This window comes from Amphiprion ocellaris, chromosome 7 (genome assembly GCF_022539595.1).
Source record: "Amphiprion ocellaris isolate individual 3 ecotype Okinawa chromosome 7, ASM2253959v1, whole genome shotgun sequence".
Taxonomy (NCBI): domain Eukaryota; kingdom Metazoa; phylum Chordata; class Actinopteri; family Pomacentridae; genus Amphiprion; species Amphiprion ocellaris.
In genome coordinates this window covers 7916542-7988630 of record NC_072772.1, presented here as the reverse complement: position 1 = coordinate 7988630, position 72089 = coordinate 7916542, and the positions used below count along the sequence as shown (strand labels likewise).

General features: G+C 38.6%; 3 protein-coding genes across 3 annotated transcripts; 2 read left to right on the top strand and 1 right to left on the bottom strand.

Moving 5' to 3' along the window:
• The first annotated feature begins 15598 nt into the window (after window positions 1–15598).
• On the top strand, window positions 15599–21800 carry aipl1 (aryl hydrocarbon receptor interacting protein-like 1). Its single transcript, XM_023290795.3, has 6 exons — window positions 15599–15813; window positions 17823–18002; window positions 19561–19749; window positions 19924–20100; window positions 20205–20346; window positions 20762–21800. Exons 1-6 carry the CDS (start codon window positions 15709–15711, stop codon window positions 20959–20961), a joined length of 993 nt encoding a protein of 330 aa, XP_023146563.2. The 5' UTR covers window positions 15599–15708; the 3' UTR covers window positions 20962–21800.
• Window positions 21801–24387: 2587 nt separating this feature from the next.
• On the top strand, window positions 24388–41968 carry trarg1a (trafficking regulator of GLUT4 (SLC2A4) 1a). The gene is made up of 3 exons (XM_023290793.3): window positions 24388–25360; window positions 37585–37711; window positions 39851–41968. The coding sequence occupies exons 1-3, from the start codon at window positions 24953–24955 to the stop codon at window positions 39859–39861; spliced, it is 546 nt and encodes a 181-aa protein (XP_023146561.1). The 5' UTR covers window positions 24388–24952; the 3' UTR covers window positions 39862–41968.
• A 2988-nt stretch (window positions 41969–44956) lies between these two features.
• Window positions 44957–70268, bottom strand: gosr1 (golgi SNAP receptor complex member 1). The gene is made up of 9 exons (XM_023290792.3): window positions 70202–70268; window positions 68948–69059; window positions 67048–67135; window positions 66497–66604; window positions 66165–66256; window positions 61623–61697; window positions 50440–50469; window positions 45983–46065; window positions 44957–45682 (listed from the first exon to the last, which is right to left on the bottom strand). The coding sequence occupies exons 1-9, from the start codon at window positions 70233–70235 to the stop codon at window positions 45558–45560; spliced, it is 747 nt and encodes a 248-aa protein (XP_023146560.1). The 5' UTR covers window positions 70236–70268; the 3' UTR covers window positions 44957–45557.
• Window positions 70269–72089: the final 1821 nt, after the last annotated feature.

The window sequence follows — 72089 nt, the reverse complement described above, 5'->3', positions numbered from 1 at the left end:
GACTTCAGCCTTTGTGCTGGAGGGTTGAACCCTCAGTTCCAAGACTTTCCAAAGCCTCCACACCTCCCGAGTCCTCAGGACCTGAGCTTTCACACAGTCTGAGAGCTGAAATTTTCGAAGTCCCACAGTAGATCTCTGTTAGATTTAACTTTCAGACAGCCCAAGGACTGATATCTTCTAAGTTCCTGAGTAGATCTCTGTTAGTTTGAACCTTTCCACAGTCTGAGGACTGATATCGTCTAAGTTCCTGAGTAGATCTCTGTTAGTTTGAACCTTCAGACAGTCCAAGGACTGAAATCTTCTAAGTTCCTGAGTAGTTCTCTGTTTGTTTGAACCTTCAGACAGTCTGAGGACTGAAATTTTAAAAGTTTCTCAGTACTTCTCTGTTAGTTTGAACTTAATGGTTAACAGAAGCCTTAAAACTTGTGACCATGAGTCTTGATTTCACATTTAGATCATCCATCTGAGTTCTTCTCAGACCTTCACCTGTGGGTTTTTTAGAAATCCTCAACAAACTTTGATTCTCTTCACTGAACAGTAAAGTTTGTGGAGATCAGAAGGTAACATTAGTTTGATCGATGCCTTCAACTACTAGTAGACTTTATCTGGAAATCAGTTTTCTGAAATGAGTTCTTAGTAAATCTGTCCACAATCAAACCAAGAACACAGAAAGAGGAAATGTTTGAAGAAACAACTTGATGTTTACATTTCAGACTAGAAAACACTTTAAGGCGTTTATCTGTTTTTGCTCTTTTTGATCGTTTTATTGTCTCTTCTGTTTAATTTGATCTTCCTTTGTGCCTTTTCAAATGTTTTGTCTTTAGTTTGATTCTTCTTAAACATTTAGTTTTGCTCTTTTCTGACCTTTTATTCTTTTCTAATGTCTGATTTGATTTCCAAATGTTTTGTCTTTTTAATGTTTAATTGTTGTTTTTTCAAATGTTTTATCGACTTGTTTGAAAAATTTTTCTTTCCCAATGTTTAATTTTTCGATTAAATCTTTAAGGTTTTTCTTTTTAAATGTTTTACCACCTTTTAATGTTTAATTTTCTTTTTTAATGCTTCATTGTATTTTCTGTTTAATTCCTATTTAAAGTTTTATTGACTTTAAGATTTAATTTTCTAATTAAACATTTCATTAAAAATTAAATGTTTTGTCTTTTAAAGGTTTAATAATCTATGTATTTTTCAAAATGTGTAATATTCTTGTTTAATTGTATTTTTTAAATGTTTAATTATCTAAAATATTTCATCTTTAATGTATAATGTTTTTGTTTAAAATTTTTTGTTTAATTTCATAATTACATGCTTTGTATCTTCCATTGAATTATCTAACTAAATATTTTTACTAATATAATTCAATTGTATTTACTGTTCAATTTTCTTTTTAAAAGTTTTATTGTATTAAATGTTTTCTTCCTTTGATTTAATTGCTTTTTTACTGTAGTTTATTTCTTTAATCTTTTTTTCCGTCAAGATTTTAACCCCAACCTTAAAAATGAAACAAACCCTTAAATCACAATGAAAATACTTCTGTTGTCACAGTCATGAGTTAGTCAATTATTCAGTTCATCAATTAAACTTTATTTGTTTAGCACCTTTCACACAGATGACAAAACTAAACAAGCAAAGAGGAAAAAAAAAACTATGCTAAAACTATGATTAGAACTCAAAAACAAACAAACAAAAAGATTTAACATGGTAATAAAATCTGTTGTGTCCAGGGGATGGAGGGAGTTTATTGAAGTCTTCTTGGGCTCACATGGTAAATCATTTAAAATATAAACTTAATATTCAGTCTAAGGAAACTGCAGAGCGACAGAAGAACCAACAATATCTCCTGTTTTCTCCTTTAATGAGTCGACTCTTCTTGTGCTTTCAGACCAAAGAACTACAGACTCTTCACAACCTGCTCAAACTCTTGGTACAGGACCTCACCACACGGGTCAAGAAGGTTTCTGTCTCATTTCTACTCTGAAGCTCACTTTCTCCTGCTCAAACTGTGACAAATGTGTCTGCTGCTCTAAAGTCTGGTCTCCAGAACTTCCTAAAAACTCTCAAAGTCTCTTCTGCTGCAGGTTGCTTTGTAGAACTGTTCCAGAAAACCTCACTAAACCACATGGAGGGGCCTCAAGATAGTCGTCCAAATGAAACCTTACAAAAACCAAACTAGCACAACCCAAACGCTAAAGTCTCCTGCAGCCTACCAGAGAACCTCCGAGAACAGAGAATCAGGACAGGAACTCTTACCTTCTGGACAACCAACACTGGTTCTCAAACAAGAATACAGAATGTGTCTGACCAAAAACCTCTAAAGACTCACTACAGCCAAGACAAAGACACAACTCAGCTGCATCAAATCCACTAATCACTGCACACACTAGCACCATGTGCTAACTGTGGCTAAAGAACCTCATTTACCAAGACAACTATCCAGTACAAAGCCCTATAACACACCAAGAAACACATTAAAGACAATTTTACTGCTGGAAGCTGCAAACCAACGCCTAAAGAAAGAAACAGAGCCAAACCCGGTTCTGTGGTGAAGAGAAGCAGAGGAAATGTTTGTCTGCAGCTAAATAAAGCAGGAAGACACTGAGCTGCTCAGGTGTTCCTGATAACACCAAGCAGCCACCTGGACAGCCAATAGGAACACAGCTTCCTGGAAGTCCAGAGGGCGGGGTTAGTGAAGGAAATTTAATTTAAATTTGAAGCAGAAAGTTAATAAAGAAAGTTGAAAACCACCTTCTGATCCCTGAAATCTCTGAGTTTTCACACAAAGAACACCTGAACATGTCAAACTGGTTCCATAGTAGAACCCTCATTGTAAAAATGTCATAGTATGGTGTGTTGCTCTAAAAACATTATGACCCGGCTGTCAGGGGACAAACATGTAAGAAACATGAGAACAGAGAGAACCCAACCAGTAGGTCACAGTTTATCATCCCCCAGTCATCTCCTGAAGTCCATATGGTGAGAGACATCAGTATCTGGTTGTTCATTTACCAGAGGATGCTTATAATCATGCTGATGTGGTCTGTACTCTACAGTATTTTAGTGACTCAATAAATGCCTAAGTTGTTTTTTTTAAAATGCTTTTTAGTTTTTAATAAACATTTAAGAGCCTATATGTAATCAATAAATGGCCTTTGCCTATCTTAAGAAAAACTCACTCAGAACTCTGATATGTTAACAGTACTAAATAAATCAATAAATACATGCATACACACAAAAATAAGTTCATACATGAACTGTGTTAAGATAATATTTAGATTTTTAAAAAAAGTTGTTTATGTTTTTGCAGAATCCAGTATTGCTCACTGGTTGGTCATTACATTTTGTTAGTTTGATTTCACTGTTTAAAATGATGCCACCTCTTTTCAGACAGAACCTGTGATAATAAAACAATACAAAATTTTTAGTTCTGTGTTAATAAAGCACTTAAAGCTTTAAGTATGGCTAAATGCTTTTTTCAAAATTAAAAATATCACTCCTTAGGTGGTAGTGGCCCCAAGTTCAGTAAAGTTGGAAAGATATTCACAGATTCGGACTTCCAACATCAATAACTCATTAGATATAGGTTGTCAAAACATAAACGGTGCCTCTTTCCCATTGTTGCAAGGCAGACAATGTGCTACAAGCCCAGTTTTATCAAAAGTAGCTGTGTTTCAAGCTACAGGAATAACATTGGTGTCTATGGAGTGAACAGGTCCGTCTGCAATTTGCAAAACCACTGCAACAGTAAAGAGAGACAAATATTCAATAACTTCACTCTTATACATTGTAGTGTCACTAAAATCACTGCAGCCTTCAACTGGCTCCTGTTGACAAAGTGTTTTAACAGAAATGTAAATGCTGTAATTTGATTCTTTTAATGAACCATGTAACTTGAATGGATGTGATGCTGGTGTGACCACAGTGCACACGTCTGATGTTGCTCACAGTGGTCCAAGGGACGCTCAGGGAGTTTCTGTGTTTGCTCAGACTCATGAAAAATTACAGGGAACATTGGTCATGACTCACTTATTTTATGGTTTCCATTTTTAATTAACTGACAATACTCTCAGAAAATCTGTTTTTACTTTGACATTATAGAGGCTTTATTTCTAAATCCTTGTTCAAAAAGCCAAATTGATTTGACCGTGATTAAATATTGAAGAGCAGTGAAGGGGGAAAACCTCCAAAGGGGTGTAAATACTTTTTATATGTACTGTATATGAAAGAAGAATTCAGTGTTATTCCTCCACTTTCCATATTTGTTGGACATTTTATAAATTATGCTCTATTATATTCAATTTTCTATAAAACTATTGTTAACAGCTAAAGCATAGTATGTTAATCAGTGAGCCTCAGACGTCAAATGTATAAATCCAAATTATATCAACCATGATTTAATGTTGAAGAGCAATAAAAGTGAAAACTTCCAAAAGGCACTGTATTTTAAAAAATAATTTAATTTTTTTCTTCTGGAGTCTCTATAGTTGTTTGACCTGACTGATTAAGCTAATAAACTCACTGAACATATAAATGCAAACATGTTAATCCAGCTGTTATGTGCAGCGGTACTCTGTGCTCACATTTGTTTTGGATCTGAGTATCACTGATGTCAACTCAATCATGCTGCAACTTATGATAATACATACTGCAGACAGTCTGACATCAGTTCATAAATGACAATTGTATAAGATGCTGCATTATTTCAATGTTCACATGCACTGTATAATATTAATATCTTACTGTAAGTATGTGAATGTAGGCCACCTCCATGCTCCTTCCTCTAATTTTACTCAAGCAAAAAAGTGGAAGCTGGAACTCATCCTCTGGTGTCATGCTTTGGATTCATGCCCATTACCAGAGGCAGCTCTCCATGTGTTTGAAGTGGGAAGATTCAGCTACATAGAACAGCTACAACCTTTAGATAGATAGATAGATAGATAGATAGATAGATAGATAGATAGATAGATAGATAGATAGATAGATAGATAGATAGATAGATAGATAGATAGATAGATAGATAGATAGATAGATAGATAGATAGATAGATAGATAGATAGATAGATAGTTGCATGTGAGAGAGGCTGACCTTTGATTCTAGCTGCATGCGATGAGATGGAAAATGCTGCACATGTGTGTGTTTGTGTATCTGGGAGTGTCCCTCTCTGTGTGCATCTCACGCATACTTGAGGAAATTGTCAATAGTTGCTCATGAAGACCAGGACCAGCTCAGCGCCGTCAGAGCACATGGTCCACATTACAGCTGGTCAGATGCTGCAGTCTCCCAGAAAGGCGTGTTCACCATCAGGCTCACCAGTCAAGTGTCTGGCTGTTTCACGGTCTTCCTCGGTCAGGAAATGACATTGGGTTTGAAACAGGGCTTCTGAGTGGATAATCTCTCCCAGGAGTGTTAGCAGAGACTTCCAAGTTCACTGGGTTCATGTTCAGTCATGCAGAGTATACCAGTGGACTGTGGTACTGTACGGCTGGGATCGATGCATTATTCACATAACTTGGTTTAGCTGCCGAGCTCCACATTCAATACGGACTGGTCTCATTTTAAAAATACAGTATGTAGAGCAGCTCAAGGTGGTTATGGTATAATCAAGCCAAAATGCGCAGGAGTCTGTTTACAGGTTGCACACTTTACGATTTCTCATTTTTGTGATCTTAAATCCCCATATAGTGTCCATTGCAGGTGCACAGCGGTTAAAATGAGAACTCAAAGATACGTTTTTTTCCACTTGCTACTGTGATTTACTTGTTGTAACACAGCTGTAGTCTACATTTGTTTGCTACAAACTGTCAGAGTTGAGCCAAACTGAAAGCAAGGTGAAAATAGGTCTAATTATTTTTGAATATAATATATTTATCCCTACAGTAAAATAAACATTGTACCCATTTATTAAGGATTAGAAATACACAAAAATGTCTCGCTATACCCCCAACTGGGCTTTTTATAAGTCTAATATCACACATTTCCTTTGCAACTGTATCCACCCGCTTCAAAAACAGGTAGACGGGTTGTCTGAAGGACTGGGCCAGGTTAAGTGTATTGAGGTCAGACAGGATGGCCGCTTAACAGCACCGTTTAATCCCATGACCTTGTCTAACCTACAGATTAGACCAGCTTGTTGGGGGCAATACTTGGGTCGATCCTGTCGCTCTCTGTTGGCTGCACTTCAATCACCTTCAATATCCCACTTCCCCTTTCTCATATGCCCACCAGCCCAGCAGAAAAAGGTCAATACGGCCCCATCGCATCGCTTGATCACAGCGCCGGACTGCTTTAAACAATGAGCACTAATGACATTAGAACGGGCTGGATTTTGTAATAGGATGACTTCATGGCATTAAATACTGCAAAAACCAGAAAAGGGCAGGCAATAACACAGGAGACAATAAAGCCGTGAGCCAGAGCACTTCCATTAGGGTAATCAAACTGGAAAACGGAACATTAACACTTCAGCAGCAGGTTGAACGAGTGTACTGCTGCATCATTTTGATTTGTTAATTTCAATTGTGACACACCTCCTAGTTGGATGTATTGAATATTGGCTGTTAAGAGATTGGTAGAATCATAGGAGAGGTCACAGCAGATGAATATTGTTCAATAGATTCACTTTTTTATCAAGAATTTTCATATACATAGTTTGCAATTTGCCAAAAAAAAGATGATATACGTTTACTTAAGAGCTGTTGAGGTGATGGCAGTAACTTTTCTGTTTAGGGATATGTCCACTTGGTTAAAAAGTGATGCTGAAAATAGATAAAATACAACACGACAGGTCAAGAGGAGATGGTACGAAAGAAAGCTACATGTCTGCTGTTTTATGTACATAACTGACTGTCTGGGGTTTTTGTATTTGCCATTAGTCAATCGAAAACGGGCCTCAAAAAACCTCATTTGAGAAACTAGAAATGCAGTGTCACGCATCTGGTATGTGTCTGCTGTTGGGAACGTTTTATAGCCTTTAATGTTTCTGCCTTTGCATGCTAACAAAAAACAGTCAATTTAGGGTTTGTTGACGTGCTGCTATAGCAACGGTGCCATAAGGTTAGAATTCAGAATTTGTAGCAAATTATACTCAGATGCACTTAACACAGAGTAGCATGAGCATGATTTTTAATGCTTTGCACCCTCAACCCTTTTGCTTTTTGCATCAGTGAGAATTATTTAATGAGAATATCCTGCGAGCTGTGATTTTCCTGTGATTTGTCCCTGTGGGCAGGTTTGTTTTAATTGTTTGCAGGTGGGAGAGGGAGATCTGCATGTCCTAGTGAATGTCTTATAGTGGCATGAGCTCTTGTTGAAAGTAAACAGTAGGATTAGGTCTGGACATTCCTGTTGGGTCAATTAACTCTATTAGCTCACAGCATGGCACAGGAGGATTTACCTTGTCTTTGTCAGTGTCTCATCAAAACTATACCATCAATTATTACTGACAACTTAGAGCCGCCTGATCAGATATTACAGCGAAAGATATGCAACCTGTAAATTAACCACCTGGGCTACAAACATTCCATAAAATGAAGCTTGAGTAGAATGAAATATGACTTATTAAATCAGACTTTGAATTGATTGAAAGTCCTGCTCTGAAGTATATGTTTATTATAAAGGATGTCACAATAATATTGTCTCATACTTTGTTCTTCTCACTGATCTTGCATGTTAAAAACACAGAGAGTTGTACTGTGGCTGGAGAGGAGCTTTGTACAGTCAGGAAAAAAAAAGCAGCCCAGTGGTATAATTTGTGTTTGCACTGGGGCTCTTCAATTATTTAATTGAAATCCTGAGTTAGAAACTGGGGTTTAAATTCCACAGGCTAGGGAAATAAATTATCAAGTTGCATGTTTCTGAGCTCTTGAGGCATATTTGAGTTATTTGAACAAGCTGCTGCTGCATTAATCGTGACTTTAATGTGATCTGTGGAAGCTGCTTTTTGAGCAGGTAAACATATTTAAATAGTAAAAAAAAAATGGACTGTTAATTTTAAGGTCGATGCCATCAGTTAGTTGCTGCTTTCTTTTAGCTTAAAAGCAAGTGGTTAAATATGTATCATTATCTATATATATGTCATTTTCTGTATGTGGGTGCTATTCCATTTAGACCCTTCTTGTTGGTCATCACGGACCCAAATCCAATATTTCCTGTGCCACATGGACACCTTTGCATTAGTGTGTGATAAGAAACATAGAGCTTGTGTGCCCTGTACGAGTGTGTTCATGTGTCATGTGCATTTGCCCTTTGTCCTTGCTGCTATGTGTTCTGGTATGTAGCTAAAGGTCGGGGCCAGGCAGCGAGCAGGACGGCAGAGGCCCGGTCAGGGGGAGCCGAGGCTGGGAAGAGCTCCAGAGCCGAAGTCCAGCAGCTCTGACGGGAGACGAGATTAGGACAGAGCCGCAAATATCGCAGCAAAACAATACACATCCTTGTGCATGGGCCAGAAGATTACAGTATAGAGTGCATGGGAAATAATCAGTTAGCGAGCAATGTATATTTGATTTACTCTGCAGAGGCGACATTAAGTGGATCACGAGTGTAATTTAAGTGCAGCAACTGATGTGCACACCTCAGGAGTCAGAGCTAATGTGTCATTCCAGAAACTTCTCGCCTGTCGTTACCCGCTGCATGACTTCACAGGACTCCAGAGCAGGCTGTTCCTGAGAGTTTTGCAAGTCAGGACAGCTACAGGGCACACATGCACACAGATTCACACACATTCACACTATCTAGCAGTCCTCCTGTTGGTCAGAAGAGGTATTACAGGGTCAAAAGTCCTCTATCTCACTGGTTTAAAGAGCAAGCAACTCTGGCCTCCAACCTTATCTGCTTTGACAAGAGGCCAACGGTCTGCTTTACGCATGTCTAGAGTGTCTTTTACTGCATGATTCAAGTGGATTTGCACAATTAAATGATAATTTTGTAGTTGTCATTTTATGACCAATATTAGATCTTCTCCCTTTTTTCTAGAACACTCGTGTATGTGTTTTGTGAGATTAAATAACTCTTTTCTTATTTTTGTTTTGCTTTTTCGGTATTAATCCGGCTGTAGAGCAAAAATCACCACTCTCTTGTTCACTCACGGTAAAAATTTTGGAAGACCTGCTTGGGAGGCCGCCAGCTCTTATGCAATCTCTTCAGATCTGTGGCCTCGCTCTGCGAAGGCCTGCAAAGAAATATGAATGTAGAAAAATGTGGAAGCAACATGACAAAGGTTTGGAGAAAAACTCACAAGCACCTGTGTGATATACTGAATGAATGCTGTGTATACTGGTAGGTATATATGAATATGATTAATCTGTAACTCAGTTTAGAACACTGATAGGAGCTAAAGCAAGTGAGGGACTGTCATCTGCAATCTATGAATGAACTGTGTGTGCACAGCTTTCCTCCATTTTGGTCACTTTGATAAATATAGCACACTCACGGTTTAAAGAGAGATCCAAATATGAAATGCCTTGCGGCCAGGGGATTTGAACAGTTTGTTTGAACTCCAGCCATCTCACTTATCCTTTTAAAATCTTTCAAGGAAATGTGAGGGATGGACTGGAAATCTTAAGTTCACTTCCTAATCTGAAGCTACAAGAGTGAAATCGTTGCCGGTCTTATCATCACTTTTACTGACTTTGGTGGTAAATCCTGAACCATTTTCTGGTTAAGTAGCACTTGGGTGACTAGTTAACTCCGGACAGATTTACAAAAGGTGTCAGATTTGGATTCATGCATTGTGTCAAATGATTGCACAAGCAGAAATACATAAAATCAAGGAAATTAAAAATATAAAATTGCATAGTAAGTGTTGCTGATTCTTTTTTTCATATTATTTTTTGCACTGCAAACTTGTATTGCATTAGTAAAGATAAAATAACCATTATAGTTAATGTTTTTTGTCAAATGCTCACTGAGTAGCCATTGCAAGTATATAAAAATTGTTTGCTGTGTATAATGAACTTCACTGGCTTGACTGTTGAAACAAAAAAAAAAACGCATTACTTTGTGCAGGCTCTGTTATACAATCCATCATTTGTTTTTTAATCTATTCATGCAATTCGTAACCTTCATTAACGTACATCTAATAACATGATAAAGAAGGATATTCAGTGTTACAGCCATGACATGTATCAGTGTAAAAATACCATTGGGTGACTTTCAATGACATAAACAAGAGGAGTACAAGGCGATAGCAACAACTTATAATTAATTTGTTCATGAGGATAACAGCAGCTGGTGTGGCAGAATTCAGATCCTCATTTGTTCCACAGCTTCACACTGCACACTGGGATCTGTGGCCGAACACGAGAAGCTGAAACTCACAACGAGGCTTTGCAAAAGTCCAATCGGAACGTCTATAAGCACGTTTACACTTCAATTTACATTCTGTCACTCTCTCTCTATGTCTGTCTGTTTCTCCCAACTCATCTCGGCTGACTGAGAGCCTTTATTTTCTTGCAGTAAAGCAGATTTTGCTACAACCTCTAAGTCTGAGCCTATCATTTGGCTGTCAAATTTTAAAACTATTCATTTTACTGCTGCCTGCTGTTCTTCTTTTGTGTCAAGTCAGTGCGACCCTCCTCCTCTGCAATATTCCCCTCCAGTTTTCAACAGAACTGCAGCATCCTTCCACTGATCTCCTCATTACATCCATCTAGATCTTCAGCTTTGCTCTTCATTCCTTCTCCAACATGAGAGCAATATTCCTGCACAACTCATGGCAAAACTACTCCCTTAACGTTATGATGCTGCGTTCTTCTTAAGATCTACGCCACATCAAATAAATTCATTTAAATCCCTTTAAATCATTTGTTTCATCTCCTGATTAAATAAGAGTTCACTGTACTGGAGTGAGTTCTCCACATATATAAGTATGTAAAACCTAAAACTTTAATTCAGTGATTTATCTTAAATTATTCCTGCTCTGTGCTGACAGTTAAGGCTACTAAACCAAGACTGTAAAATCTTGCAAACTCTTTTTTTTTCAGGTTAATAGGTGGAGAAAAGCCCAGTGACAGTCCACTGTGAAGTATTTGTCCATTCAGGTACATGACAGGTTTATACTGACATCTAACTGAAACAAAATATCCTCAATCATTTACTGGAGCTCCAAAATTACATCTGTGTTTTATCCAGTGCCTTCATGAATCAAAGTGAAAGTGGTGAAGGAGCTTTGACAGACTATACCAAACCATCAAATCATTAATAACTGGTTCAATAAAAGGTTTTTCAACCGAGACGTGTCAGCATTAGTGTAAAGTGGGTTGAAAAGCATATGTAGGTTTGAAGTTTCTCTTGTTTTCTTTCCAAAGTCAGAGCAGATGAAACTTCTGGCACAACTGAAGATATCAGGAATTCTCTTACTATAGTGTGCGTGCATGAGCTTGTGTATTTGTGTGATTCCTATTTTCAGTTAAGGCTCCGGGCAGCACAGTGTGTATGAATGTGATTCACCGTGTCGCCCTCCACCCTGTCACTTCCCGTCAACACACACACACACATGTACACACACAAAGTGATACGACACTCTGCGACACTGTACCGTGGCCTTGATATGAGTTGTGATGGTCGATGGTGGAACTTAAAAAATACAAGTCTGACAAATATAACTGTTGCTTTTGCTGTGTTGGTAATCATAATGGAACATTTAACAGGTTAAAAGTCAGATATTTTCTTTCAGGAGCTGGTGGAGACCCAAATCAGAGCTAAAAATACTGAATGCAAGACTAATATTCATCACAACTTGACTCCAAATTATTATTATGTCTTCTAAATTAATAAGCAGCTGTTAACTTTCTAAAGCGATATTATGCAAGAATAAATTATGTTTGCAGCTTGTCAGACATCCTGAAAGGAATAATTCAGGTTTAATTGAATGCAAAATTAGATTTGTAGTAAAAACTTATATTGTTTTAGTGGTTGTATGTTATTCTTGATTCATTTCTGACTTCTCAGAGAATGCCAATGTGCTGGCTAAGATTTGGATATAAAAACATGAATTCACTTTGCAATTCCTCACTCCTGTTCAACATGGTGAAGTATGTGGAACTCACTGAGAAAGACAGAGTCCAAATTAAAGCACTTCATGATGCTGGATGGTCTTTGAGACAAATAGGGCAAGATATAAAGTGTTCTCACAGTATGGTCAAGTATGCCTTGGACTCAATTGGAGTGACTGGTACTTAGAAAATGCACCAAGGAAGAGGCCAAAAACTAAAGATACCTGGAGCAGATGTCAGGCACCTCAGGATTTTAAGTACTAAAGACAGAAGGAAGACCACTGCTGATCTTCAGACAGAGATTGATGCTTCTAGATCAGAATCTGAGAATGTCTCCAGAATGACCATAAGCAGACGACTGAAGGAACAAGGCTTAAAGGGAAGAATAGCTGCAAAGAAGCTATTATTGAGGGCGGCATCCAAGCATCCAAAAACCCCTAAAATTTACCAGGGAGCACAAACACTGAACTGTAGATGACTGGAAGAAGATACTCTGGACGGACGAGTCCAAATGTGAACTCTTCGGTCAGCATCGTTGTGTTTATGTCTGCAGAAAAGCTGGAGAACGTTTTGATGCTAGAATCATTGAACCCACAGTGAAACACGGTGGAGATTCCATTATGGCTTGAGGTTCCATTTGTGGAAACACCATGGGAAAATTAGTTAAAATTGATGGCATCATGAACAAGAAGGTCTACCACAATCTTTAATGCATCATGGAATCCCTTCTGGATTTAACCTGATTGGTTGTGTGTTCATATACCAAGAAGACAATGACCCCCAAACAGACTTCAAAGCTGTGCAGAGACTAGTTGACCAAGAAAAAGGAATTTGGAGTACTGGAACTGACGGGCTAGTGAAGTCAAAGTCCAGACTTGAATCCTGTTGAACAGATCTGGCATTTATTGAATTAAACGATGTTCCTCCAAAGGAAGTCTCTGGGAACAGCTAGAAACTATTTGGAACTTAATAACAAAAGAGACTGTAGAAAAGTATATAAAAACAAGAATGCACGCTGTTATCAGGGCCAAAGGAGGTCATATGAAATATTAAGATTTTTGGTTAATTTATGTGAATAAGGACTATTTAGTTGTTCCAGTTTGCTATTAGCCCAATAAATAACAATACAAATTTTAGTTTGAAACAAGTTTTTGACAGATTTCTAAAATATTTGTTTTCTTGTTTTTTATGGCAGTTGGTCTAATAAATTTGTTAAGCATGTGTGTGCGTGTGTGTGTGTGTGTGTGTGTGTGTGTGTGTGTGTGTGTGTGTGTGTGTGTGATGTCTCCTCTCCTAACATTACTCCCAAACCACTCTTACTGTCTGTCCCTCTTCTATTTGCATCTGCTTGGTCAGCTCTACATGTCAATCTGAGAGGGAAAGAAAGACAGATTCTGTGTGTGTCTGTGTGTGTGTGTGTGTGTGTGTGTGTGTCTGTGTGTGTGTGTGTGTGTGTGTGTGTGGTGTGTGAGAGTGTGCGTGTGCGTGTGTGTGTGTTGTTCCCACAGCAGGAGCACAAAAGGTTTATACATCCATAAACATTATGCTAAGTGCGTATATGCTGTGCGTCATGGAAGCAGCCCTCCTCCATGTGTTATGTATATGAATGAATGGCTTTTACACAGGGAATGGCTCCTCCCCAGGAAATCCATGACTGTACTTTCCAGAAATAGAGTATTACTTGCTTAAGGTGGAACTACTGCATCATCAATGGGTCTCCAGAAGGACTAAAAAACGATGGGGACCCAGTTGTGTAGCTACCTCCTGTCGGCAGGACCGCTAGTGGCTGAACCTGTTCTCAAGGATGTGTGTGCGGTTGAGCAAGCTGGCACATTGGATTTCCCACGCTACAATGTACATGCAGAAAATTCATATGCTGGCATGTTACAACACACACTAATGCACGTAGACACGCTTTGGCTGAGCAATAGAGAAAGGTGCAGGCGGTGTGACGCAAGAAATATGAGTCACTCTGATACAAAGTCTTTACAACAAACACCATAGCAATAACATTACCTCTCCAACAGGTCAGATGGGTCGCTGCTTTACCTGATCTCAGTGAGAAAAAAAACCCCAGAAATGACCAGAGGTGAGGACAGACATAACTTAAAATCACCAATCTGCAGCACAAACCTACTCTGCAATTTTCTTTCGGGTCTATAGTTAAAAGATTGGGGCCCAGCAATAAAGATTTTTTATTGTTCTTTTAAATTCAGAGATATGATGATGTAAAAGGCTGTAACTATGGCAACACAAACCTGTCATCCAAGAGAAGCACCCCACCATATGCCCATGTTGCATTTTCAGAGTTTCCAGAACCACAGACAAGGAGCAAACCAAGACGAGGGATGAATGTTTAAAGCAAACTGAAATTAATATAATAACATTGATCTTGTAATAGTGTGTGCAGGTTATAGATAAAGGATGCAGCGCTGGGTCATGAGTCTTTTTTGTGAAGCATATCACACATATGAATGTCTCAAAGGCCTTTATAGATCCATATCAGCAACACTTTCAAGTCAGACTCACTATGATCAAGCAGAAACCTGACTCCTGTTGCACTGCCAACCTTTTCCACAAGAGGGTGTAGAATCTGACTTTGCCTTGGAGAGCTGCCAAGTACATACTGAACTGTTGCCCAATCCTGTTTGTCACATCAGTGGGAAAAAAAGGCAAACCTGATAGCATGTTGCAGCACTTTCCAGGGATAAATAGGTCCTATTTGAATAGAGATAAGACAGCAGACCTGCCTCATAATGCATGATGAAATACAAATTCTTCCATGTTGTTCCATGGAGGAAATGTAAAGCCGTGAAGTTATACAATTTCAGGCACTGCCAAGGTGCAGTTATGGGGTTTTTCTATTTGTGCAATTAGTATGGAATAAGGCGTTAACACTGGGTAATGTTTGAGAATAATTGCCTCCTCAAACTGCTTGCAGACTTTGTTTGCAAACGCTACAGGAGCTTTGGATTATACGCACACATGAACACACACACAGGCACACACACACTGCCCAGATGGGAGACAGATGTTTAATAGACAAGGTCAAGGAGTCCATACTGTAATTGTCTGCTCCACCATTTCTCAGTATTCTCTGCATTGTTCAGATCACCACATCCACACAAATCCTGGAAATTTCCTCTGGAATGGAAACCACGTCCTACCCTCACAGACCTATTTGTGTTTCTTTTCTTGTTCTCTCTCTCTCTCACACACACACACACACCTACACACACACACCTACACTCCTACACACACACACACACACACACACACCACTTCTGTTCTCGTGGTGCATTCAACAGATTTTTATTATTCACCCACACAGACACTGGCATGTACACCTAAGAAAATAAAAGCCCCCTCATATTACACTGATGATACCATGCGTCACTCTGATAGTAGCTCTCCAAAATCTCGTTCTAGTTTATTTTTCTATTCATTCTGACTCTGTTTCTTCCCCTTTTTCTGGATGTTTCCTGGGAGAAAGTGCTGATGATGGGTGCTAACCTCGAGCCGGGGATATAACACAGAGAGAGAGATGATGAAACATAAGGAGAGGAGGAGAAGATTCTAATCCCATTATCTCTACCTAAACTAATCCACTAGAATCAACACCTCCAAGACATCCACACACTTTTACACATGTTATATCCCTCACATCATACACACAGATATATGCTCTGCAATAAAGGCTGATTAAACCAGAATAAAAAGATGTCGGATATGCAGGATACGATGCTGCTGGGATCAGAGGGGATCAAGAAAACCATCCTGCATGGAGGGACTGGAGAAATCCCAAAATTCATCACTGGGGCGAAGGTACTGTAGGAATTCAGGAATTTATTTACACTTTCTGATGAATCTAGAACAACATTGATAGGCATACAGCACATAAGTCTTCATATTCTCTCAGGTTTTCATGCATCTTGTTGTACAAGCTACTCTGCATGGGCCCACGGATGTTTCATTCTACTCAAAATGAGTCTCCTCTCAGATTGCTATGTATGGATGGCCCCGATTTAAACAAATGGAAAGATGTGAATTAAACAAAATGCAAAGCTAGTTTTAATATTCTAAATTTAATAATAGGTGCAAAAAAACAACACTGACACTAACAAAAACTACAACAGTTATTTTAAACCTTCCTGTGTTCAATCTTAATATCCAACAGGGCAGATGTGCCATTTTTGTCTAATAAAGAATCAGAGTTGAACAAGTTTCTTAATATGCATTAGATTAACAATAAAACAAGCCTGACTGTTTTGAAGGTTGAACAGCACGTTGTGTATTTCAGCTGCAGCTGAAGAAAACTACTGTTTCAAATCAATCTTATTTATGTTTCTGCTTTGGTGAAGTCAGTTTAGTTTTGTTGATTCACACCCTTAAACTGGTCTTCTAATTTAAATTTTAAAAAAATGAGTTGAAGTGCTGAAGTTTCTGACTTCTACGTTTCTTCAGATTTTTCTGCAGCACAACCATAATTTTTTAGAGCATAATTACAGGGTAAATAAAAAGTAAAGAACGCTAAGTTTTAAGGACGGCATCATGTTTTTGGACTGGAACTGGAAACTTCCATTTGGGTTTACTAATGAATTAAGTTGCAGCAATGCTCATTTGAGGAGAATCAAATTACATTTTTTAGTTGCAATTTATGGATGTTTTTATTTCTAGAACTCCTGCAATTTATCATCATCATCATTTTATTTAGTTTAAACCTTTAGAACACATTGTGAGAGAGCCGTCATTTTCAGCAGTGCCAAGGTAAATGCAGTAAATGCAGATGCAACTGGAACTGCATCGTAGGATCAGACTACTGATCAGAAGATCAGGATTCAAGCTGCAGCACCATGACGCTGCATGGCCCTTAACTCTGTCTGCTCCATAGTGTAGCTAACCCTGCCTTCTTAACAAGCTGGAGATGTGAAATAACGATCTACCTTGTGGGATAAGTAAATTATATATACATATAAAGAAGGTGCATGAAGGTAAGCATGTTCAAGTTGGTGCAATTCCCACTGGCAGCCAGTAGAGGTTGATAGAAAACATATATAACTCAATGCCTCCCTCATAAAAGCAATGTTTCCAGAGATTCACCAGCACAGTTTGAACTGGGTCAGTTTTTTACAAAATTAGTCTCAGCTAATACAATATATTGTGTTTCTGAGCCAGAAAAATGAACCTTTTTCACACGAAGCCATGACTATTGACTATTTCATGGATGTAATGTGTAGTATTGTCATTTTCCCATTAATACCAACAGTGTGAATCTCATGATCCAGGCTTCCTTACTGTGTTACAGTTCTTCTGTATGTTTTTTAAATGTTTTCCTAATACTGTTTACTTTTAATTTCTGATTAAATGGATTTCACATGAGGTTCAGAAATTCATTCATGACTTGTGCTGGTGCTCCTCATGGAAGAGCAGTTTATGCACATAGTTGTTTTAAATGCTTTCACTTTCCATGGACATTACACAACCAAGCAACCTCGGCATGTCTGTCTGTCCTTCCTCCAGTCTGTCTGCCCTGTTGAATAACTGAGCTGTGTGACGCTCGTGGCAAAACATTTTTGTTCAGTTGCATTTAGAAGGCCCATATTTCACCAAAACATGTTGCCTTGGCCTGAATTCTGACTTGTGTCCGCTCTTCATCCATCAGTTGACATGTGTGGTTTTACTGATCACCAACTATTTAGACTTTATTCTATATCCATTACTTAAGCTTTTCTTTTTTTAAAAAAGAAATCTGGCACACATCTTTCCAGTTCGGAGTACTTTTCCATACATATAAATCCATAGATTCTTATGGTTCTCCCTCTCTGTGGTTCCAGGTGACGTTCCACTTCCGTACCCAGCTGTGTGACGATGAACGTACTGTGATCGATGACAGTAAAGTGGTGGGGACGCCCATGGAGATAGTGATTGGAAACATGTTTAAACTGGACATCTGGGAGACCCTGCTGTCCTCCATGAGGATCGGTGAGGTGGCCGAGTTCTGGTGTGACATCATTGTGAGTGACGAGAAAGCTGCAGTTTTGCTTTAATTTGTGTTTGTCAAGCAAAGTGGATTATAATCGGGATGTGTTCTGTAAAAGTGCGACTGTCCACCCTCGACTGAATTACATCACACTGCAGATGTGGAAGCTGCTTTCAATAACGAGCAAACAAAACAACACAATGAGACAGGTTTTATGTGCTCCACTTCTAAATTTAAAGCATAAACCTGAAGCACAGACATGACGTACAAGCCCTGAAAACTTGTGAGCTACTTTAAAACGGACTCAACAGGTTGCCAGGGGAAGAAAAACTTTACATTATGTGGTTAATGACAAACAACCATGTGGTGCTTCGAAGACATGTGATACACTTTGCGACCTCTTTCTTCTACGAGATCTGTTGTCTCCTACAGGTACCTGATATTTAATCACACTCTGTATGCACCTATAGCAGACTCAGGTGTAATAAAGAAAGCCTTCTACCTCCAAATTCACACGTGTAACTTATGTAATCTTGAATTTGTTTTGTCTGCTGTGTGTTTATGTGTGTGTGTGTGTGTGTTGCTCACTGTCAGAGACAGATGGGTTGAGCCATACTGTCATTAATCCACAGCAGCCTCACTTTTCCCTAATCGGCTCTGACTCCTGCTGAATCAGCATTACTGACTCCCCTCCACTCTGATTAGATTTGATGGGGCTTAGAGCATTTATTCACTCTGAACAACACGGCTGCAGCACACACTCTGCTGGATATGTTGGGCACTATCACTCCCATCCAGCGGAGGGAAACCTGGACTTGTTGAACTGAAAGGAAGCAGCCTGGAGGGCAGAACTCAAAAATTCATTTCGATGAATCTCTAATCAGCTTTATGATCAATTAAGAGGCAAAAATATGTTTATCATGTTGATTCTGAGTAGTTTGAAACCAACAAAATGACATTTGGGCAGGAGAATTAATGTCACCACAGTAAATATTAATACAAAATGGTTTATTTCCTGTGTGTGTTTCGAATTATGGAGGTACAACAACTTTTAAAAGTCATTTTCTAAATGCTAAAATAAAATTTGTTAAAGAAATGATATGATTAGGTTAAAGGTAAAACTCAATTATGAAGTGAGAGCAACTCAATCATTAAAAATACAGTAAAACATTCTTTTTTTTCAGTAAAACATTCTAAAGTCAGATCAGTGTTTTGTCTATTTTCATTAATATCTTTTACATTTGAAAGTAGTAAATACTATGTAAAGCTTGAGAAATATTCAGTCAACATAAAAGCAGGGTTGGTCTATGAAGTTTACAGTGACAGCTTCACATACTGCAAAGTTTGCATTCAAGGGGAAAATACCATAATATAGAACTTCTAAAGTTTTTTCTCAGCTTGGATGACTAATCCATAACACAGAGCTGCTTCACAGACACTAAATCATGCAAAAACTCACAGGTTGATCAAAATCTGTAAGTCATTCCCATTAGAGAGAGACTTTCAAGGAAAGTTGATCTGAATCTCTAACCTCCATCCTCTGTGATTTTAAGTCTTAAGTGTCATTTTGTGATTATCTCTCCTTTTTTCAGCACACTGGCATTTATCCACTTGTGTCCAAGAGCATGCGACGCATCGCTGAGGGCAAAGACCCAGTGGACTGGCACATCCATACGTGTGGCATGGCCAACATGTTTGCCTACCACAGCCTGGGCTACGACGACCTGGATGAGCTGATGAAGGAACCGAAACCTCTATACTTCATCCTGGAGCTGATCAGGGTGAGAAAGATGGTCTTCCGTGTGGACCTAATTCCAAAAATGATCCTAAATTGAGGAATGCATCTGCTTCTAGAAGAGATTAATATATCAATGCCAAAAACCACGTTGTTTTAAAAGTTCTGTAATTGAAAGAGAACTGAAAAAGCAAGCATCTCTGTTGTGCATGACTGGTAGGTGCAGCAGCCCAGTGAGTACCACAGAGAGTCTTGGGCTCTGAGTGATGAGGAGAGGCTGAAGGCAGTTCCAGTGCTGCATGGCCAAGGAAACAAGTTCTACAAACAAGGACGCTACCAAGAAGCCACGCAGAAATACAAGGAGGCCATCATCTGCATCAAGAATGTGCAGACGAAGGTGACAAAATAGATTTTTTTTGCTTCTATGAAACAATATAAGCCACATTTTACCAAAAACAGATTTCGCAGTGTGTATAGAATCGAAACTATTTCCCTCTTCAGGAGAAAGCGTGGGATGTTCCATGGATGAAGCTGGAGAAGATGGCCAACACCTTAACTCTGAACTACTGCCAGTGTCTGCTGCGCATGGAAGAGTACTACGAGGCCATCGAACACACCAGCGACATTATTAATCAGCACCCAGGTTTGTGTTGTGTATGGGACTTTGCTGTCATGGACTGAGGGGGTGTGTAGATTTTTTTTTTTTTAAAGCAGAAACAGTTTTCTTTTCCCAGCAGCTTATCATATTCCAGCCAGTTGATTTATGAGTGCAAAAGACTGTCATGCTGTGTAAGCATTATAGTTCATTCAGCCTTTTATGCGTTGGGCATGTATTCATAGTGTGAGTGTGTAAGTGTGCAATTTATTTTATAGTTGCTGTAAATGTAACGTTTCATGTGCCCATTAAAGTGTGATCTTATTAAAGGTCTGGTCCCTGCTCTTCAGCATGCAGTCTCTCTGCTCATAGATGCAAATGTGCCTATAACATGTAAAAATACTGTTCTTTGTTGCAAGTACTTCACTCACTACACATGTATGTTTTGTGTTTGCTCCTCCAGGTGTAGTTAAGGCCTTCTACCTGCGAGCAAAAGCCCACATGGAGGTGTGGAATGAGGCCGAGGCTCGGCAGGACTTCAGCAGGGTTCTGGATCTGGACCCCGGCATGAAGAAGGCTGTTAAGAAGGAACTGGCCAAGCTGAACGTACGCATGGAGGAGAAGAACCAGGAGGACAAGAACAAGTATAAAGGCATGTTTTGACCTGGTGAGACTGAGAAGAGCAAAGGTGTTAAATCCCAAATCCATCTCTCCGCACAGAATGTAAAAGACTCCATAAAATGATGTGGTTTATTACATCATTAACTTAAAATCAACCCCTCTCTTTCTGACTGTCTTTCTTTTTCTTCCAAACTGTAAACTGAGACAACCTTCAAAAGTTACATCCTGATAATTTGTTACATTTTAGTTATTATTTTTCATCAGTTTCCCATGTGTTTGTATTTATATTTGCAATATGTTGCTTAATGAGGCCTAAATATGTACCTAAATGCTAAGATTATGAATGCATTAATGACTTCAAGTCAGAGTAATGGTTGCATAGTTTGTTTTTAAAAAAAATACTCTAATTTGTTAGACGTTAGATGAGAAGATTAATATCACTCTCATCTGTCATTATTATACAGCTGAAGCAAGGGGCCATCACTTAGCTTAGCACAAAGACTGGAAACAGAGGGAAACTGCTAGCCTAGCTCTGTCTAAACATTAAAACAAACAAATAACACTGCTAACTTCACTTTTATATCAGGCGAACTTTAGAGGCGCTGGGATGTGAATTTTGTTGTTTGACAGGATCTGATCAACTGTTTCCATCTGTTAGCCACCATTATGCTATGCTAAGCTAAGCAAACTGGTTGTAACTATATATTTACTCCACTGTACAGATGTTAGAGAGGTATTTTCTTATCTAACATTCATAAAGAAAGCAAATAAGTGTATTTCTATAAGGCGACTTTATCTTGTCCCTTGTCTTGTACTAAAAGACTAAACTGTCATGATGTACTCATTTCTGTTTGATAAAGCTAATAAAATGTTGGAATAACTTTATTGGACTTCAGTGTTTAAATGTGCACTCTGAGTCCAGATGTTCTGTGAACCAACAGAACATCTGGACTCATGTTTTTATTTTTATGTTTTACTTTTCCGGTACATTCCTTAAGTGATGTTCCCTGAAGTAATGGCTGCATTGGTTCAGATGTGCTGTCACTAGTTGCAAAAAAAAGGAAGTTTCTCTTCTAAACCTTGCAAGCACATTGCCCTTCCACAAGGTGGAGCTCTGATCATAATTATACCACTGTGAGCCTCAACCCTGCTGGAGAAAATATCCTGCATCAGCAGCCTTCACATCACAAGTCTGGGGGCTTGTAAAAATAACTAGCTACTAGTACCAGCCACCTTTGCTCCGATTACATCGACTACATCCAGAACTTAATGAAGAGAGTGCAGTGGCAGAAGCCTTTAAGTCAGAAAAGAAAGACTTGAGATATATTTGTTTACAGTAAATGCCTTAAGACAAAGAAAATGCAGTGAAAAGTGCATCTGAAATCAGTTGTAATGTGCACTGGGATAAAATATTAGATCTAGCATGGCTTCTCCAAGGGAAACTCCCTCTATTATAACAATGGAGAGAAGATCAAGTGAAAAGCTCTTAGTATAAGTGTCCTCTAAAATGCTATCACAGACTTCTCTCTTCTACACACTTGACTCCACCCTTTGGCAAAGGCAGAGGATGAAAGCAAGCTTCACATCACACCAAACAAGGCTTATCAGAGCCTTTTTCTGTTTCTAGAAACACTCAATCTCAACAGCTTCCCAGATATAAATGATCATTAACACAAATATACTCCTGTCCACTTGATCCAGCCAATGCAATGTCCCAGCCTCAGCCTTCTGGCTCTTATTTATCAGTACAAACATCCTGAGATGTCTGCAACCAAAACCTATTTCCAAAATGAGTGCGTGAGCAAAACGCATCATAACTATAATTTTCCTCACACTTCACACCGAGAGCTCGGTTTCATTCAGGGAATCCCCATTCATCACAATCTGCACTGCCCCCCCAGCACCAGGTCACGATGGAGAGCAGCAGCCGCCCTGGGAAATAAGGCTGACGCTAATGCACCATCTAATGATGAGGGAAATCAATAGGAGAAGATCTAACTAAAAAAAAAGAAAAAAAAATCCAGAGGATCACGACTCAACATTCCAACCCAGCCCATCACAACCATCTTTACGCAGCTCTTAGTGCTGAGTCTAGTCTTGTCTGATGCCAGTAAACAGTGAGACACTGCGCTCATGTCACACCAGATGCTGCTGATCTCCAGGGAATTTCATTCTCACATCGAAAAAAAAAAACATGTTTCTGCTAAATTACAGCCCCCAGTTCTTGATGCTACTTAGAAAACTGATCTGAGTTAATTTGCGGACGGGGACTGTGCCATTTGGAAAGCTCGCAAAACACGGGACTACAGTGAATTCTGCATAGCAGCACAATCCGCCGCTGGCATTCCTCCATAAACCTCTGGTGCTGGTGTTGGGAAGAGGGGAAGAAACGGGGGAGGAAGGGGAGGAGAAGGAGGAGGAGGAGGAGGAGGAGGGGGATACACAGCGCTGCTTCGCCCTGCTCCACCACGACACGCGTCAAGTTAGCCAGAAAAAGCCAATTTCACATAGGAAGTACGACAGTCACGCGTTCAAACATTAAAGTATAAAAATGTGAGTTTTAACAAGACAAGAAATAAATGAATGCATGTCCTTTTCATGCCTGCTAGTTTGGTCTAGACTGTGTTAAACTGATTGATTTTGTCTGAGTTTAGATTTTATGTACAAGTGCCTCAAATACAACTCCAACTTTTAAAGCAGATTTCTTTTGCAGTTTATACATTTTATCTGCAAATGCCTCTTTTTGAGAAACATTTTTTTCATCCATATACATAGCATTCACTCATTTATTTGAGGTTCAGTGTTTTTCTTAAGGGCAAGAAAACTGCATCTGTACAAATGGAGTATTTATTTATTTAACCCTTGCTGCCTTTAAATTGAGCATGATTAAAAGTACATTTATCAAATTTCACTAGTTGTGCGACTTTTAGTCCAGACTAGCCTCCTGTGGGTTGAATTGGGGGCTGAATACTTTACATCACTTATTTTACTTCTTATATTTTTATTAATAAACATTACTTTGTAGAAATCTGTTTTCAAATTCTTGTCAGAGGAGTCAAATGAAGTTGACAATGATTCAATGTTGAAAAGAAATTAAATGGGAAAACTTCCAAGTGGGATGGATACTTTTTATATGTATGGATGTATATGTATGTTTTTAAAAGAACTGTTTTCAGAAAAGGCTTCATATATATTTGCCTTGCCTAGTTGTGTATTTTTTGCTTAATTGTTGTGTGTGTTGTTGTTCAGAGCTTCAAAATTTGCACTACTGCCCAAGGCAAAATTCTCCCTACCCTAATTCAATACGAGGTATATACTGTATGTCAGCTGATTGTGTGGGTTACTTCCTTTCTTTTACTGCAATTTCAAAAAGAAGTTGGGTTTAGAAGAGCTTTTATTTTGTGTTTCCTCGCCGGATGCGTCCGGATTGAATGCAGTTAATTGACAGTGGTCCCAAGTTGAGTTGAGCGTCTGCGCTGCTGCGGTGAGGAGACAGAGGAGGAGAGGAGGAGAAAGTGGCTCATCTGATGTCTGCTGTGAGAGAGACGCTTCACCTTCATCCTTCTCTCCTTTGAAAAGAACAGAAAAAACATTTCAGCTACTTTTAAACGAACACTTGAAGGAAAAAGTGGTGGGACTGGATCAGGACGGGCGACAGGAGATCTGGATGTGAGAGAGGAGGGAGGGTTTCTGATCTGAGCCTCTTTGGACATGACTGAAGCCGCGGACGTGAAGGAAGGAGAAGGAAAGTGATTGAAGAGGAGGGATGCTGTCCAGAGGAGTGATTTCATCTGGTTTCATTGGTTTCTTTTAGGGAGTTGATCATCACAAAGCGCAGCACCTTCAGTCTAATTTACAGCACCCACCACACCTCAGCTGGAGATCAGCCTCTTCAGTCAGCCCCAGCTCCAATTATTTAGTTGTAAAAACTTGCATTCACCTGTGTTATGGAATGTCATTTGTCTTGTGAGAAATTTTAAATCGGCTTTGCAAGTGCACATTTTTCTGATCTTCCCACAAGTGAGAGTTGAACATGGCCATCAACACGGACACCGACTTCCTCAAGTCCAACTTGGGTGAGGGCGGAGGTGGAGGCGCCCAGCCGGACTTCCAGGAGACGGAGAAACTCCTGGCGGTGACCACCGAGCCCGGAGGCAACGGGATGAAGATGTCCACCTCCTTCACGGTCAACATGGGCGGAGACAAGGGCCCGGAGGCCGACCAGAACGGCCACAGCGTCGCGGTGAGGTCGGGCTCCGCCGGGCAGCTGGCCGCCGCCGCCCCCCTGTCCCCCTCCAAGGCCAGCCTGAGCCGCTCCTCCACCGGGAACGCCACCGTGCAGGAGACCCCGAAGCCCAAGGATTATCTCATCCTGGTCATCCTGTCCTGCTTCTGCCCCATCTGGCCCGTCAGCATCGTGGCACTGGTGTACTCCATCATGGTGAGTATAAAACTAACAAAAAAAAGACTCCTGGAGCTCAAAATGTGGCAACAGTTATGGAAAATTGTAAATAAAGATGCTGATGTTGGAACATCTCAGTCTGGATGATGCTCTTGAGTTAATTCCAACATATAGACCTACTAAAAAGGGCAGTAGATGAAGACATCAAAAGAAGGCTTCAACAACTGCATAAAACTGCCAATATTTTGCAAAAAATGCAGAAAAATGCCTCACAGGAGAAGTTGGTATTATATGTTGTATGTATGCCTGGTTTTATCTATTCCTCGGTTATCAGATAGGTGCACCTGTCTACATATTTTGATATTTGAAAGAAGACATTGCATCAATATTTGTATGGGAGGATGGTTGTTAAGCTGTGCAAGAGAAGAATATCCTCTGTGAAATACCAATATACCAATAAATACAGTTTATCTGTGCACTTTTTCAATCGATCAATTCAAAAATGTTGCGATAAATGCACCTTCACGAGTTAGAAGAACCTAGGATGACATCTTAAAATTATTGAATTTGTCTGAACAGCAGCCCAAAATTCTAATACGTTAGATTTGCAGTATAATATCCACACATCAGAGAAGCTGACACACACAGAGGCTTCACTACCTCATCAGCTTCCCTTCTGCTGAGGCTCTAAACGATCTCAGGTCGGCTGCTGTCACTCAGCTGCTGCTTGTTCTGCTTTAGAGCCACCGACACTCCATTAATCCTCTCACACAAAGTTTCAGGATGCTGGAAATGTGGATACAAGATGCAGCCAAGACGCCACAGCCTGACACACGATGCTCGATATGCTGCTGCTGTTTGGTATCCCCTGCATGGTAAAATGTTTTGTGGGGATGCAGTTATAGTCAACGAGGATCCTGCACATGGTGCGTATTCAAATTGCAGCTCATGAGTCTATGACGCTGACGGTGCACTTTCCTGTCATCCGCCTCTGCAGTGGTGAGAGGTTTAGAGCAAAGATGGTGGACTTTGTTATTGATGGCTGTGAGAGCTTGTAGCTTAAAGTATTTCAGTCAGGCGGCGCAGAAGCTAGAGAATGTGCCAAATCTCAAAGTGAGGAGCTGTTGGGTTTATGCCTGATTTTGATGCGTAAATAATAAACACAAGCACGGAGTGAAGCTCATCACTTACAGTGTAGAATCAATCATATTTCAGTTTTACTGTTAACCAAACCACATGGGACCAGGAAGGAGGCTGCACCTCATCGATGGCGACCCTTCCTTCACGTCAGTGCACATGGAATGTTAACAAAAAACATTCAACACACCAAAAAACACAACAATAAGAGCAACATCCCAGCCAGATCACTTCTACTGTCACGTTTAGTCCTAAATTACATTTGAGCAACTTTTAGAAGCAGTGATAGAAGAAGCATCTACAAATACTACCAAGATTTACTTTGCCAGCCCAATGACAGTGTGCTGTCAGTCTGCTCCTCTGAGCTTTAATTAACATTCAGATGTAGAAAGCTGGAAACATTCGATTAGAAAATAACTGCAAATGGAAGTGGCTCGATGTATATTTCAATTAGTTAATTAGACAAGTAACCCTGGTCCCTTTGATCAATACGGTATTTGTTGTTTAGTAAATGTCCTGGGGCTGCTGAACACATGCATACTTTCTGAATAAAAATCTCAGCTGTTGTTATGATGATAGCTTACTTTTGTGATTGATTTAATCTTCAGTAGACTGTCACGACCAGTGAAAAACATCTTGGTATCTGCATCCTTGTCTGTCACGTCACTGAAACTGTTGGTCAGTGTCAAATCCACTGCTGAACTCTATTAAAGCCCTTTGTCTTTAGTTGTTCATCATTTATTAACCTGTGCACGTGCATTGTGGTTCATTATTTGTCAGAGTGTTCATGAACATCAAGTTTAGAGGAATGGAGAAACTTATTTCATTTCATTTAGTTATTTATTTACTTCTGCTTATTCAGAATCTTCCTGAATTCTTCCCCTATTTACTGTTAAATCTTTAATATGACATTTGTATGAAATAATGCCAGCATATCACAAAACATAGAAATCACAGAAAAATTCTTGCAAATTGCACACTTTCGGTGGACGAAATATTTTTTGAATTCCTCAGCTGCTTTGTGTGTTTTCAGAAATTCACAATATATGATGTTTTATGGACTAGTGGGGAATTCATTTCAGTCACTGTACATTTTTTTTGCATTTGCAATTAAATAATCTGGGATCTGAAATGAGAAAACTGAACCATTAGGGCTCAAAAACAACAACAACTGGATCACTGTGATGTGAATCACCCTAAATAAGTTGAGCAAAGTGTCTTGTTATATACAATCTCTGAATTCACCGCTGTATGCAAGATGTGCACCGCTGTGTGTACGTGAGCCAGGAAACAGCAGCAGCAGCAGCAGCAGCAGCAACCTACTGTAACTGAGCCGCACAGATAAATAGGGCTTTCAACAGACCTTTGCATTAAGTATCTGGAACGATTCTATCAGGAATCTTTTTGTGCCATCGATCGTAACTCTGTCGTGTCAGGATTCTACCTCCTGTTGGCTGATGGCTGCTTACTTTCTATCAGCGCGGCCATTTGTGTTTTTCAGCACACTTTACTTCTGACACTGTTACAGCAGCCAACTCTCACATCTACAGAGAAACGAAGCAAAGGCAATGCAGCAGACCCATTAGTTCTGTAATATCACTCCTGTGGGCACCACACACCAAAGGGAATATCAAGCAGTATCCACAAGACAGCCTGTACTTCCCCGAGCCATCATCATGAACCCACTGACATTCACAAGTCAGCTGCTTGCTAATGGCATTGAGAAAGAGGGAGGGAGGGAGGGTGAGGGAGGGAGACAGCGGGAGAGAGGGTGAGGCTCTGACAGAGGGCAGAAGAAAGAAAAGTGAAGGAGGGAGAAACTGGAGCTGGCCACTAACTCAATAGAAGGCGAGAGAAGTCAATTTAGTTTCACTGCAGAGGGCAGATTGCAGCAGTTAGGCAGCTCTGTGGCAGCGATCAACATCATCTCTCTGTCCTGGAGGTAAGGAAAGGGGATACGGGCCTCCCAAAGAAGATCAAAACATCATTCGCTACAAGGGCAGATGGGTGTGAGAGAGGCAGCAAATGGCCATAACATAGTTCTTACCACTTGATTAGAAAAGCAACTGAGTTAGATACCGCAGCGATGTGGGGATGAGTGCAAGCGAACAGGAAAACAAAGGTTTTTGCTGCAACCAAATGAGCCAAAAGTGATGTGGTTGATACCACATGATAGAGCTCTGGAAGTGCACCATCGCTACTAAGTGCTGATGTTCTCATCAGCCAAGTGAAACAGATACTCACAGAAGTTGAAGAGAAAAAAAATGCTGTTGTTTCAGCTGCTGTTGAAATGATTTTGATGACAGGAACAAACAGAAAAAGATAAAGAATCTTAAGGGGTAGTTTGATATAAAATGCCACAGCAGCATATATGTATATAGCTGCCTTCCACTCCTGCTGACCTCAAATCATGCTATAGATGTTTTCTGCTGCTTTTAACAGTCATAAACATTTATGTAACAGTTAATATATTATGTGCTACTTTTTACTTCAAAACCTGCTGTGAGCCATAATCTGTGTAGCATGTAAACCCAAATCGAACTTTGAAACTGCACTAATCAACATTATTTTAGCCGAAAAATCCCTAAATGACTTTGTGTATTATAAGGTACGTGTTCACAGCAACAATCCAATAGTAGCTCTGCACTCCAAGAAGCGTTTTGGACGATTGTTCTGGTTCTTTGGCTTGCAGCTTCACTTTCATCCGTCATCTTTCAGCAGAAGTTGGCACCTAAAAAGTTCTGATAAATCCACTCGACTGCTCACCCAAAGTTGCAGACTAACTGGTGAACACAGTGGAGCGTTTAGCTGCAACAGACCCAGAAATTTCCCCCAGGAGCCGATAAAAACCTAAACAGAGCTGAAAACCAACGAGAATGTCAAGTTGAATTTCGCCTCCCTGCTTGATGCATCAATACTCAGCAGGGCACAGAAAGGATGATATGACAGTGTTTTGCTTTAAGATTATCGTTCTGCCCCCACATTTGTTCAGTGCCTGTTCCAAACTGCAGACAGATTTGAATAAGTTCTACCATCGTATTGTATTCTCACTGTGATGGTTTCACAGAACATAAACCACATTTCAGAATTTCAGAATTCCAGCATGCAAGATTTTGAAGACAAACAAAAAATGTAACTGTACTAGTGATGCTGCAAACATCAAACAACAAGACAGGTTTTTGTGTTTTAATCATTTTAACGGCTAAATAGAATCATAATTAAGCAAAAGTCTGTTGAGGCTTGATTTAACCTCGTAAAAGCGTCTCTCTGTAGTGGCAGATGGTACGTTGCTAACAAAAGGAAAAACTTCCATCCATCTTCATCCGCCACCACTTCCACAGCCTAAAAGCCAACTTCCAGCTGGTTGCCGCCACAGATCTCTGACAGATACTCTGGTGAAGGCTTGCGGCTGGCAAACACAGGAGATGTGCAGTCAATTATGGGGATTGGAGAGGCTGGGGTAATAGGTTTTTACAGCCCAGTGTAGCCTATCCCAGTAATGGGAATGCCCAAACTGCAGGAGCATTATTGCACGCTCTGCAGATTTGCCTGTAAAATATGGACTCGCAATGCTGCACTGGAGGGATGGTGGTGTGTGTGTGTGTGTGTGTGTGTGTGTGTGTGTGTGTGTGTGTGTGTGTGTGTGTGTGTGTGTGTGTGTGTGTGTGTGTGTAGGTAAATGAATTCTTATTAGCAGTCAAATACTGCAGAGACTGTGAGAGGCACTTTATACTGTTATGAAGCTCATCAGAATCCCAGTGTGTCAGTGTCAGTGTGTGTGATGATGTTATCATTCCACGGCAAATAAAACAGAATGTAAGGCAAGCCATCGTGTGCAGCTTTCATAAGGCGTAGTGGAGGAGAGCCACAATCACATGCAGTAGAGGCTGTTTTCAACAACTAATAGTCAGAAATTTTCCAATGTTGAATGCAATTTTAATGGTGCCACAGCAAAATATGTATTTATCAGTATGGTCAATGTAGTTATCTATAAGAACAAATGCAACACTAACAATCTCAGTATCTTAGTCTGTGATTAAATATTTCCAAAAACACCGACAGTCCCATAAGTCTCTGCTGAGCTTTTAGTTTGCTAATTAACAAATGTTAGTATCCTGCTGTACTAAACTAAGAACAAACTGACAACAGTAAACATGTTGTTAGTTTCAGTGCAGCTGCACAGAGCCCAGAGTATAGAGACTTAGTTTTGTTAAAATGTAATCAGTGATTCAGACAGATTTCTAGTTTTATGGTGGATTTTACGTGAATATGACATCTTATATATGACATCTTAAGCAAAAGAGATTTTTTCCTTTTTTTCTCAGACTTTTCTTTTGAAATACAAACAGTACCAATAAAACTACTAATTAAATATCTAATCTAATATAAAATATCATTCTAAACCTGTTACCTTAAATAGCCATAAAATGTATGTAATTATTTAAAAGAAACTGACATGTTTTTGACAGAATGAGGCTATTAAAACACATCGAAACAAAAAGATTTCGTAAAAATGAACTTTTATTGAATAAACAAAAAATAGATGAAATTGTGAAATTCAAGTTTAATATTGTAATTTTATATGTAAAGTACATTTCAATTAAAACAAAAAAGCACTGGTTCTGTAATTTTAGATTTGATTGTAGATTAGTTTGTTAAAGGAGAGGTATCTTGTGTATAATATCTCAAAGCATTGGTAATCTCAAAATATACACTATCGTTCAAAAGTTTGGGGTCACTTAGAAATGTCCTTATTTTTGAAAGAAAATCATTTTTTTTTCAGTGAAGATAACATTAATCAGAAACACAGTCTAGACATTGTCAATGTGGTAAATGGCTATTCTAGCTGGAAACAGCTGATTTTTAATGGAATATCTCCATAGAGGTACAGAGGAACATTTCCAGCAACCATCACTCCTGTGTTCTAATGCTACATTGTGTTAGTTAATGGTGTTGAAAGGATAATTGATGATTAGAAAACCCTTGTGCAGTTATGTTAGCACATGGATAAAAGTGTGAGTTTTCATGGAAAACATGAAATTGTCTGGGTGACCCCAAATTTTTGAACGGTAGTGTAGTTTATATCATTAGATATGTCATCTATGTATCACTCTGTGTACATTTTAATATGCATTACAATATATAAAGCAATTTTATTTGTATAAGTTTAGTATAAGTGTCCTTCATTAAACACTAAAAAAATTAAAGGTTGCACATGATCTTATGCAAAATTTAGGCAAAAATATTCGTTTTTATTTTAGAAAATGACTTTATGTTAATGACAATTGTTTTCTCTTATTTCCCTGTGTGTATTTTGGCTCCCCAGCTGTTCAGTTTCTCTTTCTTTTTTTTAAACAGTGTATGAGTAGTAAGTAGCTATTAGCTCATCTGAAGTTGAAAATGGAGCTTGTTGCTTTAAATCTTCTGATTTGTGCCAAATTTCTCCTTTTTTGGTCATTAGTATTTCTTTTTCCTGAATCAATATGATGTCTATTTATCTACAGATGTGTTTGCCTCATTTTGCACAGGACAGCGGGCACTTTGTAGGCAGATTGTATAATGATAATCTTGTTTTGTTTTGAGAAACACATTGCTAATAATAACGCACTCTGCTAATGACAATAACAGTGTTCTGCACTACGAAACTTGACACTGGATTATCTAAAGAGGCTGGTCTGACAGTTTTAAACTTGTTCTCAATGTTCTAATGGAATCAGACCATTACAGCCTTCTGTTTCTGTGTTGCTCACGCTTTGTTAGCTTATTTAAATTGTATGTTTCAGTTCACAAACTAAAATTCATGAGCACCAGCAGCAGCAGCAGCAGCAGCATTTTATAGCTCCTAGAATGAGAACGGTGGCATCGTGGCTCTGACAGCTTTAGTTAGCATTGAGTGGTTTGCAATTTTAATGGCAATTCCAGCGTAAATAGACAGTCTAAAAGCCCGTCTAGCGGCCCCCAGAGGACACGATGCTCCTTACACCCAACCAGACCACAGCGATTTAAACAAACCCACTCAGAGACACACCAACAGCCTTGTACTTGGTCTTTTAGGGATTAAAAATGACTACAATTACTAAATTATACATTGTTCTCAACTTTAAATTTTAATTTCAAAGCAATTTAAATTGGGGTTTATAAGTAAAAAAAAAGTCCAATTTAAGTTCTTTAAAACTTTTAAGAGGGTCTTATGAAACGCAAAGTGTGACGATAAATGAACACTTTATAGGAAATATTATGTGTAAATGGCCCAAAGTAGCTCCTGGTTGTACTCTGCTCCTGTCCACCAGGCTGCTGCTGGTGTTTCATTATTAATGGCAAGAGAGAAAAGAAGCACTTACTGACTTACTGGCCTCCACCTTCTTCTGCTGAACATAGGAACACATAAGGGAGAGGGAGGAGAATGTATGTCATGCATCATGTTTGTGTCCCTGTACTTTAGACAATTGGAGCGAGGACATTTTGTCTTTTTCACACCCCTTGAAATGGCTGTTTTAAGGTGACAACTTGGTTTTAAGGTTAGAGTTCGAATCAATTTTAGGTTAGGATGAAGGTTTTTTCTCCTGGACACTTTAAGAATTTGCTTAATAACTGTACATTACCTATAATAATTATATAATAACTGTTTTAGCTGAGTCTCTTCGTGGACTTAGTTGTTTTGTTGTATTTTTGTGGTGTTGTTTCAATCTGAGGTACCTAAAAGAAGTTTAATCTTATAAAGTTGGGACTAAATATCCTCACAAAAATAGCTATACAAACGTGGGAGTCTGTATTTAGGTGGCCGGTGAGTACAGAGGTAACATAATAAACACTGGTCAAGACACTTTGAGGATTGAATTTCCCATTCAGAAAACAAATATGACCAGCCCTCCTCCTGCTGTGAATCAATATGGACATTAATCAGTCAAGCAAAGGGTGCCTCCCAGTGACACACACACAATAATTTCCCCCAGGCCAACATCACACAAAATGGGGTGTATTAAACCAGGCTGCTGGCACAGACCCCTTCACTTGTTTCTGTCTTTTCCTCTTTTCATGACGGATGGAAAATAACATCATCTTTTTAAATCTGCCATTTCTTCATTGATGTTTTCCCCCCGAGCAGGCAAAGTAGGCAGTGTTTTCTGAAAGAGACGTCCATTGATTTAAGGTGCTGATGTTGCTTTTCTCTGTGATGTGAGTCCCGATCAATAAAGGGCTGCGGTGGGATTTTGTACCATAGTTTCACATTGCAGTTCTGCAAGTGAGAAGCTGGAATGTGTGAGTGAGAGGAGAGGAAAAAAAAGTCCTATTTTAATTTCACTGTCAGGAGCTGAGATTGAAAGGAGCGATGATTTAGCTTTTGTACCTCAGGTCATGTTAGAATTGTATCACATGGGGCTTTTATTCTTAGAATTATCACTCCAATTAAATAGCTTTTTGTCAAATAGATTATGTATGACTTTCTTTGGAGGCATTGTTATGCTTTTAAATTACAGTTTAAGATAAGATAAGGCTTCATCAATCCCGAAAGAAATTCTTGAGCTAGATATTGCTCAGAAAAAACAAATGACATAAGAAATACTGTGCCAAAAAGTAAAAAGTAATAAGACACACGAGTATGATGCATTACTGAAATTACTGAAACAAGTGGGCTAAAAAAGGGCCAGAATATAACTGTAAAAAGTAATGCTGGCAATTATATGTGAGTAATAAGTAATATCAGACATGATAATGAAAGAATTAAATCAAATATCATATTGCACCTGAAAAATTCTACAAAATATTACACATATTGAAAATATTGTGAATTTACTAGAGACTACTGAATAAATTACTAAAGTGAATAAGAGACCTTTGAAAACAAAGATAAGATATTGCTTCTTCATTCCACAGAATATAGTTAAGGCCATATTTTTATGTAAAAAAATAATATATAAATTCATAACCAAAGTAATAATATTCCCATGAAAGGAAAAAACAAAGCTGCATGCTGTAATTGTTACAGCCACAGTAAAGTCACACATCATTTTTAAATACATGAATATACAGTTCATAAACTCGCATTCATAAAATCTACACTGAAGTCTCAGTGAGCTTATTACTAATTTAACTTTAGTTTCCTCCCCAGCAGCAGCAGCTGCACCGTCCACACCCACGTGCACTGTGGGATCAGACAGCCTGGAGACAGAGAGGCTCATGGGAGCGAGAGGATGAAGTAACTAGTGGGTGATCGAGGAGGATGGAGGGATGGAGGTCTCTTTTCTGTCTCTCTGCAGTGTAATCGTATCCTATACTGAGGCATTCCAAACTCTACATCCTCCTACTGAGAGAGTGAGTGGATGAGCGAGGCAAGAAGACACATTTTATTGATTTGGATTTTTTGATTGCAGCTGAGAAGTAAATGAAATACAGTACAAGTCACAAATGAAATAGAAAGCAGTGCCTATCCTATAATGGAATTTCAATCACTAGACTTAAAAAAATTACTAAATCTCACTGACTAACATAATCTTTTATCACTTCTTGCCTTTTTTTTATTTTATTCCTCTCCTGTTTCATTTTTGGTATAATTTCCACCACAATAGTTAAAAGTTTATTCATCATTGCGCCATTAGACAATAATATCTCCTGAATTGGCTTTAATAGGCCGTGTTTTATCCTTAAAATATACAACCAAGTGAACTTTAACGTTAAGGTTAGCAGTCAGTACCGGTCTATCTGTATGTGGGAAGCAGCCTTACTAAAACATAGCTGTGTAATTTAATATAGATGAGGGCAGGGAGATGTCTATTTCCTGCTGTTTCCTGCTCTAGTGGAAAAGACTCGTTCAGCACCACGGACAGCTCCTGAAGTTTTCATCAGGCTTCAGAACTGAAGGAAAGACGGAACTGTGTCGCTCTTATCACAGGGCAGGTTTGGATTTAGAACATGTAATCGCCTCCAATCCTCACTTTGTTCTTTGCTGTAGCACTGTGTGACTGACATGATTCTAGCACTGTTACGGTTTCAAACTCGCCAGCGTCCAGTGTTGCTGTGCACTTCCTCACTCTCCCCTGTGATTATTATTTAGTGGCGAAAGAAGCACAACTCTGTTCCAGTTGTGTTAACTGGAGCCGGGTTCTGCTGAGGTTTTTTTCCCTGTTAAAAGGGTATTTTCCTTGCCACTGTCGCCTTGGGGCTGCTCTGGGGGTCAGGCATATGGGTTCTGTAAAGCGCCTTGAGACAATTTGACTGTAATTGGTGCTATATAAATAAAATTGAATTGAATTGAAAAAATTAACTTTTGTCAGGTTTTGTATTCTTTTTTGGGTCTTTCAGCTCTCAGCTGACTAACTATGGACTTGGCTGTGTAGAACTGATGTGACTGTTTAATTAACTGATTAACTTTATGTCACTGTGTCGCATCTATTAATCATTTAAACATTTTCTGGTTCCATCTACTTAAATATAAGAGCTCACTGCTTTTCTAGGTTTTGTGCGATTATAAACTGAATATAAATTTATTTATGGTGTTGTTTGGCTAAAACATGAACATCACTTCATCTAGGCACTGCAATTTTTGTAAAAGGTGTTTTGATCATTTCAAACATTTCACAGACTGAATGATGAATAAAATTTAAATTAAATTATGTATTAAAGGATAGTATAAAATAATCGATAGCTGCCCTGCATTTGTTTCTGAGCTATTTTCAAACACTGGCTGGATGTTCGCTGGGTGCAGCACCCTGCATGTAACATAAATGCAAGATATGAATTGTCTTTAGCTGTTAAAAAAATCTTCATATGTAGCTTCTCCTTCAGTTCCACATATTGACTTCATTCAGAACATTCTACATTTTTGTACAGTTCACTCTTTGATACTGTTTAACAAATGAGAAATACTTTACAAAAGTACATCCTAAAATATAAAAAACTATGAAATGTTCAGAAATGAGGGTGTTAATGAAATGCAATCAGCATTCATATGTCGACTAGTTTTTTTCAGAAAGTGTAGTAGATGGTTTTTTTAGTGTGTGAAATCGTATGGCGGTGAATGTTTTCCATGTATTGAATGTTGTAAATGAGCACAATGTGGTTTTACATCAGTTTAAAGCAGCTAAAACAAATAAAACTGACTATCAAGTTAAAGGCAAAACAAAATAAATGTTTTTTTGATTTGGGACGCTCACATGAAAGCAGTGCACGGTGGACCGAGGATTCCCATACATCGTGCCTGACAGTCATACACATAAATCATGCTGTCTCCATATCTGCAGCATACATAAAGCAAAATACATACAGCATTAAAATGATAAACAACCCCCTCACACCGCTGCACTCACCTACTCTATCCAATTGGCTCTGCAAGTCACATCCTTCCATCAATTCCAATCTGCCAGTCTGGAATAGACAATTTCACCACTGACAGCTGGGAATAAGTTATTGTTGGTATTTTACCTTAAGAGACCAGAGCACCGGTGGAAAAGCCTGTATTACCATGTTGTACCTGTGTCGTTTTTTTCTTTAAAATATCTTCAATGTCACTAAATGGGAAACCATCTGATGAATATTTTAACATCTTACAGAGCTTCTGTACTGTAGAACCAAAGATCTCTGTCTTATGCACCTGAATTGTGAGTCACTTGTTTTGTGTTGTTCTTTTTTGTGTGTGCAAACAGTCTTGATATAGTTAATTGCTGGTGAGGCTCAGATTGCGTTTTCTGAGCAGTTTCTCATATTTTCACTGTCTGTTGTGGAAATTTAAAAGGCTTTCTGTGCTGCTGGTTGCTTGCATTGGTGAATTAATAATTAAAAGTCACTGTAGAGTTGTGAAGTGTGAACATCACGACTGTCTACAGACTCAAGGTGCACCTAGAGGCACATTTGGTTTAAAGTTTTCAAAAGGAAGCTCCATGTATTGCATTATCTATTCTGTTTCTTTTTTTAAAATTATAAACAGCAATTTCCTTGAGCATTCAATAATATTAACTGTATCAGAGGTCAGTGAAATGATTGTTAAAATGTCCACCCTAATGGCATCCTTGTGTGGTTGAAGAAGTGAAGCAGGTTGGTTTTATTGGATTCCTAAAACTTCTCTATTTAGTGTACTGTGTTGTATTGTTTTTGTTTTTTTTAACACCCTGTGCCTTTGTGTGTGTCCCCAGTCCAGAAACAGCCTCCAGGCAGGGGACATGGATGGGGCCAAGAGGCTCGGTCGACTGGCTCGCCTGCTCAGTATCGTCGCCATGGTGCTGGGTGTGCTCGTCATCATAGTTTTCGTCTCAGTTTCAGGTACAGAAATGACAACAAGTACAAAAAAAAAATTTAAAGATATAGTGTTAAATGGACATAATGGTCTCCAGTGCACTGCACATAAATCTAGTTTTATGGGTACAGTGGCTTATGAATATGCAAATGGATATTATTTGAAAATGATGTATGAAGTGTGTGCATAAGTACACACACACACACACACACACACACACACACACACACACACACACACACACACACACACACACACACACACACACACACACACACACACACACACACACACACACACACACACACACACACAGGGCTTTAACAACAGTGTATAACAATAAAGAATACCTACTACATTACGATTACAGGGTGATATATGACACTACCACACAAGCATGAGATGTGTTTTCTACATCCAAACTCAGCACATTTGCTTGCTTTGTGTGTGTGCATGTGTGCGTGTGTGTGTGTGTGTGTGTGTGTGTAGGGCTCCAGACTGCGGCTAAAATGATCGAATAGGCAACCTTTTCTTGAGAGCGTGCAAGTTAAAATTTCAAGTGGTCGCATTCATGCAAGTGTATGATGATCATTTAGCTGTTTCCTTGTTTCTATAACCAGCACAGGCAGCTACTGCGATAGCCATAGTGGTAAAATGTAGAACTTTTATTTCTTCTGACCAAAAGACTTTTACAAAGACCTGCAGGAGAAAATCAAAGAGCTAGAATAACTCTAAGTGTTATAGGGAGCTGCAGGAACTTTGCTTCAAAAAGAAAAACAAAAGGAGATTCTTCAAGTTTTTCAAGAGAAGCAAAGACAAAAAGAGAGAGAAAAAGCAGATTGAAAAGGAAAAGAAGGAGAAAGAAACAGTTCCGTTTTGCGTAAAATATAGAAATTTACTACCGTACTTTGGCTCACAGCTACTTTATGTTTCAGATTACCCTGAAAGATAGTCTGGAATAAACAATAACTAATAATGTTTTAAGACATGAACCTCAGTGGGCAAAAAAGTATAAAATAGAAAAAGATTAGCAAAACAGAGCAGAACAGCAGGAGACAAACTGCAGCAACCATCACTCCTGTGTTCTAATGCTACATTGTGTTAGCTAATGGTGTTGAAAGGCTAATTGATGATTAGAAAACCATTGTGCAATTATGTTAGCACATGAATAAAAGTGTGAGTTTTCTTGGAAAACATGAAATTGTCTGGGTGACCCCAACTTTTGAATGATATTGTATATACATATATATTCACATATATATAAATGCGTTGTTAACAAATTACTTCTCAAGTATATCGGTTAAAAATATCGGGTAGCGATTTTTTCGATTACCAGTAATAATAATCAACATCGCCCTCCCAAAAAAGAACAAATCAGTCAATCCCTACTTTTCTATCACCTCCCACTAGCCCCACGCCCTCTCTATTACCCCTTTATATATTTTTAAAACTCTATCATATTTCTACACATGTGGATGATATTAAATCTGAACACTGCATGTCTCATTTCAGGGTTTAAGATTTAACTGTTGCAGGTTCCCTTAAATGTTTCTGTGGGACATCTGTGAAGATTCTCAGTCATCCAGGTTGTGATTCATCAAAGTGCCAAAATGAAAGCGACTGGACTATTGTTGCCGATGTTTCATTTCTTATCTGAAACATTTTTTTTCAGAACTGAAACAGAAAGTCCAGCAAGCGCAGTTGCCTTTGTTTTAGGACTTAATGAAACCACTTTGCCTTTGGGCCGATTTCCTCCACAATGTAAATAAAAACCTCATTTTTTAACCGTTTCCTACATTTATTTAGTCAACGCTGCACTTCCTCAAGGCCCCAGTGACACACAAAGTTTGAAATGGATGAAATGGATGAGTGGTTGCTGAGATAATTGAAGAACACACATTCCGATTTTCTGGTTTAGTAGAGAAGATGGAAGATTCTGTAGCTCTGTTGTTCCTGAACTCATCTATAATCAAAGGAGTTCTGCACAGTGTGTGTATGTGTGTGTGTCTATAGATTGATTAGGCACTGCAGCGACTGTAGCAGGATAATTTCATCAGAAATGCAGAAATGCTGGCTGCTGCACTGTTCAAAGCCTTCAGCCCTTCAGCTACACCTGTCAAAAATAATTAATTGGATTATTTCTCTTCTCTTTTTTCTTTCTACAGTAACCCAGTGACATGGAGGACCCGAGAAAAAAAATGAAAGCCAAACCACAGATGCAGCAAGGGGAGAAGAAAAGCCCATTCCAAAAAAAATAAACAAATGAAATACGATCCATAACATTTATGCCATATTGTAACTACACCATGACCACCTTCAGAAAGCAGAAAAAATAGGCAACTCATGAAAGTAGGTCTTGCAACAAGTAAACAAATGAAAAAAAAAAATTCAGAGATGCATGCATTAGATTCCAGTAACAATTGCTTGGCATAAATAATGAAAATCCTGACGTAAATTGCTCGGGTTAAAACAGAGGAAAAAGAAAATGCAGATTGTGTGTGTGGTCAGAAAGAATCCAAAATGTTTCTTTTTGGAATATGGACTTCTTAAAATGAAGAGGATTATCTGAGGAGAGAGGGAATGATAGACTTTTTTATGTCTGGGATGGGGCTCCTTTGAAAAACAAATTCTGGGTTTGGTCTTCAAACTTTGGACAGCTGCATATAATCCTCATATATTCCTTAATGAACCTCCTGCATTCAAAGCATATACAGCTACAAATATATTTGAAATATGGATATATGAGTATATATATATATATAAACATTGTATATGTACATTTTATAAAATGTTTGTATGCCAAGCGGTGCTGGGTTTGTTAAGACTGTCACAATGGCTGCTTTGTCAGTACCTGGAATATCAGTGGAAATTCAAGGGTTTGTGGAAGGGGTCAGGGAACACAATTTTTCATTTTTGTTAATTATTATAATTTTTTCAACTAAAAAAAAAGAAAAAAATTGAGACCAACTGCATGCCTGAATGTAGATAACCAAAATTCAGCCTTTATTTTGACTGTTACTGGTAGTTTCTTATCTTATTAAGGAGGCTAACAGACTTGCACATGGAAGACTTGATTTGTGTACATTATGTGAGTCCAGCCACCGTAGAATGTATGAGGACTGTGATGTCTAACACGCTCCAAAACATCCTTTGCCTTGCTCTGGCAGAGACTGAAAGGCATGCCAAATCCTCTGCCATCCTTGAATTCACATCCTCTAATTCTTTAACACACACTATGTGACTGCTGCCCCTCAGTCCTGTCTCTGTCACTTCATCTTTTACTCTTAAACTCCATTTTACATTTACCGCCTTTCTACACCGTAGCTCCCCATTTGCCATTCTTACATTGTTATACATTGACTGTTAAATGCCGTTGTTTCACTGAACGTCCTTTTCCGCTCCTTGTATTGGTATGAAATATATTTATATGGGAAAATATATATGCAATATGTACGCATGCTATGGGCCTAACAGGCCGACACACACTTATGTTTTTTGTAAAACGAGGAGGTCTGTGACTTTGACTGAGCAACAACAAATAGCATTTAAAGAAGCTTTCCTTAAAATCCGAGCACGGCAGATTGTCTGTATTCATAACTCTATCAGAGAGAACTCACTGTAAAAAGTCCCTCTGTGGACACACAGGACTGCTGTATTGACATATAACAGGCTTATGCTCCAAGCACCGATAAAATCACTGTTGCATTATTCAGATCTTCAGCTTCTTTGGGCATTAATGCTTTTTTTTTTTTTTAACCCTGTGCAAATTTAAATCATGAAATTTTTGGACAAAAATGGATAAAAAAAACAAAAAAAACAATGCCATTTGTTGAATTCCAGTGGTTGTTTAAGGGCTCATACAAGTCAAACACCAGCTAGACTATGCAGCTAATGTGATTCTAAACTGAACCTCATCAGTGTAAAGCGGTCAAATATGAATACAATACAGCACAATGATTTGTGCTAAATGGGCCTTTTATCAATTCCATTCCAAATCATAGTTGTACATAAAAAGATCATTTTATCCAAACATCTGAAAGCAGCAAAAATCCAAAGATTCCCCATGTGTTATTTCTTACATGCCAATTTTTCCATCTCTGAAACTGGTGGTTCAGGAGCCCACTGTCTAGCCTAAGCACTGCTCTGTCAGTAAAACAGTTCAAACGTTCATTTCATTTTCCAAAGTACTACTGTGTTTCTTTTCCAGTATACTGTATGTGCCAGTTCTCATCTATGTGGTGTACATTTTTGCATGTCAGGAATAAATGTTACCATGCATGGTCCAGGTTTTGCCTTTTGATGGTAACTTCCAGTTCATGAGGAGTTGAGTTCTGACAGGCAGCCATGACTTTAGAAGACTGAACAAGACGAGTCTGCAGCCATTCAAGCAGCTCTCAGAAAATGTAGTTAGGCACAGGGGTATACTGGCATGGTCCCAACATGCTGTTGATTTTCAGGTGTGATGTTTTCCATATTACCTAACTTAGTTTAGTGTAACATTTGCATTCAGAACACTAAATGCAAAGTTCTGCTGAGGTTTATGGGAATATCACTAAGTTTGCAGGCATTTCGTCAAAGTATTGTATGAAAAAATCATTTTACCCTCATCTGAGTTGTAAGTCCTCTTCAACCAGTCAAGTTGCAGTTTACATACATGTCTGTCAAGACTTCATTTTTTACTTTTTAAGATGCAAAATGTCACAACTTTGTCATTTTATTGAGTTATGGCCAAAATCCACCAAACCACCAAAATCTAATCAGTTATCCTCAAGTTTACGTGAGTTTTCGTGCCAAATTAGAAGAAATTCATTCAGGTGTTAGTGATATACAGGTTGGTTTAACAACCAGTAAACTTTTAAAAAACTTTTTTTTTTTTTTTTTTTAAAGTGAACCCACCACTAGAGGCAAGTCAGGTGATTACAAAAAGTCAGTACACTTCATTCTAAAGGGACCATGACTGTGTGCAAAACATTATGCTCACCCATCCCATAGTTAGTGATATATTCAGACAAATGCAGCTGAACAACTGACAGGCCTGCTTTTAGAGAGGATGCATGAATTTTCAACAGATGTGTTTTTAAAAAAAAAAACATTTCTTGATGCAAAATGGCCCAGAAAAGATGCAAAAACATCAAAATCACGTTAGAACGCACGGGTTCTTTCACTTACCTCACGTACAGATAGGGGGTGAAAACAGTAAGAGTTATACTCTCGCTATGTAATGAAACTAAATTCTACATTTGTCATTTCTTATTGGAACTGAACCACAAAAAATTGATTCAACTGTGGGGTAAGGCTGCAGTTTGCAGCGCTGTTATATTGGATCGTGCTACATTCTACAGCTGTTACTTTTATTACATCTGAACCTCAGCACATACAGCAGGTCCTGATATACAATTCGGCCTCAGGGAGCGTAAACACCATTTATCATGGCGACCGCAGCTACAGCCTGTAGATGAAGGGGGAAAGGGGAAAATGAAGAATTCACGGCACATCTTTGGGTTTTAAAGCCAATTCTTCAGCCACACACTGCACAGTATTGACCTCACGCAATCCTGAAAAATCCACATCCCGAACACATACAGGGTTTCAAATAGTGTGTTCTTGAAAATACTTAACCTGAACATTTACACTCAAAAACTTTTAGCTGGTCAATGAACATTAGTTTAGCGAAGTGATAGAAGCTAGTATGTTCACAGACAAGTGATGCATTCCTGAAAAAAGAGAAAGAAATCTAGTAAATTCACAGAGGACCAACACTGCTGTCTTACACATTAGCTGCTCCGAAGAAACACACTGTGCTTGTCACAAGTTATTGTAGAAGGACCTTTCTAAGGATCTGGCACATAGTTCTGTGTGGGTGGTGTTCAGAGTGAGTGAAATATTCAGGAGTTGCACCTCTGCAGCCTTCTGACAGTGTGTACACACATCTGATCCAAATTTAGACTTCAGCACAGGATTTCCCTTCTGTAAGGATTAAGATATTCAAGAAGAGAAAAAAGGCAGTGGTGGTCTACCTGCTGTAGAGAAAAGACTATCCCTTTAAAAATGCCAGATTACTGAAACCTCAATCTTTTAGCCTCTTTGTGAAAAAAACATCAAACAGAAAGAATGAGGACAAGAAGCCAAATTTATCCTCCTCAGTCCATTGAAGTGGGCTTATTTTATTTGGATTCCAGTCAACTAACAGCCTGAAGCAGTGGGAAAAAGGGGAATTGATGTTTCTCACATCGCTGCCTGGCTTTCACATTTCCAACACCTCCACCAACAGACTTTAATCAAATGAGTCAAACCCTGTCTGCAGCTATTCCCCTCTCAGATAAATGCTTTAGTTCCCGCCTTCAAATGCACACACTACTCTGGGCTTCAAGTGGATTGAAATCAAATGAAGGTACACAGGCTCTGCTGGCCATGCCAGAAATGTGTAGAACGGTTCAATACTCAGATAGATGGTCATAAAAGCAGTGCTAGGTTTTCACCTTTCCTTTACAGAAACCTCAATGTAATGCACTAAAATCAATGGAACGGGCTGGTTTGTTACTGAAGACATTTCAACACTATAAAGAGACTTCATCTAAGATGGTTATTTCACATGACTTTGACAAATCTGTCACGACTGCAATAATGTGATCCTGACAACTCTTGACAGTTTCACAGTCCACAGCACTTTTACTTTATACTTTACATATTCTGCAGTCTGTGGTTGCTCTTCATAGTTGCACTTACCCAATCTGGTAAAGTCCAAAAACTGTTTATAAAACACATTTTATAACTGACTTTAAACACTGCATCTTAGCGTTTTTAAAAACTCAATGAGGAAAGAAACTGGAAATACAGGAAGAGATCTGCCACTAATGATTTTTTTCATTAATATATTTTGATTATAATACTTAGCTTACTTTCTCTAATGGAAAGATAAAAATTCACCACAGACAGTGGATCCTTTGGATATTGTGGGTTACACAGAGGGATTTCCGTGGTTCAGGCTTGTTCCAGCTCATCCCAGAGAGGCTCGATCACATTGGGATTTTCAAAGTTTGACCGTCGAGTCAAGTCCTTGGAGTTTCTGTAATCCACTACCACAAAGAGATGTCCTTGGTGCTTGCATTTGGTGCATGTCTAACATCTACATGAAAGCCAGGACCTCAGGTTTTCCAGCAGAAAACTCTGAGATGAAATCTTATTCACCTCACCTGTCAGTGTTTCTAATGTTGGGGCTTACAGCAGGGGAGTCATGCTGTGGCATCCTGGAGGTTCAACTTTTCCAGAAATGAGAGGTCTCAATACACTTTTTTAATAGAGTATAAATTACATATATTGAAAAACAAAAGTTTAAAATAAGTAAGTTTACTAGTGTCACACACTTAGTTTGCACATAATGATATGAATAATTTATTAATTCACATTTTACAACCCACAATGATCCAACTCACTCCATCAATTAAAAAGGACCATTCATCTAAAAATCCTTCCACCAGTGAAAAAAAAACAAAGCATCACAGTCTCACAGTCTCTTCACATTTTCAACTGCACAGAGTTTCTCTCCAAGCGAGTTATCAATATATATATATATATATATATATATATTTTATTTTTTTTAAATCTAGTCTTATTTGTACTTTTGGTCTCCAATCCCATGTTGGCAGAAGAACACCCAACCACCAGCCCTCCATCTGTCCCGCTGCTAATTACAGGTTCAGTAGAACATGCTGGCCAAATTTGTTCGTGTACCAGAACTGGACCAACTGAATGTCCTTCTGCTCGAGAACCTCCAGGGTCCTCCAACCACTGAGCTCAGTCTCCAGAGGGATTCCCACGCTACAGAGAGCAGATGAATCCTGCTTCTTTAAAGATTTCACCGGGCCTGGTTTGTTAGTGAAAAGCATAGAGTAGGAGGAGGATGGTGCAGACGCCGATCACTGAGCCGAGGATGAGAGAGTCCCGCCTCTTCCGCAGATTGATTCGCTGGATGAGATTGTTGATGGTTGGAAAACGATCTGAGAGAGTCAAAAGTTAAGGAAGATAACAAGTGTGGGATCTCACAACCAGACTAATACTACTACTTGGTGCAGTTCTATGTTTTATGCTTCATGTAATGTTTTTATTCTATGCTGTTATTCACCTCGAGTACACTGAAAGGTTACTATTATTTTTAATCCTATATAAGAAACACCTGGTTTTCCATCAAAGAATCTATGTTAGTATTGATTTCTAAAGGACCAGCACTGATTTCATATCAATAAGCCCTCTCTCTCTTCCACTCACACAACCATGCACACATGCAGTATACAGGATACTGGCCAGTGTGTTGACCCTGCTCTGTATGGATTTCAGAATGCCCCTTTGGGAGGTCATGTTCTCCTTGGTCGCCATAGCAATGCTGAAGAAAGAGATAGAGAGAGAAATATGAGTGAAGAAGTGACAACACTGCTTGTCGTCAGTAGTACCATAAAGCGCCTTTCAATGCGAGTCAACATGGGATTTGTAAATTCACTTTCACTAGGTGATGCTTCCACCCGGTTCAAATGAAGGTTGGTGGTGCCGTTTAAAGATCCAAACTGAAGAATTAAAAACATATTTAGACGTACAAAAAAAGAAAAGAAAGGAAATGCCCCATCATCTCCATTTAATTCCCAACAACCATTTTACAACAGATTCCATGTCAAATCATTGAGCTTGACAAACTGATTTGTTTGAGATGTTTCTTTGATTATTAATTATGTATATTTAAAATGACATCTGTGAAATCTTAGGCTGATAAACTAAGTTGTTTTGTTATTTTAGATAATTTTGTTATTTATAAAATTGCCCATCAACTCTATTTCAGCATGTTTGTTCACAAATTCAAAATTTTCACATTTTTTTCTCATTATGCCATTGATTCAGAAATTGCAATATGGACAGTTATAATTTTACAAAGAAATTATACAAAACTGCATGAAAGTCATCTCTTCCGAACCACCAAAATTTCAATAGGCATCCATTTTTAATACTAAAAAAATCCAGGCAAATCAGAGACAACTTAGCAGAAATGGCTTTAAATATTGCGGTCTCATGTCTCCACTTAAGTCTTCAGAACAGGAAAGTAGATGTGTAATTCAACAGTTTATATTACAGTTATTTTCTAAACCAAAACTACATATTGCATTTTAAGGCAAGAAACGAAAACGGAGGATGAACACATTTGATGATGTCTGATTTAAAATGAACTTTGTTCTGTTTTCCCACTGCAACAAGACCACAACTGTTCAGATATTTAGCCTCCTAAAAGATGTTTTAAGTTAGTTATGCTGAATAGAATAGAGGTTGTAAAATTCTATGGGACTGTGAAACAGTTTTCAAATTTTGTTGTCCCCTTCTGCAAACATAAAAGTGGGTATTTAAGTTTCTCTAAGCACCTCCATGCACCTATAAGGGGACTCATCCTGAGGTGAAATATCTTCCTGTCCTATCATGTTCTCATTCAGCTTTATGTTGCTGCCTACAGTGTGTGTGTGTGTGTGTGTGTGTGTGTGTGTGTGTGCGTGCGTGCGTGCGTGCGTGCGTGTGTGAAACAACAGAGCTTGTAGATGGAAGGTATAGTATTGCTGTGATATCGTGCCTCTCCTGCTCTCAAACTTGGGCTTCAGCAATTTTCAGCACAGGAAAGTGCAGCTGGGCAGTTGGCAGGGAAAGTTTCATGCTCTGTGTTTGCCTTTTGTGGCATCTGTTTCACACAAGAATCAATAGCAGCTACTGAGCCCGGCTTTGAGCCCTTCTCATCAGCTCCCACAACCTCATTAATCTCTGCACAACTCTACCTCAAGATGTCCTCAATTATTGTAACATATATTGCAGTTTTAGATTTAAAAAAAGCATAATTAGTGATCTAGTTCCAGCTATAATGGTTGTATTTTGCCCACTGCAAACAGACAAATTGGTTTACAGTCACTTAACATCATGCTGAAAAGGATAATTTTACCCCCAACCAACAGTTAGAAGCCTATTCCACCTCTGCCCGTCCTACTGTGGTGAAAAGAGTGCTTTGTTGAAGATGAAACCACATTCAGCAAAGATAAATTGTTGTCACTGCACAAAGGTGAGAAACTAAACCGCTGGAGGTCAGATTTTTAATAGGTGTTAAGTTTAATTTAAATAACTACAACATTTCATCAATAGCAAAAAGGAAATTGATAGGTTTAATTTACTGCCATGAAAAAACGTAACAAAAACACACCGTTTGGTTCCAAGAACAAATCCCTTTCCCCGTGTTACCTCTCTGACTCATAGCAGTCCGTCATATCCCTTAACAAGAGTTCCCATTTGCCCTCTGTCACTCTTCTCATTAGCTTCTACCTGGGCCTCTTGTCACTGTCGCACCTCCTAAGGTGGAGGCTGCAGTCAGTGAGGACAGGCTTAGCACTTTATTTTTATTTATATGGGTATTTTTATTTATTATGTGTGTTTGATTGCTGTGTTGATATTAAAATTACTGCCAGAAATTGTCTAAAGTTGTTAAATTCCACATTAGGTGGTTAAACAATTCTTTTTTTCTTCTGGTATTTATTAAAAAAGGTAATTAAAAACTGCTGATTATTATTTTGGCTATATTGCACATAAACTATTTAGACTTTATAGTCGATAAGAAGTGCCAACCACCTTTAACTACTTGAGTTATATTTTAAACAGCAAGATGCACACGTCTCGTATGAATTAGAAAGCAAAAAGATGAATTCAGTTATAGACTATGACACATTAGGATTTTTTTTAACTCACTGCTGTCTTAAACGACAGTGTAACAAACAGTAAGAACTGTAACGGGAAAACTCCTCCCATCCCAGGGTGACAGAACCCCATAGGAGGCAGGTCAAAACAGACTGTGTGTGTGCACAGAAAACCGCATGCAGGTTTTGAGCAGGGAAAGACGACATCTGCAGTGTGTAAGTTTGAGCGTGTGTGAGCACAGGTGGGTGAGGTCACGGCCTCCCCTGTGGGTGGAGGTTGCTGAGGGGACAGTCCGCAGTCTTGGCCTAGAGCAGTGTTTTGGGGATCATGTTCTCCTCAGTCAGGAAGAAACACTTCGCTGACTGCAGCAACCTCGACCATCCTTTATCTCAATGTTAACCAGCTCATGAGAATCAGAGCTGGAGGATAAAGACCTGCTGTATGCGATCGTTCTTTTAGACGTGCAAAGTTTGTCAAACAACCTGTCGAGTGAAGTTACTTGATGTCAGTTTTGTGTATATGAGTGTAAATTGTCAAACATGAAACTTTACAATCCAAACAATATACAAGAACCTTTGTAAGACTGAGGCAAATTCACAGAAGTAAACCTAAAACAAACAAACAAAACCTTTAACAGAAAGGGAAAAAGAAAAAAAAATACTTCCAAAGTAGAAAGAACATGTTCAAAGCTTATTTGTGAAACCAGAAAACTACAGTTCAAAATATGCATTCTGTATTAAAGCACATTTCAGCATTTGTTCTTAAGACTGCATTATTTATAAAAGCACATCTACTGTAGAGAAATATATGATCTGATTTGTGAAAGGGGTTGGCTCAGAAATACATTATTATTAACTGGATGTTTTTCATATTAATATCAAACAGCATTTCAACCATATAAATCCTTTCCACTGGTGTAAAGTTGTGGGTGAATTGAGATTGAATGATACATGATTCGGATTTGCGACCGTTTCGTTCATCATACTGCTCTAAAATGAGATAAAAAGTAACCAAATAAACTGGAAACACCTTGGAAAACGCAGTAACATATCAATAAAAAAAAAAGTGACCCAAAATTGTAAACCTCCTTTTCCTATCACATCATATCATCAAATTCAAAGAGGGAAAAAACAAACAAACACGGCATCGTCCACCATTTGAGTCGCAAAATCCATCAAATAGGCCGCTGCTCTCAGTTGTCCCCAGGGACCCATATTTTACAGGATGAAATAATTGAAATGGTGGAACAGCAATGAAGGACGGAGGCTAAAGTCTAAGCAAGATATTTGGAATTTGTGTGGGAGGGAAAGGAGAGAAAGCAGTAGGGAGTAGTGGGAGATGGATGATACCAATAAATCAGTGAAATGGGAGGAGTTATTCTAGAGATTCAGGGCTGTGCAGGAGGAAGCAGTTCTCTTCATTTTACAGACAAATGATATTATGTGACCAGCAGCTGGCTCACTTCCAAGGCTTCGGCATGCATCAAACTCCCCCCCGCTGAATCATCAGTACACACAATGAGCAATGGCATTGAAAGGTTCATTATAGTCAAGGTCCATAGGAATATATATGTATACGTGTGTGTGTGTGTGTGTGTGTGTGTGTGTGTGTATATGCCCTAACTGCAATTGTAAAACATCTTTGATTGGAAATTAACTGGCTAATTAGTCTTTTCTATATATTTTATGTGTTCTTGAGTCTTTGTTTTTGATCATATTCAAGTATTGGCATTTACATGGAATACTAAAAACCCTGTTATTCATATCACTGTAAACTTGATCATAACAGTTTCCAGTTTTGATTATCTGCCTGCCAGCAAATCTTGTTTTTCATGGCATTAGTGGTGACATTTTGCAGGGGCCCAGCTCAAGCTAAACAGGACCTCTTAGGTTTGACATATTCAGGCCATGTTAACATCAGTTTTGTCACAAACAATAACAGTTCTGGTTGGGTTCAGCAGGTAAATAAGACACTGGAGAAGGGCGGTAGGGGCTGTCACTTATGCAAATATATGCCTTCCTACATGTGCAAGACAGAAAGCAGATCTTACCTTATTGTATCATCCATCAGTCGGTCGGAGCTAAAGACAGGGAGTAGAGAGGGGGAGGAGAGACAAAGAGAAAGACACTGGTTAGATACTGACATGCAGCAGTCCAACTAAAACATGCGATGGTTACTAAAAAATGGCATATATATAGTATATCATATAGTACTCTTGTATACATTTGCACAAGTGTATGTAAGTGTAGTATGTGCTGTGTGTGTATAAATTTAAAATGCATATATACAATTTACACTTCTTGCACACAGGCAGAGGATGCACTACTGGCTAGCCAATACACTCCAAGATGTATTAGTATGATTGTGTTTGTGACAAATAAAAACTGAACTCCTGAACCCCTGAACTCTTGAACTCTTAAAGTGACATGGGGCCAGTTATCGGTTTCAGATTGATAGTAATCAATAGAAAGCTCAATCGCCAAGAACTCGGATCATGCTACTGTCATCAAACTGGACAAACAGCTGAATTCACTTTTACGTTATTTGGGACTATTTTCTCTTTCTTATTCATATCAGTCTTTTCTGCTCCCACATAGTGACTAATCAACAGTTTATTAGAAAACAATATTTGAACATCCAGTGAGGTCATGATTCTACATATGTGCTACTCGGGCTTGTGTTGTTTTTCTTGCTGGTGATAGTTGGTCCAAGTAAGACAAAGTCTGTATAAAATATTAAAATACTGTAGGAACAATGCCATGTGTTGAAAAATGCAGGCTTTTAGGCACAGCCTTTCAGGTGATTTCAGGTACACATCAATCCTGTGGTAATATCTTTATTTGCAAAGTTTGGTGACATTTTCAGAAAAATGTAAATTTGATGATATATTTTAGCACGGTGTCATGCTTGCTGGGGGTGAGACTGGATTGCATTATATTCAGAAGTATTTCAAGTAGCCGGTTTTAAAAAAGAATAGCAACACCTCTCTGTACAATGTTATCTAATACACTAACTTTAAGTATGGTTTTAGTTATATACAAACAACTGTGAGATTGGTAACAACAGGTGACAGATTGCACAGGTGGCCACTGAATGTATGTTCACTCCTACAATCTGTATTAAATATTGGGACCATAGTAAGGACAAAACATGAAGTTTTGATCCTCACTAAAATTGCTACCTGTTAGGGCATTGTTCTTTTCTGCTAATCCTTTGCATTAAACTTGGTAATTGTTAAGTAGTTTGTTTACTGTAGTTAATTTTATCCTCATAGATGAGTCTGGACTTAGTAAACCCAAAGAGAATTTAACCTCACAGAGCCTGGAGCTTATTCTTCTGCAGAGCTACATCAAAGAGACAGTGTCAGATGCTTGCTTTCGTCCTACAGAGAATATGGGAAGGCACACAAATACACACACACACACACACAGACAATCCTCTTATGTTGTAACACTAGTTTTGTGTCTCAGGTTGCTCATAAACAACAAAGCTCTCAGCAGTTTATTCTCTAATTGGAATCAATTTGGATAATGTTCCTGAGAACTAAAGCAAACCAAACAAACAAAGTTGCAGATTGTATTTCAGCATCCATTCATGGGGTCCATATCCTCAACCTCCTCAATATGTGGTTTATGTGGAGCTTTTAGCATTCTTATAAATCCAACAAAAGTTACAGGAGATGCAGGAATGTCTCTCAAAGATTTCTATGCACCATTTTCCTCAACAAACCCTTCCCCGACCACAATCATCAGGAACGTTTATAGAAGGCAAATACATGTGCATTATTAATCTCAGGCCTGAACCCAGCCTTCCAGTTTGATGCTCAATCAGAGTACATTAACACCGGAATCCAAGCAGTGCTTTTGTGTGTGTTTCCAATGACGTATAAATGCCTGACTGAAGTTATTTCACCACTTTCACTAGTTCTGTTTTTGGACAAGTAGGAGGCCGTTTCAAACTAAGGGACCTGCTGAGACAAAACCAAGCTGTGTGTGAATGCGCTACTTTATTCCCCAATTAATTTTTTTGGATTTCTTAACTGGAACACAGTTTTTAAAGCAAAGCCGATACAATGCTATTATGAGACCATGTATAGCATATTGCCAACTGGATTTACAAAAACATATGGCGTCATGTTAAAAGACAAAGTGCAGCACATTCCTGCACAGCAAAACAAGATAAGACTTTTACTAATCCTGCAGGAAATTATTGTGCCTTATTGTGCCATAACATACTCAGAGCAAGAATACATTACAATAAATCCCAACAGTAAACACATCAAGGACATGGAGTAATTATTGCATCCAATGCCCACAGAAGGAAAAGATCTCCTGTGGCATTCAGTCTTGCACCTAGTGGCAATAAGTCTTTGTGTGCGCTCTGAAGTCCCACTAGGGAGGGATGCATGGAGTGAGAAGAAGTGTGCATGATGTTAAGAAGTTTCTTGAGCATCATTTTCTCAGAGGCTTCCTCCAGAGTTTCTGGTTCCAGGAACACAAACAGCCTCCCTAAATCAGTTTGTTAAGTCTGTTGGCATCATCTGCCTTCACACTGCTGCACAAGCACATGACTGCATAAAACATCACACTCGCCACCACGGAGTGATAAAACATGTGCGACATACTCCTGCAGATGTTGAAGGACCTGAGCCTCTTCAGCAGATGAATATCACTCTGACCCTCAAGGGAAATAGCTTCTGTATTCTTAACCGGTCCATGTCCCGATCTGCACAGACGGCGGATATCTGTAGTCCTAAACAATCTCAACATCAGTCCCCATGGTGACAGTGGTTGAGAAAGTTCTTGCCCTTCTGTAGTCAATTATAAGGTCTTTTTTTTTCTGGCTCACATTAGTGATGCATAACATCTGTATAAAATCTATGATATTCATGAGATGTAAAATTGATATGTGATTGCTGCCCTTTTTTGCTTGTTTGTCTGTTTTTATTTGTTTTGTTTTTTGTTTTTCTTTACTGACTCATGGTCACCACATATCTTGTCCGCATCATCTTGAGTAATGTATCAGGTATTTTTTGTTGTTGTTTTTTTATTTAGTTTTTTGTTTGTTTGTTTTTTAATTAATTCATATATATTTTTGCTGTTTGTTTCTGTGGGTTTAAAATTAATAAAAACTTAAATGACAAAAAAATAATTATAAGGACTTTTTTCTTCATGATGTTAAGCTGTAGATGGTTAAACTTGCACTAATGCACAGAACTGTCCTCCCTTCTTCTGTACTCCTCCTCCTGTTCTTCCCTCCTACAGCCCTCAATGGCAGTAGGCTGTAGACATTCTATAGAACCCACTGTGGTCTGCATCTGAAGTTTGACTTATACAAGATGGAAAGAAAATCTGCTAAAGCAGTCCCTCATGGCGCGCCAGTGCTGCCATCTGTGTTATCAAAGGAGCAGTTTAGAGCCAGAAATACTGTCATCTCTCTGTTAGATAGTTTGATACCTATAACACAAATGATGCTTCCACCTTCACATCAGCCAACATTTTACATAGTTAAACATACTGTTAAACAGTTAAACATACTGTTAAACAGTTAAACATACTGTTAAACAGTTAAACATACTGTTAAGCAGTTAAACATACTGAAGAAGCTGAAAAATATAATCTTCACCACATCCTATCTATCAATGCATTTTTTACTCATTATGATAGGAGAGGTGCAAGTGCTACTAAGAGTACACCTATAAGTAATTAATCATTATTATTTTATTATTTTCATCTCAGCTTTTCCTACAATGACATGTTAAAATGCTTTCCTAAATGTTAAACTTTACATAGTTTAATGTGAAAATAGAATAAGGAAGCAGACATTGTTATTTTTTTCATTCCATCACATAGTAAACTTACACAGAAAGATAGATGAGTGTGTTGGTATCCATGCCTTTAATGGACTGACCCCCCTGTGCCCTGCAGCTGTTTTCTTTTTAAAAGCGGTGAAAAACATCTCAAGGTGTGCATATGCACATGCATTGCTGCCAAGTATGTGTGCTGAGAAAACAGTTTTTTCATCCAAGAGATGCTGTGAAGCCCTCAAAGCAGCTTCAAAGATTCAGCTTTTCAAAAACGATAAATTTTAGGAGGATTTAATCACCTCAAAAAACGAAAGTTGTTTTGACAATTTGAAAAGGAACAAACATTTCAGTAGTGTAACTGCAAAACTAATTAATACATTTTCTTCTTTGAGATTGATCTTGCTAATGACCTTCAATGTTTGAGCCATTCTTTCTACTGGTGGGTGAGTAATAATTCCAATCTTTACAAATCTGTATCTCATTAGTGCAGTTTATATGAATTTTACTGTTGTTATTGCTCTGTATATATTAAATGAATTCTTTGATTTCTTCCTGCAGTTGATTTTCATTTTGGTCTGCATTTAGCACATGTCCTGAAGGATTAGAGGGGTAGAAGGGGCCAGCCAAGCCCAAGAAGTGCTAACGGATGTCAATGGCACAATACTTACATCACCCCATGAGTGTTGCCCCTGACAATGCGAGGGGCTTCTCCATCAAAGGGTTGCACGAGAAAGGATGAGTCACATTTCTCTTAAGACCTGTAGCAGACTGGCAGCACTAGTTCCATTTCTCAAATCGAATGTGGGCAAGGCCAACCGCATAACCGTATAAAGCACAGTCACAGCGTGGGCTGGACAGCCTTCTGTTCTTGGATCATCATTCTCCACACAAGCACCAAACTGCTTTTTGGCAGTTTGTAATAGTGTAACTGCTGTTGTGTGTTCGACTAAAATGAAATAATCTACGGGAATCTAATAATTTGGTGAAATGGTAACTGGCAACAAGTTCAGAATGAAGGCTGGCATGCAACGCTTGGCACAAATGGACTGTGGGAGCAGGTGGGTGCAGTAGAGAATAAGGCAAGTCAGTAGTTGTGATGCGCAGTGGGGATGGGACCATGCAGTCTTACAAACAAACTAAAAAGGCCAGCAATGACCTCTGTTCTTCAGGCTTAAAACAGTTGACTGCCACTCTAAAAGTCTTATGAATTCAAAATTCTTTATTGATTATTAGGCACATTGAATCTATTAGTGCTCCAACAACAGCTGCTTGTCTGAAACAGGACGCCATTTAAAAGACAACTTAAGAAGAATGTGGTTTGGTGAAGGCCAGACAGCCACATGACACTGGTCTTAAATGATGGAAGTAAAAGCACCATGGCGGACAGAAAAACGAGTGACGGCGTAGACTAAACCTTTAACTGTCTCTCTGGTGACAGTGTTCTTATAAATCATGACATGACGAGAAAAAGAGAGAGTGAGAGCCGAGGTGAGCCTTGATTTATGTACTTTTTATGATGACATGGGGGCAAAAGATTTACACTTTGTTTCCTCTGTCATGAGTCCACAGCTTTCATGGTGAAGTTGATTGTGCCATCACATTTATGTATATGAGCTGCTCTGTGGTTTCAGCATTGAGTGGGCTCCTTCCGTTTCCCCTGCTCAGTTGTGTTTTGCTGCAGTCATTAAATTGATCATTAGCTTCAAGCTAATTGCCTTTTCTATTGTGATGAATCAACCAACATTGTCCAAATGCTTCTTTGCCCTCTTCACATTCACACAGGAATCTAACTGACTGCCTACTGCTCGCACGTGTCCATTTCTTATTCAAGCTCCATCAATGTGGTGAAAAATGATGCCAGCATTTGCAGCATTCTGCAAGTATCACTCAAAGCCTAAAGGGCCCCAATGATTAATAGATTATCTAAATGATATCTTACATTGTCTGTTCTTATCAATTCATCAATTGTGTGACAATTTAAGTGGTATTCTGTGAGAAAAATACTTCACAGCATCTTTATGTGAGTAATGCTCTGTCAGGTTGGCTTTTAGAACAATATGAGGAAAGCAACAGAATCAGCCCAGCAAACTGAAACATTAATTACCCTGCCGAGGAAATAGTTTTGCAAATCTTGGCAAACAGTTGCAGAGCAGAAACTGCATCAGCAAAGAGGAAAAGTGGTCACAAATCAAAGCTAAGAGCCGATTCAAAATCTACTGCTAAATTCCTAACAAAACTTCCACACTGCAAGATTCACAGAACTGATCTTTTTGGCAATGCTGCCATTCAACTACCTTCATGGTCAAGTGAAAAACAGAGCTCCAATTATCACTAAGGAAATCGTGACCACTGAGATACAAAAACCACACATGGAAGGCTGAAACTACAGAGAGGCTGGCAGAAGTGTGATAAAGACTTGAAATGAATAACTGAATTGGAGAGAAAAATTGCAGACACTTCAGAATATTGTGCCAGCAATCACACTGGGCATTTCAGAAGCCAGGCACATAGAGAAGCTTTTATCGCCTGCCATTTTGATCCAATCATGCTGATCAATTGTGTGCCAGTGTTAGTAGACAGCAAGATGCAGCTCCAAACAATTCAGTAATGCAGCTCCATTCAGACAATCAAAAACACAATAGTTAGCAGAACGGACAGTTCAATGACAAGAACTATTAACTACTCCTCAATTTTGTGGTTGAGCAAAACACCTTAAAGCCACTGGAATCAATCGGAAAAAGGAGGGTTCTCTTACAACACAGCAATATAATCTCATACTTGATAATGTCTTCAGAGGAAAATGCACTTGTGACGGATCATAATGGGTTGTTATATGAGAGTTAGTCAGTGATTGTGGCTAATGCACTCAAATACTGTCAGGTGTTGCGTCTTATTCTTATGTGCTTAGCTAGATGGAAAGCACATAAATCCATTGACCTAAATTCATCCACACACACTTTGATATGCTTCTTGGCTGAACCTCTAAACTTTCAGAAGTGTTTCTGAACTAAACTCTCTTTAGTTTTGATGTGCCAGAGAGCAGCACTTTACTGCGGTACCTCAGAGCTCTTCTCCACTAATTACATTAGCATATCAGGGAACTGGCAGCTCAAATCAAACTTAAACTGGGCACCAGGGTAGGTAAACTAAAAGCAGGTGTCTCAACAAGGACAGAGAGAGAAAGAAAAACAGAATGTAGCAGGTGGTCGCTGTCAAAGTGAGAAGGAAATGGGAGATGGGGTATGGTAGTCATTGGCCATGTTTTTATACATTATGTAAAAAAGTTACTGGAAATGATGTTAAATTAGGAAGTAGTAAGATTCCATCATATTGAGGCAAACGTGTGCCAATGTGAGGTGTAAATTTGCCTCACTTCACACAAACACCATTTCTGTGTCAAAAAAAGAAGCCTCCATTAGACAGGAAGTTCTTATCAGAGAGACCACTACCATTAGGGATGAACTTTTAATGGACCTGCCTCTCCCTCCCTCTAGTTTATTCATGAAGACTTATCTTCATGACTGAGAGCGATGGAAAAACAGATATGCAAGGATGGCGAAAGAGATGGTCATAGAGGGAAACAACAAACACAGTCCGAGAGATCAGTGGCATTTATATACTGAACAAAAATATAAACACACCATGCAATATTTTAATCAAAGTCTACTCTATTTTTGAACATAGGGAAATAGGGATTTGTTGGTCCAACTGACAGCATCTTTGGTACACACTGTTTTGAAAATGATCTCAGAAGCAGATCTCAGAAGTGGTGTCAAAAAACAAATGTCGGTAACAAACGTGTCCATCATTTGTATCGTCTACAGTCACACATCTGCTATGCATAGAGTTAATGAGGCTGTTCTTTCAGGTCATACCTGACAAGACTGTGGGTTAACTTAATGGTCAAGATTGTGTCACCAGCTGAACACTTCAAAACTATTTGTGCACAATTTACTAAATTCAACCCTTTTCTAAACATAAGAACAGAAATTAGATCGGTCGCTTTTCCTCTAAGTCAGACAAGACTATTTGCATGTTGTGTTTGTATTTTTGTTAAGAGTAGTAGCCCTAATAGCTAAACAGAATCACTTTACACTTGACAAACACCATTACCAACTCTGGCTAAAGTATTAAGTGTCAGCGACTGCTCTGCAACAACAGCTCTCCAAGCTATTACGGAGAAAGGTCTGACTGATGTGGAAATACACACAGCTCAAGCACTACCAGCAAATCCTAGAGAGGAGGCTATCTCAAAAATGTATCCATGCATGTCTGTCTCATTTAGGTCTTTTAACAATCAATGCAAGCGCTCCACCCACTGCAGTAATTTGTAGACTAACTGGAAAAGAAGTGTTTGCTTTTTTGGTTGCGAAGTGATTACTCTGAGCTGATCAGTCTGGCAATGCTGGTGCTATCACTTGTCAATGTATCATAGAGTCAGATATGGTTGCTACAACTGTGCCCCTTACATTGTTTATGCAAGTATATATAAACCATTGATTACAGGATCTGCCACCTAAAATCATTGATGGGAATTTTAAGCTTAATGTAGGCTGACATGCTTAAGGTAAAAAGCTAAAGGCATGTGAGCTGAGCTGCAAAATGGAAACCAGCTCTCTATGAGATAGTGTGAATGTTAAATTAAAAAGCATCTCAAAATCAAATGCAGCTTCACATGAAGGGCACCTCATTATTCATAATACATGTCCGTAAAACAGCTTTTTCAAAAAGAGCGCATCGCAGACTGTGAGGGATCAGGAATTAAAAAAAGAGCATTTTAACTCAGATCTCTTCTCTTTATCGAATATCTGTGCTCTGCCTTCACTGAGACTTAACACTGTTGTGCTGGTCACTAACACATTTTATCCCTTTTCTCTTCAGGTCTTCTTTCCTGTTTTATGGCTCTAATAGGATCAATCAAGCGTAACTCAATCCTCATCTCCAATCTCCTCTTTCCTCTCCCATCTTGGCCAATGTTCGGGGGAAGACCTATAATATGGGTTGTGGTTTAATAAGATAATTCCACTATCGACATCCTGATCAATTGTTCTGAATTAGCAGAAGACTCTGACTGCTGGGAACAGGGAGCCAGAGGATGTTCTACACAATGTGTCACAACCCATCCCTGTTCTCGTTTTACATGTCTACAGTTACGTTATCGTACGTATTCAGCCTGGCTATTTCGAGCCATTTGAATAAATGATTGTAGAGAAAAATAAAATCCTTTCCTCACTCAAGCCACAATACACAACAGACATTATTAATCGCATGACTGATTTTTCAAAGCTGCTAAATTATTCTCTCGGCTTCAGCTCAAGACTCCATAACAGGGTTAACCTGGATCTCTTCTAGTGGTGCCACAGTGAGTTTCACAATGAAGGCAGACATACGGTCGAGTATCAATGTGACTCTTGACAATCCATCAGGGTGTTACACTGACAGAAGTCTAATGCAATTAAACCATCAAGAAATTCACTTAAAATGTGACCTGTGACATTTCTTGTGAACATTAAAAAAGTTAGTTGTTTTTTTAAATTTAGTGTTACTCAACAAAACGGATCAAGCTCTAACAAACACAATGAATACACATCCCTCTTCATAAAACACTTACAAAGCCAAAACACAAAGTATTTAAAAATTCAGCACTATTTACATTTATGCCTCCTTGTTCTTCACTGTTCATCTTGGTGTTTTATCATCACCTATGGCTTAGTGGAGTAGAGTCACACCACTGGCATATGTATCCCTCTGCACATGTGTGTATGTGGGGCTCAGGATTTTTCTGTCACTACCAAACAGAAATCACACTTCATTCAGCTGCAAATTGTTTTAATTGCAATTATTTTGGTGGAAATCCAGACTAAGACAGTACTGAAGACTGCCACTGTTTAACCCTGAATATTTTATAAATGCAATACTGTGTATGGGATTACATAAGTGCTGCAACGGAATGACCAAAAAGAACACACTGACCTATATAGAGAAATGTAGGTGTATACTTGCACAAGCATATAAGCTATATATACACAGTCTATTAGGAAAGTGCTTTTATCTATCTTTCTTAGGCTGCTTTGTGTTGCTATTCTTTTTTGTTTTGTTTTATTGCAGGCAATTTTAATTTGGAAACCCGCTAAACCAATAGCATCACGTCAACAAAATGTAAATGAAGAAACCCCATAACACTGGCAACAGTCTCTAGATTATTTTAATGTTCGTACCATTTTAAAAAAAAATAAAAATTAAAAAAAAAAATTTCAAAAATTTCTATGGTATTATATTGTCAGTTTATTGAGTGCTATTGTGTTTTGAAGGTGTTTGTGTTGATGAGTTCACTCCGTGTATATAATTTATTCATTCAATCCCTTTTTATTGTATAAACTGACAGACAATTATTAACCACAGTGTCAGGGGAGGTAAACCCTGTTCCAAAATAAATTAAGAAGTCTTTAATGGGGAATAACTGAGTCATTATTCTTTTGAAAATTTGACGTGGCACACAAAGATGTAGACAAAGAGAAAATTAAACAGAATGTTTTGTTACTGTCGGTTATGTCCAAATTATCAGATAGGACACTTCAGCCTTGGCAATGTGAAATGCTCTTCTGTGGTTTATTTGCGTATGTGTTTGTCCTGCTGACATTCAATTTTACTTTCCATACAGGGTGCATCTCACACCTCTCACACACAGGTACGCACACACAGGTTTCACAAACTTTACTACCACATGCTATTCTGCAGTGCTTGAGTCTCAGCCAAAAGACAGTAGGACACTAATGAGGTTGCTGGAGATCAAGATTTGACCTACTATGTCATAGAAAAAGTATGTATAACTTTTTACAGCTTTAGTATGCAAAGTTATGTAACGGGGCAGTAGAAAACGTAGATCAGTAATATGTGACAAAACAACAACATATAACTCCCTATAAAATTAAATCGAAACCTCCACAGCATTTCTTTTTAGGCCAAATAAGACACAAAGTTCTTTGTCTCAAAAACCAGTAAAACACCAAACTGCAATGTATTTTTTTTTGTCTATCCTGAATTATACATAAAATATCAGACTAATGAATCCAAACTACCCTCCCATCTGTTAAAGAGTAAAAGCTGAAAGAGATCAAATGCCAAGGGGTCCCAGAGTTTAACAAGCAAGCATCAGCAACTTCAGTGATTTGCAGTGTTATTCCAAATGCCTGTGCTGCATCATTAAGATGAGTTATCCCAGTTTAGATTCCTGGGAAGGTGTGGCTATTTCTCCACCAGCAAAGACAGTACAGCTCTGAAAATGGCTGCTCTATTCTACTTAGAACTGCTGTGGTTGAAATACTACCATTAACTTACAAATATTCTTAAAAACTCAGCAACAAAGATAGTTTCTAGATTGCTGCAAGTCTTTCAAATATGGCATTAGAAAAGTGCTGGGAACGTACTTTCTCAGGTGCTCATGCTCTTTTAAAAACAGTTCTGTTCTTCTGTTGTTGACCCCAGAGCCACTCTTGTATGTCCTGAAAAAAAGCAGATACACTAGTAAGAAAATAATGCCATCATTTTAAATAAATAAACAAACCAAAGCAAGTTTTGTCACAGTAATAGTTATTCGTACGATGTGAAACAACATTTAGAAACAGTGAGTGAAATGCAGATTTCTGCATTCAAGTGATCACAATGTTTGTCAAGGTCAAAAAGTGTGATCTGTAAGTAGATAAATTAGATTTTAACAGTTAAGAGAACATTTAACCAACAGTCTACAGCTTTGAGTCTGACCATCTGCTGTAGCTTTTCCACTGTGTCTGACAATAATAATTCTTGTGTGTTTTGCTCATTGGGCCTCAGAATAATTCAGTAGTTTTTGCCACCACCACCTTTTCCTCCTCCACAGGCAGAAGATCACAGGATGAAAATGGTTGGCTGGTTTGGAAAGGGCCCTGCTGACACGGTGAAAGGTGTTGTTCACCTTAATGGTGTGGTGGAGCTTTGTTGGTTCACACAAACTGCAAACACATGTAGCCTACAGTTGTTTCTTTCAACAAATTTTCTGATGCGCTAAAAAAAACAAACTAAACACTGGCGTAGCTGTTTAAACCAGCTTTTAGCAAATAGTAGTCACTAAGTTTACAGTAAAAACCAATCAAAAGCTATTGATGTGAAGCCACTGCGGGCAATTTTTGGTTTGTGGTAACTTAAGTAGTGTGGTTCTCTTCCGCTATGAAGCACTGATGGAAATGCTTTTGTTCCAGTCTGAACAGCAAAGTCAGGTCATCAAATCACCAACTCTGTTCTGGTGGAAAGGAGGGTCGTGAAGGATGGTCAGCTAAAGCGGCTGACTTACATAGATACAACCCCAACACAGGTAAACCTGCATTACTGTGTGTCAGTCTGAAGGGGGTATAAATCTCTCTCACCCTGTCTCTCTTCTACCATCTACACAACCATCTGCCAAGTACCATCTAAAGATTTTAGCTGCAGTAAATAAATATCAAGAACAAAAAGCAGAGCTGATCAACGATGGACTGAGCCATTAACAATCCATGTCACAGTGTAAAACAAATCTACGAATTTAGTTTCAAAAGCTAGTATCACCAGAAATTGTCAATGGGTGCCTAATTAACAGCAGGATTCAGAGTTAAAGGTGAGAGTCTAGGACAACGGAAAAGTATTGATTTTGTTCACTATGGCTTGCAATTCTGTTAGTAGTCAATGCATTACATATGTAACAAGCCCTAGAATGAATCCAAATATTGATAGCACCATACAGTCTCAGGTTAATGAAAGAGAAGAATTGAAGCATGTTCTCTACTACTAAACTGTATAGTAGCAAGGCAAAGTTAATGAATGAGCTGCTATACCAGTCAGACAACAAACACATCACACCCATGCTCTTTTGCTTGATGTAGCTCTAGCTATCAGCATCCCTGAAGAGCTGACTAGAATGGGCTCTCCTGGATTTCCAGTCATTTAACACAGCCCCACCCTCGTGTTGGGCGAGAACGAGATAAAGAGCAGGACAAGAGGGAGAGCTGTGAAGTATGAGAGTATGCATGCATATATAGCATAAACATCCTACCCCACCCCGCTAACAGAAAGCAATCCAAGAATAAATGTGCCTACTTTATCCCGAGTGCGCCATCCAAAGTCAATGAATGGAAAAAAATCTGTATACAGTATATAGTGCGCACAAAACACACTCTAGAGTATCTGCCTTGAGCCCAGGCTGGCCACCACAGCAGCAGGGCTGATGCCGTTGTAGGGCTAGAATTGCCTCCACTGACAACTAGCTTCATCACTCCAGTAAGGCTTTTTAAAAGGGCACCAATGTAAATCACAGGCTAGCTGTCATTTTTGTTGCTGACATTTAGAATCAAAGCAGGAGCAGAGGGAGCGTTAGGTCTGAGCTCAGCTCTGCTCCATGCTGTTATTACCAATGGCACAGCTGCACACAAGAGGTGTGTGTCTGTGTGTGCTTGTTCTGCTGACAGTCTGCAAGCGCACCGCAAGATATTGACATTGTGCTTGATAAAATGTCATATTGCTCATTTACATGCTTGCATAAATTAGATAGCGTGCACGGTTTCTTTTAATCAGTATGGATTTTTATGTGTATGCAGTGTAATCAACCCCGACACACACACACACAATCTACAGTGACTACTGTCCTGGACAGACGACCAAGATCTCTACTGCCCTCTACCTGACAACTGGTTCAGCTGCAACAACAATGTCCATCACTGTATCAGTGTCATGAAAGCCTAAAAATCTTAAAACAAATTGACAATAACATTTAACTTTACAAACACTACTTAGCATGTGATGTAATACATTACAAAAGTCTTAGGTCTGTGCCTATAATCAGTTACATAATTATGCTTTGTTTTGATGTAAGCTCTTAATTTTAGTTTGAGAAAAATCACAGTCTAAATATTATGCTGCTGCTTCTAGGAAAAACATTCTTATTAAGATTTTTCTCACACCATTTTGTAATGTTTTGGATAACACTACTGAGTAAACCTGAATTAAAATGAATTTTGTCTGTATGCCGTTCCCACAAGATCAGAAGAAAAATTTTAGTGTGAGTGGTTGCAGTTACGTTATTCCTCATATGCTGCAAAGTCGTTCAGCTCATGCAGACATGAAAAACAAGCCGTCCAGCTGTCGAGAATATGGCTGCTTTCAAGTATTCCACCTTTTTACTTTCCTATGCCCATAAACAAAGATCTGCGGGGGAGGCTGAGGGCAAATTGCTTTTCAAAAGAAATGATTTCATATAAAGTATGGCTCGACATTTCATTCCACTGTGCCATACCAGCAGCAGTTGTAACTCCCCTACCTGTAAGCTCAGATGGTTTCCTCATTAGCAGCCCCTGAGCACATTAGTCATGATTAGACTGAACACTGGGTCAACAACACTGCCTCATTTTTATGCATTAGATTCATCAGCGGATGTAGGGCCAGTGACACTCCTTAGCAACGTGATTAAATGAGTGAACCGCTCTATGTAATGCTGACCTCATGAGATGTTACTATCTAAACAGATATACAGTTAAAATTTAATTGCTCATGTGTCGTGGGAATTTTAATTATAATTAGATAATAATGATTTGGCAGTGCATTGATACAAATAAGCAAGTTAAAAATGCAATTATCTCTCGTACAATACATGATGCATTATCACCAAGAACAATTACACTTTGTCTATTTAGAGAAAAAGAAAATCGTTGAAGGGAAAAGCTGTGTTCCTCTTCAATTTAGTCTGCAGAATCTGGGGCTTCTGTTACTATAATAATCCTACAAATAACAGCAGCAACAACTATTCTGGGTCCAAAGAGACACTTAGTCAGTGTGGGTAGAGGTTCAGCAGAAAGCTTCTTAGGTACTCTCAGTGCGTGTTATTGTACGTGTATGTAGCTTCATCAAGCTTCTTAAAGCACATTATTTGATATAGCAATTTGGTTTAATTGACTGCTTTAATACAGATGTGACATGAACAGCTAAAGTGTGAGTAAATAGTATATTCTGCTATTTCAAAACTACAGCCTACTGACGTAGATTGCAAATGCGTAGCTGCTGTGTGTTTTTAGGTTCCACCATATTTGCAAATAGTCTCTTGTATTAACTAGTAAATCAATCAGGTCAGCATTCTCAATAGAAAACAGTGACCGTCTGTTATTTATGTATACAAGTTAGTCTACGATTACACTGCTACATCATTTTACCAGTTAAAACCAATGCCAATTGAAAGAATTCCAGTACTCCATAAAATGAGGCCTGAGAATTTACCATGATATGCCGTATAATTAGTAAATATGTGAAAGACACTTGTATATCCCTATACTTAATGTACAGAAAAGTGACTAATGTGTTTGGTTATATGAGGCCTCTGCACTCTCAGCATTCTAGATGGATGGAGTGGGATCAATAGGAATCCTGCAGTGCTCACCGTATGCTCACTGCTGCGTTTGAAAGATCAATAAGCCATTACAAAAAAACCCACAAGAGTCATGGTCCGGGGGAGCCTCCGTCTCATTTCAATACACTCACTCACGACTGAGCCAATCTGAAGAGAGGACACACTTTCTCAATACAAGGCCAAAGAGGCTATGAATCTTGTTAGGTTTTACATTTTTCAGCAGCAAGCCAAGTGGAAGTCAAAGTTCAACTATCCCTCTAAGGAGCAAGTTCTACAACATGGGAGCACCATGAATAATGCTTGGCAGCTGTTATTCCTCAACACCCACTAAGATTTAAACACAAGTAATACATCATGAGAACATTATTTGCCTTGTATGCAGTAACATGTATAGCTTCATGTCAGTGAGACAATAAGAGACCACCACTTAGATTCAATGAAATACAGTGTGTGAGGTGTGGGCATCAGAATTTCATTTACATTGCAAATAACTGCACAACTGGGACACATGCTGAGATATTGGCTGCAAAGTCGAGTTATTTATAAGGCGGTGTGACAGGATACTTACTCAATGTCTTTTCTGACAGACCCGAGAAGGTCTTCTCTTTCTCGGATGGCCAAGAAGTTGCCTTTGGTTTTGTGGAATTCATGTGTATAGTCCTGAGTGGAAAATAAAACGCAACAGTGAAAAACAAGCAGGGGCGAAGAACATACAAACCGTAACGAGCCGCAAATGTGCGTCATAAAATGGCATTTGGATTCTTCAAGTCATTGAATAAGATTAATTTACAGTGTGCTTTAAAAGAAAACAAAACTATTAAGTATAATACAGGCAGTGCACATAAAATAGATGAGCAAGAGGAACAGAGAGAAGAAATGATGTAGAATATGAGGGCAAACCTGTAGGATGTCTCTGTGTCTCTGGAGCGTGTGCATGAGTGCAGCATTGAGGGAAGCCGTGCCTGGGGTGTTGGTGTATTCCGCCATTTTGTCGTTCACTGCAGTCAGCTGAGAAAACGATGGAAAATAAATGAGTGGATGGACAGATGGAAGACACCAGAAAAACCAGGAGATCATGGTACATATGTGAAAAATGAGAACAAGCAACACACAAAATGTGTCAACTTGGAGATGTACATTTTATAACAGTCAAATAGACACATCATATAGAGAAACACATTATGTGGTCACTATTTTGCACCATCATTTTTGACATCTGTTGTACCTTAGACATTGTACTGCTAAATTCTACTCTTCTGTTATGATCTCTTGTTTGCAGGCGGTCACTGAATGAAAAATCTTAAATTTCTGTGTTGATCTGCAAATCATGTAGAGAAGTGGACTGTGGGGTTTGCTTTTTTCTTGATGAAAGATAAGAGCCTCGGCATAAATCTAGTGTTGTTCTTTTTGCTGGCCTTTCATGGGCCACTGGCCAAAGAGGATTTACTTACTTTGGCCAGCAGTTGTTCAATCTCCACTGACATGGTGTCAAACATCCTGTCCTGGGTAGAGTTGTTTAGCAGCGGGGTGGTGTCCGACCTTGATGGGGAAAACCAAGAATAAAAAACTATTAGAAAGCTGCTTGCCTCGTCTTACAGACTTCACCCGTGTTTATAGATTTAATCATACACAAGTTATTGTCCAGTTTTTTCACTGAATACACAATACACTGATGAAGATAAATATCTAAACATGATATGAAAGGCTGTGTGAAGAATATTGTCCACATGAGTTCAAACTATACAAACTGTGCAAAAACACTTAAAGCATTACCTTAGTCTAAAGGAAAACAAATACTGATTTAAAAAATGGTCACAATTATGAAGAATTAAACATTTATTAGCAACGTCCACATTGGAATCAAAGTAGACACTCCTTTTGGAAACATAAACTTCTCCCTTTATACACAGACGTAAAATAGGATATTTAGATCAAATTGCATGAGCAGCTATTGTTTTTTTAGCTGCTGACAGTCTACTGCATGTCCTTTTCAGAGATGCATTAATAGCTGATGTTCAAAGTAGGAAAACAACATCACTTGACAAAAAAATGCTGCATATGATGTTTCCTGTTAATTACTGTCAAGAATTAAAAATTAGAAGTGCGCTAGCTCTCGGGGTTTAACCCTTACAGTTCACAACAAGTGGCTTAATTGACAAAAAACAACAACAACAATAAAAAAGATGCAATTAGGTGTTATAATAACACACGATTTTGATCGAGATGCCCTCCTTTATTTGCCTGCCTCCTAGGTTATTAATGCCTGTGAGCAACACTCTTAGAGTTAGTTGGGGTCAATGTATTGTTCATGGACACTTCCTTCCTGCAGCCAACCTTTCCTGTGCTGGCAAGCAAATCTCCAGGCCTTTGAAAGACTACAATTTAGGCCCAGTTTGCATCTCTGTGGCCCCTAAGATTGTTAACTAAATATTGAGAACATTTTTGTCACTTGTTACCAGCAAAAACTTTATGACCAACATCATTTTATTATTCATACATAATCAAAGATATATTCTATAACAGTCACTCCACTCTAGTTGGTATGAGGGGAGTATTAACCATGAGAAGGACCTAAATAACTGACAGTTCTTTTCATCATTGATTCATCTTCTAATTATTTTTCTGATTATTAATTTGGTCTTTAAGTGATAAAAAAAAAGTAAACAATGCATATTATCGATATTATTATTAGAATAACCAAGAATGCAAGAGGGAGTGTTAAAATTCCTTGTTATATCTGACCAATGATGCAAAACCCAAATATATTTATTAAAAAAAAAAAAAAAAAAAAAAAGCAAATCTTTACATCTTTGGTTGATATTTTTGCTTGAAAAATTACAACAGCTGATCAATTATGAAAACAGTAGTGGCTTTCTGTTGACCAAATAACTGATTTATTGACTAATTGTTACAGTTAAGTGACTATATTTTACCCAGCACATCAAAGGGAATGTAGTAGTCAAAAGTAGTTTGATTTGCTAAGTGTGCTAATATATTACAGTTAAGACAGCTAACTTTGCTTTACTACTTCTAATTATCCCTTCCCTTGTATGTATTAGGGCTGCAACTAACGATGAATCAATGAATCGTCTGAGCACGATACGGGGAACACGGACGGACATCCGCGCTGCATCGTATATATTATATACGCATGATACAGCGCAGATGTCCGTCAGTGTTCTGCGCTTCGCTCGGAGGGTGATTTCTGTTGCATTGCGCTCTCACTTCCGGTTTTGATGACGTATCGTGCTCAGACGATTCATCGTTAGTTGCAGCCCTAGTATGTATAGATAAAACTTTTGCCTTCAGTGGTTATTAATCCTGCAGGTGTGTTTGTAGACTTGATCTTACGTGTCTCCTCGATGTCCATCCCTGGAGCTGCTGTAGCTGGTGCACAGTTTACTGAAAGAAACCAGCTTCAGATCAAGTTCATTCTCCAACTGTCTTGCCTGCTTTCGCAGATCTGTAACACAAGCACACAACCCAGGAAAAGCATTTTAACAATCAGTGGACGTACATTCACTGAAGTACTGTACTTAAATGCAGCTTTGAATAGTTTAATTTTATGCTCCTTTATAATTCAGCCCTATTATACTACAGTGGAAAATACTCTGTGTGTAATTAAATTGCATTTATTGCTACTTTGTCAGCATTGTGTTGGAGTTGTTGCCACCACACAAGGCTAAACAAATACTTCATTTTAGAGTGTGTATTAATCTTAATGTTAATCTTAATCTGGTTACTAACCTGCCTGTTTTGTCTTCTTGGGTTTTTTTTTTTGTTGTTGTTGTTTTATGTAAGCTGCTGAATATTAGAATTTCTCTCGGGATTAACAAAGTATCTATCTATCTATCTATCTATCTATCTATCTATCTATCTATCTATCTATCTATCTATCACAAAGCTTTGTATAATGAGAGTAACACCTGATCTGAAGGCCAGCATAAAAAAATTATTTTGGATGATTTTGAGTGTGTTACATCATATCGCAATAAATATCACAGAAAGCCAAAACATCGACACGTCGTTTGTGTTTCCCAATACCGAACAGCTGTAATTTGTATGTCGACTGCAGAAAATACTTTGACAGCAAGACTATGACTTAAAGCAGTAGCGTTTTTTTTCCAAGTGTGGTATTGATACTTCTATTTAAGTAAAAGATCTAATTACCTCCACCTCTGTTGGCACTTGATAGCAGCTCATTTTAGATGGTTTTGAAAGCCAGAGCAGCACTGTAACAGCAACGTTTGTGCTGAATGAGCTAACTAACTTTACTTAAACCGAGGGGAAAAAATGTAGCGAAACATATCCGCTCATTATCATTTAATGAAAGTTGCGACTGGCACAACTCGTTGATAAGCTGATTAGAGCAGCAAACAGATTCAACAGCTTAAAGAAAAAAAAACGTTAACCGAAGTTGCAAGGCGATATGCTAGCTAGCTTGTTGGATGCTAACCAGTTGTTGTAGAGACGTGTTTAAACCGTGGCTGTATGAGCCAAGCGCGCCATGACAGCGCCACATTAACTGTTGCCGTTATGAACAGTGTACTAAATGTTGCTGTAGATACACTGTAGTGTGAACTAAGTCAAATGTTGAATCCATACCTTCCCAGTAGTTGCTGCTTCCTATCCCTGCCATCTTTGTTGTTCTGCGACGTCACCAACTTCCGGGTTTTGTCACGTGTCTTGAGAGGCTGTTCAAGCAGACGACAGGAGTTTTATCGCCCTCAGCTGAGCCTCTCAGGCATGACAGCCCCAACAACCAGTCAGTAGCTATATCTATGTTTTATATATAGTTTACTGCTTAAACACTGTAAAATTCTGTACTACATAAAATTGGAGTAATTCAGTCAGACGTCTTTGAATCCAGCTCCGATGAAGAATAATAATACAGAAAGCTCTAAGCTGACAGGATTGGTTCCTTTGATTTCTTACAGATGAAGAAATGTCATTAGTACACTGGAAGGTGGAAGAATTCAGACATGCCAATGGCTGCTTATTTTGATCATAATTTATCTTCTAGCATATGAAAAACACTTATGGGTATTTTACCAAAGTAAAAAGTTTTATTGATGGGAGTCTTTATGTTTTAGAATTCTTTCTTCATGCACCATGTATTCTAGTGTGGCCTTTCTGTACTAACAATGTCAAGAACTCACTGTATCACTTCTCAGCCTTCAAAGAACAAGACACTTTGCACTGCTTGTTTTTCACCTTCGTCTGGTCACAAATTAGCCATCAGGGACACTTTCAGGGTTATTATCTTGGATGCTTTGACACGTGAACCGGGCAGAGTGGACTAAGGAGAGATTACCAACTTGATCTTCTGAATCACAGCTGCCTCCCCTGACCCAAATACTGCAGTTATTAAATATACCAAGAAGTGGAAAAATTATTACAGTTAAAATCAGCAATTTCAATAAACAATATAGGCAGCCATTAAGGGTACAGACTACAGCTAGTGATGGCTGATCGAGGCTTTGTTGAAGCTTCGACACTTCATTCAAAACATGGTTCATTACTCGAGGCCTCAATGACACACAGTGCTCGAGTAGGACATCTAGTGGTCAATAATATGAAGTGCAATCAAGACGTGGTCGTTGGTTCATGGATTGTTTTGGATTTGATTCGCCATGCACACATTCCTGTTTGACTACACTAGATGATTGTATGGGTTGTAGTGGACACAAAAATAATATTACTAGTAATAATAATGACAATATCTATTGAAGAGCACGTTTCTTATTTCCCATGTTTGTCTGTAACCCTATATACTCTTTGCTTATATTCTGTGTTATGAAACATTTAAACAGTGCTGCTACATTCATGAGATGCTCTACAAATACAGACTGATGTCATTTTCACATGGGGCTGGTGCAAATAAAGATTTTATGGATTATTATGGATTTTGGCAAAGTATGTCTTTGGGTTTATTGGTAAAGAGGTCAGTAAAGAGGGTGTGCTTATGTAACTGGTTATGAAGTTTTATTGAGAAATAATTTATCAACAGTTTTGGGACCACTGTTCCCTCTAAGCTGTGCGCGATACTTTTTTTTTTTTGCGTATTTATCATCTATTTTTTTTTGCCATTTTCGAGTTTTTTTTAACTTGAGTCTCGACTCGATCGTTTTTCTCGGGAGGTTGGACTTCAGCCTTTGTGCTGGAGGGTTGAACCCTCAATTCCAAGACTTTCAAAGCCTCCAGACCTCCCGAGTCCTCAGGACCTGAGCTTTCACACAGTCTGAGGGCTGAAATTTTCTAAGTCCCACAGTAGTTCTCTGTTAGATTGAACTTTCAGACAGTCCAAGGACTGATATCTTCTAAGTTCCTGAGTAGTTCTCTGTTAGTTTGAACCTTCACACAGTCTGAGGACTGAAATCTTAAAAGTTCTTGAGTAGTTCTCTGTTAGTTTGAACCTTCAGACAGTCTGTTAATGTTTCGATTAAATCTTTAAGGTTTTTCTTTTTAAATGTTTTACCACCTTTTAATGTTT

Bases quoted from the DNA above. Each gene is read 5' to 3' on its own strand.
- trarg1a (XM_023290793.3), top strand. From the start codon at position 24,953: ATGGCCATCAACACGGACACCGACTTCCTCAAGTCCAACTTGGGTGAG. The intron at 25,361-37,584 runs GTGAGTATAAAA...GTGTGTCCCCAG, and splicing joins CACTGGTGTACTCCATCATG to TCCAGAAACAGCCTCCAGGC.
- aipl1 (XM_023290795.3), top strand. From the start codon at position 15,709: ATGTCGGATATGCAGGATACGATGCTGCTGGGATCAGAGGGGATCAAG. The intron at 19,750-19,923 runs GTGAGAAAGATG...CATGACTGGTAG, and splicing joins TCATCCTGGAGCTGATCAGG to GTGCAGCAGCCCAGTGAGTA. The intron at 20,347-20,761 runs GTTTGTGTTGTG...TTGCTCCTCCAG, and splicing joins CATTATTAATCAGCACCCAG to GTGTAGTTAAGGCCTTCTAC.
- gosr1 (XM_023290792.3), bottom strand. From the start codon at position 70,235: ATGGCAGGGATAGGAAGCAGCAACTACTGGGAAG. The intron at 67,136-68,947 runs GTAAGATCAAGT...TTCCCCATCAAG, and splicing joins GATGGACATCGAGGAGACAC to GTCGGACACCACCCCGCTGC. The intron at 66,605-67,047 runs GTAAGTAAATCC...TCGTTTTCTCAG, and splicing joins TTGAACAACTGCTGGCCAAA to CTGACTGCAGTGAACGACAA.